The 72,089-nt window shown below is 31.8% G+C and overlaps 1 long non-coding RNA gene across 1 annotated transcript; it reads right to left on the bottom strand.

Annotated features, from left to right (window-relative positions):
* Nucleotides 1–21,479: 21,479 nt before the first annotated feature.
* On the bottom strand, nt 21,480–54,715 carry LOC127731902 (uncharacterized). Its single transcript, XR_007995905.1, has 2 exons — nt 54,660–54,715; nt 21,480–21,676 (listed from the first exon to the last, which is right to left on the bottom strand). It is a non-coding gene; the product is annotated as an uncharacterized LOC127731902 (long non-coding RNA).
* Nucleotides 54,716–72,089: the final 17,374 nt, after the last annotated feature.

Raw genomic sequence — 72,089 nt, 5'->3', positions numbered from 1 at the left:
ATACCGTTTCGATTCCTAACATCACTGAAGAGACATTAATTGTCGAAATCCGGATATGGTGTACAAATTTGTGCACCTCATGTTTGCGGTATACCATCTTTCCTTAAGTTTATTGTTTTCTGTTTGGTAATATATTAATAATAAGATCTATTTTGTTACATCTTGTGAATCGTTTATTTGGCAATCGCCAATGGCAGTCATCAGGGTTTAAGAACATCAGTAATTGTTGTTCGACCTGCTAGTCAAATGCGTTTTGTTAAAATATACTTTTTCACTCATTTGGTCTTTTGGAAAATGTTGTTTGTGCTGTATTTAGACCCATCTACCAAGAAATTTGTTTAGCATGCACACGTATAAAAATAGGAGTTTTTATCCAACGCAATCATAGGTTTAAACGTTGTTTTCAATTTAGACTTGTTTATATTTTTTCGTTTGGGCTTGTATCATATTTGCCTTCGGGTTTATATGATCCGTTCATCCTAATTGGACTCTTTCAAAATTCAAGAGTCTATCCTTAATTGAGGTAAATTATATGGCCTTCCAAATACTGTTTCGATTCCTAACATCACTGAAGAGACATTAATTGTCGGAATCCGGATATGGTGTACAAATTTTTGCACCTCATGTTTGCGGTATACCATCTTTTCCGCAAGTTTATTGTTTTCTGTTTGGTATTACATTAATAATAAGATCTTTTTTGTTACATCTTGTGATTCGTTTATTTGGCAATCGCCAATGGCAGTCATCAGGGTTTAAGAACATCAGTAATTGTTGTTCGACCTGCTAGTCAAATGTGTTTTGTTAAAATATACTTTTTCACTCATTTGGTCTTTTGGAAAATGTTGTTTGTGCTGTATTTAGACCCATCTACCAAGAAATTTGTTTAGCATGCACACGTATAAAAATAGCGGTTTTTATCCAACGCAATCATAGGTTTAAACGTTGTTTTCAATTTAGACTTGTTTATATTTTTTCGTTTGGGCTTGTATTATATTTGCCTTCGGGTTTATATGATCCGTTCATCCTAATTGGACTCTTTCAAAATTCAAGAGTCTATCCTTAATTGAGGTAAATTATATGGCCTTCCAAATACCGTTTCGATTCCTAACATCACTGAAGAGACATTAATTGTCGAAATCCGGATATGGTGTACAAATTTGTGCACCTCATGTTTGCGGTATACTATCTTTTCCGCAAGTTTATTGTTTTCTGTTTGGTAATACATTTATAATAAGATCTATTTTGTTACATCTTGTGATCCGTTTTTTTGGCAATCGCCAATGGCAGTCATCAGGGTTTAAGAATATCAGTTTTTCGACTTGCTAGTCAAATGCGTTTTGTTAAAATATACTTTATCACTCATTTGGTCTTTTGGAAAATGTTGTTTGTGCTGTATTTGGACTCCTCTACCAGGAAATTTGTTTTGCATGTACACGTATAAAAATAGCGATTTTTATCCAACGCAATCATAGGTTTGAACGTTGTTTTCAATATAAACTTGTTTATATTTTTTCGTTTGGGCTTGTATTATATTTGCCTTCGGGTTTACATGATCCGTTCATCCTATTTTGACTCTTTCAAAATTCAAGAGTCTATCTTAAATTGAAGTAAATTATATGGCCTTCCAAATACCGTTTCGATTCCTAACATCAGTGAAGAGACATTAATTGTCGAAATCCGGATATGGTGTACAAATTTTTGCACCTCATGTTTGCGGTATACCATCTTTCCTTAAGTTTATTGTTTTCTGTTTGGTAATATATTAATAATAAGATCTATTTTGTTACATCTTGTGATCGGTTTATTTGGCAATCGCCAATGGCAGTCATCAGGGTTTAGGAACATCAGTTGTTCGACCTGCTAGTCAAATGCGTTTTGTTAAAATATACTTTTTCACTCATTTGGTCTTTTGGAAAATGTTGTTTCTGCTGTATTTGGACTCCTCTACCAAGAAATTTGTTTCGCATGTACACGTATAAAAATAGCGGTTTTTATCCAACGCAATCATAGGTTTGGACGTTGTTTTCAATTTAGACTTGTTTATATTTTTTCGTTTGGTCTTGTATTATATTTGCCTTCGGGTTTATATGATCCGTTTATCTTATTTTGACTCTTTCAAAATTCAAGAGTCTATCTTAAATTGAAGTAAATTATATGACCTTCCAAATACCGTTTCGATTACTAACATCACTGAAGAGACATTAATTGTCGAAATCCGGATATGGTGTACACATTTTTGCACCTCATGTTTGCGGTATACCATCTTTTCCGCTATTTTATTGTTTTCTGTTTGGTATTACATTAATAATAAGATCTATTTTGTTACATCCTGTGATCCGTTTATTTGGCAATCGCCAATGGCAGTCATCAGGGTTTAAGAACATCAGTTGTTCGACCTGCTAGTCAAATGCGTTTTGTTAAAATATACTTTTTCACTCATTTGGTCTTTTGGAAAATGTTGTTTGTGCTGTATTTAGACTCCTCTACCAGGAAATTTGTTTTGCATGAACACGTATAAAAATAGCGGTTTTCATCAAACGCAATCATAGGTTTGAACGTTGTTTTCAATTTAGACTTGTTTATAATTTTTCGTTTGGGCTTGTATTATATTTGCCTTCGGGTTTATATGATCCGTTCATTCTATTTTGACTCTTTCAAACTTCAAGAGTCTATCCTAAATTGAGGTAAATTATATGGCCTTCCAAATACCGTTTCGATTCCTAAAATCACTGAAGAGACATTAATTGTCGAAATCCGGATATGGTGTACAAATTTGTGCACCTCATGTTTGCGGTATACCATCTTTTCCCCAAGTTTATTGTTTTCTGTTTGGTAATACATTAATAATAAGATCTATTTTGTTACATCCTGTGATCAGTTTATTTGGCAATCGCCAATGGCAGTCATCAGGGTTTAAGAACATCAGTTGTTCGACCTGCTAGTGTTGATATGATCCGTTCATCCTATTTTGAATCTTTCAAAATTCAAGAGTCTATCCTAATTGAGGTAAATTATATGGCCTTCCAAATACCGTTTCGATTCCTAACATCACTGAAGAGACATTAATTGTCGAAATCCGGATATGGTGTACAAATTTTTGCACCTCATGTTGGCGCTATACCATCTTTTCCGCAAGTTTATTGTTTTCTGTTTAGTAATACATTAATAATAAGATCTATTTTGTTACATCTTGTGATTCGTTTATTTGGCAATCGCCAATGGCAGTCATCAGGGTTTAAGAACATCAGTAATTGTTGTTCGACCTGCTAGTCAAATGCGTTTTGTTAAAATATACTTTTTCACTCATTTGGTCTTTTGGAAAATGTTGTTTGTGCTGTATTTAGACCCATCTACCAAGAAATTTGTTTAGCATGCACACGTATAAAAATAGGAGTTTTTATCCAACGCAATCATAGGTTTAAACGTTGTTTTCAATTTAGACTTGTTTATATTTTTTCGTTTGGGCTTGTATTATATTTGCCTTCGGGTTTATATGATCCGTTCATCCTAATTGGACTCTTTCAAAATTCAAGAGTCTATCCTTAATTGAGGTAAATTATATGGCCTTCCAAATACTGTTTCGATTCCTAACATCACTGAAGAGACATTAATTGTCGGAATCCGGATATGGTGTACAAATTTTTGCACCTCATGTTTGCGGTATACCATCTTTTCCGCAAGTTTATTGTTTTCTGTTTGGTATTACATTAATAATAAGATCTTTTTTGTTACATCTTGTGATTCGTTTATTTGGCAATCGCCAATGGCAGTCATCAGGGTTTAAGAACATCAGTAATTGTTGTTCGACCTGCTAGTCAAATGTGTTTTGTTAAAATATACTTTTTCACTCATTTGGTCTTTTGGAAAATGTTGTTTGTGCTGTATTAAGACCCATCTACCAAGAAATTTGTTTAGCATGCACACGTATAAAAATAGCGGTTTTTATCCAACGCAATCATAGGTTTAAACGTTGTTTTCAATTTAGACTTGTTTATATTTTTTCATTTGGGCTTGTATTATATTTGCCTTCGGGTTTATATGATCCGTTCATCCTAATTGGACTCTTTCAAAATTCAAGAGTCTATCCTTAATTGAGGTAAATTATATGGCCTTCCAAATACCGTTTCGATTCCTAACATCACTGAAGAGACATTAATTGTCGAAATCCGGATATGGTGTACAAATTTGTGCACCTCATGTTTGCGGTATACTATCTTTTCCGCAAGTTTATTGTTTTCTGTTTGGTAATACATTAATAATAAGATCTATTTTGTTACATCTTGTGATCCGTTTTTTTGGCAATCGCCAATGGCAGTCATCAGGGTTTAAGAATATCAGTTTTTCGACTTGCTAGTCAAATGCGTTTTGTTAAAATATACTTTATCACTCATTTGGTCTTTTGGAAAATGTTGTTTGTGCTGTATTTGGACTCCTCTACCAGGAAATTTGTTTTGCATGTACACGTATAAAAATAGCGGTTTTTATCCAACGCAATCATAGGTTTGAACGTTGTTTTCAATTTAAACTTGTTTATATTTTTTCGTTTGGGCTTGTATTATATTTGCCTTCGGGTTTACATGATCCGTTCATCCTATTTTGACTCTTTCAAAATTCAAGAGTCTATCTTAAATTGAAGTAAATTATATGGCCTTCCAAATACCGTTTCGATTCCTAACATCAGTGAAGAGACATTAATTGTCGAAATCCGGATATGGTGTACAAATTTTTGCACCTCATGTTTGCGGTATACCATCTTTCCTTAAGTTTATTGTTTTCTGTTTGGTAATATATTAATAATAAGATCTATTTTGTTACATCTTGTGATCGGTTTATTTGGCAATCGCCAATGGCAGTCATCAGGGTTTAGGAACATCAGTTGTTCGACCTGCTAGTCAAATGCGTTTTGTTAAAATATACTTTTTCACTCATTTGGTCTTTTGGAAAATGTTGTTTCTGCTGTATTTGGACTCCTCTACCAAGAAATTTGTTTCGCATGCACACGTATAAAAATAGCGGTTTTTATCCAACGCAATCATAGGTTTGGACGTTGTTTTCAATTTAGACTTGTTTATATTTTTTCGTTTGGTCTTGTATTATATTTGCCTTCGGGTTTATATGATCCGTTTATTGTATTTTGACTCTTTCAAAATTCAAGAGTCTATCTTAAATTGAAGTAAATTATATGACCTTCCAAATACCGTTTCGATTACTAACATCACTGAAGAGACATTAATTGTCGAAATCCGGATATGGTGTACACATTTTTGCTCCTCATGTTTGCGGTATACCATCTTTTCCGCTATTTTATTGTTTTCTGTTTGGTATTACATTAATAATAAGATCTATTTTGTTACATCCTGTGATCCGTTTATTTGGCAATCGCCAATGGCAGTCATCAGGGTTTAAGAACATCAGTTGTTCGACCTGCTAGTCAAATGCGTTTTGTTAAAATATACTTTTTCACTCATTTGGTCTTTTGGAAAATGTTGTTTGTGCTGTATTTAGACTCCTCTACCAGGAAATTTGTTTTGCATGAACACGTATAAAAATAGCGGTTTTTATCAAACGCAATCATAGGTTTGAACGTTGTTTTCAATTTAGACTTGTTTATAATTTTTCGTTTGGGCTTGTATTATATTTGCCTTCGGGTTTATATGATCCGTTCATTCTATTTTGACTCTTTCAAACTTCAAGAGTCTATCCTAAATTGAGGTAAATTATATGGCCTTCCAAATACCGTTTCGATTCCTAACATCACTGAAGAGACATTAATTGTCGAAATCCGGATATGGTGTACAAATTTGTGCACCTCATGTTTGCGGTATACCATCTTTTCCGCAAGTTTATTGTTTTCTGTTTGGTAATACATTAATAATAAGATCTATTTTGTTACATCCTGTGATCGGTTTATTTGGCAATCGCCAATTGCAGTCATCAGGGTTTAAGAACATCAGTTGTTCGACCTGCTAGTGTTGATATGATCCGTTCATCCTATTTTGAATCTTTCAAAATTCAAGAGTCTATCCTAATTGAGGTAAATTATATGGCCTTCCAAATACTGCTTCGATTCCTAACATCACTGAAGAGACATTAATTGTCGAAATCCGGATATGGTGTACAAATTTTTGCACCTCATGTTTGCAGTATACCATCTTTTCCGCAAGTTTATTGTTTTCTGTTTGGTATTACATTAATAATAAGATCTATTTTGTTACATCTTGTGATTCGTTTATTTGGCAATCGCCAATGGCAGTCATCAGGGTTTAAGAACATCAGTAATTGTTGTTCGACCTGCTAGTCAACCGCGTTTTGTTAAAATATACTTTTTCACTCATTTGGTCTTTTGGAAAATGTTGTTTGTGCTGTATTTAGACCCATCTACCAAGAAATTTGTTTAGCATGCACACGTATAAAAATAGGAGTTTTTATCCAACGCAATCATAGGTTTAAACGTTGTTTTCAATTTAGACTTGTTTATATTTTTTCGTTTGGGCTTGTATTATATTTGCCTTCGGGTTTATATGATCCGTTCATCCTAATTGGACTCTTTCAAAATTCAAGAGTCTATCCTTAATTGAGGTAAATTATATGGCCTTCCAAATACTGCTTCGATTCCTAACATCACTGAAGAGACATTAATTGTCGGAATCCGGATATGGTGTACAAATTTTTGCACCTCATGTTTGCAGTATACCATCTTTTCCGCAAGTTTATTGTTTTCTGTTTGGTATTACATTAATAATAAGATCTTTTTTGTTACATCTTGTGATTCGTTTATTTGGCAATCGCCAATGGCAGTCATCAGGGTTTAAGAACATCAGTAATTGTTGTTCGACCTGCTAGTCAAATGTGTTTTGTTAAAATATACTTTTTCACTCATTTGGTCTTTTGGAAAATGTTGTTTGTGCTGTATTTAGACCCATCTACCAAGAAATTTGTTTAGCATGCACACGTATAAAAATAGGAGTTTTTATCCAACGCAATCATAGGTTTAAACGTTGTTTTCAATTTAGACTTGTTTATATTTTTTCGTTTGGGCTTGTATTATATTTGCCTTCGGGTTTACATGATCCGTTCATCCTATTTTGACTCTTTCAAAATTCAAGAGTCTATCTTAAATTGAGGTAAATTATATGGCCTTCCAAATACCGTTTCGATTCCTAACATCAGTGAAGAGACATTAATTGTCGAAATCCGGATATGGTGTACAAATTTTTGCACCTCATGTTTGCGGTATACCATCTTTCCTTAAGTTTATTGTTTTCTGTTTGGTAATATATTAATAATAAGATCTATTTTGTTACATCTTGTGATCGGTTTATTTGGCAATCGCCAATGGCAGTCATCAGGGTTTACGAATATCAGTTTTTCGACTTGCTAGTCAAATGCGTTTTGTTAAAATATACTTTATCACTCATTTGGTCTTTTGGAAAATGTTGTTTGTGCTGTATTTGGACTCCTCTACCAGGAAATTTGTTTTGCATGTACACGTATAAAAATAGCGGTTTTTATCCAACGCAATCATAGGTTTGAACGTTGTTTTCAATTTAAACTTGTTTATATTTTTTCGTTTGGGCTTGTATTATATTTGCCTTCGGGTTTACATGATCCGTTCATCCTATTTTGACTCTTTCAAAATTCAAGAGTCTATCTTAAATTGAGGTAAATTATATGGCCTTCCAAATACCGTTTCGATTCCTAACATCAGTGAAGAGACATTAATTGTCGAAATCCGGATATGGTGTACAAATTTTTGCACCTCATGTTTGCGGTATACCATCTTTCCTTAAGTTTATTGTTTTCTGTTTGGTAATATATTAATAATAAGATCTATTTTGTTACATCTTGTGATCGGTTTATTTGGCAATCGCCAATGGCAGTCATCAGGGTTTAGGAACATCAGTTCTTCGACCTGCTAGTCAAATGCGTTTTGTTAAAATATACTTTTTCACTCATTTGGTCTTTTGGAAACTGTTGTTTGTGCTGTATTTGGACTCCTCTACCAAGAAATTTGTTTCGCATGCACACGTATAAAAACAGCGGTTTTTATCCAACGCAATCATAGGTTTGGACGTTGTTTTCAATTTAGACTTGTTTATATTTTTTCGTTTGGTCTTGTATTATATTTGCCTTCGGGTTTATATGATCCGTTTATCGTATTTTGACTCTTTCAAAATTCAAGAGTCTATCTTAAATTGAAGTAAATTATATGACCTTCCAAATACCGTTTCGATTACTAACATCACTGAAGAGACATTAATTGTCGAAATCCGGATATGGTGTACATATTTTTGCACCTCATGTTTGCGGTATATCATCTTTTCCGCTATTTTATTGTTTTCTGTTTGGTATTACATTAATAATAAGATCTATTTTGTTACATCCTGTGATCCGTTTATTTGGCAATCGCCAATGGCAGTCATCAGGGTTTAAGAACATCAGTTGTTCGACCTGCTAGTCAAATGCGTTTTGTTAAAATATACTTTTTCACTCATTTGGTCTTTTGGAAAATGTTGTTTGTGCTGTATTTAGACTCCTCTACCAGGAAATTTGTTTTGCATGAACACGTATAAAAATAGCGGTTTTTATCAAACGCAATCATAGGTTTGAACGTTGTTTTCAATTTAGACTTGTTTATAATTTTTCGTTTGGGCTTGTATTATATTTGCCTTCGGGTTTATATGATCCGTTCATTCTATTTTGACTCTTTCAAACTTCAAGAGTCTATCCTAAATTGAGGTAAATTATATGGCCTTCCAAATACCGTTTCGATTCCTAACATCACTGAAGAGACATTAATTGTCGAAATCCGGATATGGTGTACAAATTTTTGCACCTCATGTTTGCGGTATACCATCTTTTCCGCAAGTTTATTGTTTTTCTGTTTGGTAATACATTTATAATAAGATCTATTTTGTTACATCCTGTGATCGGTTTATTTGGCAATCGCCAATGGCAGTCATCAGGGTTTAAGAACATCAGTTGTTCGACCTGCTAGTGTTGATATAATCCGTTCATCCTATTTTGAATCTTTCAAAATTCAAGAGTCTATACTAATTGAGGTAAATTATATGGCCTTCCAAATACCGTTTCGATTCCTAACATCACTGAAGAGACATTAATTGTCGAAATCCGGATATGGTGTACAAATTTTTGCACCTCATGTTTGCGCTATACCATCTTTTCCGCAAGTTTATTGTTTTCTGTTTAGTAATACATTAATAATAAGATCTGTTTTGTTACATCTTGTGATTCGTTTATTTGGCAATCGCCAATGGCAGTCATCAGGGTTTAAGAACATCAGTAATTGTTGTTCGACCTGCTAGTCAAATGCGTTTTGTTAAAATATACTTTTTCACTCATTTGGTCTTTTGGAAAATGTTGTTTGTGCTGTATTTAGACCCATCTACCAAGAAATTTGTTTAGCATGCACACGTATAAAAATAGGAGTTTTTATCCAACGCAATCATAGGTTTAAACGTTGTTTTCAATTTAGACTTGTTTATATTTTTTCGTTTGGGCTTGTATTATATTTGCCTTCGGGTTTATATGATCCGTTCATCCTAATTGGACTCTTTCAAAATTCAAGAGTCTATCCTTAATTGAGGTAAATTATATGGCCTTCCAAATACTGCTTCGATTCCTAACATCACTGAAGAGACATTAATTGTCGGAATCCGGATATGGTGTACAAATTTTTGCACCTCATGTTTGCAGTATACCATCTTTTCCGCAAGTTTATTGTTTTCTGTTTGGTATTACATTAATAATAAGATCTTTTTTGTTACATCTTGTGATTCGTTTATTTGGCAATCGCCAATGGCAGTCATCAGGGTTTAAGAACATCAGTAATTGTTGTTCGACCTGCTAGTCAAATGTGTTTTGTTAAAATATACTTTTTCACTCATTTGGTCTTTTGGAAAATGTTGTTTGTGCTGTATTTAGACCCATCTACCAAGAAATTTGTTTAGCATGCACACGTATAAAAATAGCGGTTTTTATCCAACGCAATCATAGGTTTAAACGTTGTTTTCAATTTAGACTTGTTTATATTTTTTCGTTTGGGCTTGTATTATATTTGCCTTCGGGTTTATATGATCCGTTCATCCTAATTGGACTCTTTCAAAATTCAAGAGTCTATCGGTAAATTATATGGCCTTCCAAATACCGTTTCGATTCCTAACATCACTGAAGAGACATTAATTGTCGAAATCCGGATATGGTGTACAAATTGTGCACCTCATGTTTGCGGTATACTATCTTTTCCGCAAGTTTATTGTTTTCTGTTTGGTAATACATTAATAATAAGATCTATTTTGTTACATCTTGTGACCCGTTTTTTTGGCAATCGCCAATGGCAGTCATCAGGGTTTAAGAATATCAGTTTTTCGACTTGCTAGTCAAATGCGTTTTGTTAAAATATACTTTATCACTCATTTGGTCTTTTGGAAAATGTTGTTTGTGCTGTATTTGGACTCCTCTACCAGGAAATTTGTTTTGCATGTACACGTATAAAAATAGCGGTTTTTATCCAACGCAATCATAGGTTTGAACGTTGTTTTCAATTTAAACTTGTTTATATTTTTTCGTTTGGGCTTGTATTATATTTGCCTTCGGGTTTACATGATCCGTTCATCCTATTTTGACTCTTTCAAAATTCAAGAGTCTATCTTAAATTGAGGTAAATTATATGGCCTTCCAAATACCGTTTCGATTCCTAACATCAGTGAAGAGACATTAATTGTCGAAATCCGGATATGGTGTACAAATTTTTGCACCTCATGTTTGCGCTATACCATCTTTTCCGCAAGTTTATTGTTTTCTGTTTGGTAATATATTAATAATAAGATCTATTTTGTTACATCTTGTGATTCGTTTATTTGGCAATCGCCAATGGCAGTCATCAGGATTTAAGAACATCAGTAATTGTTGTTCGACCTGCTAGTCAAATGCGTTTTGTTAAAATATACTTTTTCACTCATTTGGTCTTTTGGAAAATGTTGTTTGTGCTGTATTTAGACCCATCTACCAAGAAATTTGTTTAGCATGCACACGTATAAAAATAGGAGTTTTTATCCAACGCAATCATAGGTTTAAACGTTGTTTTCAATTTAGACTTGTTTATATTTTTTCGTTTGGGCTTGTATTATATTTGCCTTCGGGTTTATATGATCCGTTCATCCTAATTGGACTCTTTCAAAATTCAAGAGTCTATCCTTAATTGAGGTAAATTATATGGCCTTCCAAATACCGTTTCGATTCCTAACATCACTGAAGAGACATTAATTGTCGGAATCCGGATATTGTGTACAAATTTTTGCACCTCATGTTTGCGCTATACCATCTTTTCCGCAAGTTTATTGTTTTCTGTTTGGTATTACATTAATAATAAGATCTTTTTTGTTACATCTTGTGATTCGTTTATTTGGCAATCGCCAATGGCAGTCATCAGGGTTTAAGAACATCAGTAATTGTTGTTCGACCTGCTAGTCAAATGTGTTTTGTTAAAATATACTTTTTCACTCATTTGGTCTTTTGGAAAATGTTGTTTGTGCTGTATTTAGACCCATCTACCAAGAAATTTGTTTAGCATGCACACGTATAAAAATAGGAGTTTTTATCCAACGCAATCATAGGTTTAAACGTAGTTTTCAATTTAGACTTGTTTATATTTTTTCGTTTGGGCTTGTATTATATTTGCCTTCGGGTTTATAAGATCCGTTCATCCTAATTGGACTCTTTCAAAATTCAAGAGTCTATCCTTAATTGAGGTAAATTATATGGCCTTCCAAATACCGTTTCGATTCCTAACATCACTGAAGAGACATTAATTGTCGAAATCCGGATATGGTGTACAAATTTGTGCACCTCATGTTTGCGGTATACTATCTTTTCCGCAAGTTTATTGTTTTCTATTTGGTAATACATTTATAATAAGATCTATTTTGTTACATCTTGTGATCCGTTTTTTTGGCAATCGCCAATGGCATTCATCAGGGTTTAAGAATATCAGTTTTTCGACTTGCTAGTCAAATGCGTTTTGTTAAAATATACTTTATCACTCATTTGGTCTTTTGGAAAATGTTGTTTGTGCTGTATTTAGACCCCTCTACCAAAAAATTTGTTTTGCATGCACACGTATAAAAATTGCGGTTTTTATCCAACGCAATCATAGGTTTGAACGTTGTTTACAATTTTGACTTGTTTATATTTTTTCGTTTGGGTTTGTATTATATTTGCCATCGGGTTTATATGATCCGTTCATCCTATTTTGACTCCTCAAAATTCAAGAGTCTATCCTTAATTGAGGTAAATTGTATGGCTTTCCAAATACCTATTTGTCAAATGCATATTGTTAAGATATACTTTTTCACTTTTTCGGTCTTTTGGAAAATGTTGTTTGTGCTGTATATATATATATATATATATATATATATTCATACATACATGTGTATACGAAATAATGGATTGAGTCTATAGGATAAGCTAGTTCCCATTTTTCATCTAAGGAACTTTCATACCTTACCATACAGTATCAGTTGTACTCATTGTTGAAGGCTGGATGTTGACATGTGGTTGTATACGTGTTTGTCCTTTGGTGGATATATGTTTCATTGGCCATCAGATCACATCTTCTTATTTTGACAACATTTTAATTGAAACTATCCTATCAAGATTTAACTGAATATCAAAACATTAATATATTGTATTGATTATTATTGATCAGTATTACGGAAATAAAGCTATCTGTAAATTCATTCAAAAAACATTACTTTAGTAAAAATACTTGATATTGGGGCTCCTTAATTATTCAATATTGAGTTGAATTGTCATCTTCGATGATATGAGACTAATTGTTTAATTGTGGTGGTGAACCGTTTAGTGCCTGAATAATTATGATAAGAAAAGTGAAAAAGCTGAAATGTCTAACCTGATTAACGGATCATGTTTGCATTTAAGCTGAAAGCTTTTTAAATAAAGATTTTACTGTCAAGAACTTATGTAAATGTACATATAAAGGTCAGATGAACCTTACCAGATAGACATATACACCTTACAATAATTTTATACACAAATATAGTCGAACTGTTGCTTATAGCAATTGAGACACAGAACTCACCATGAAAATAAGTACTGATAAACCCTTTTTCATAGACATGTAGTCACTGCATCGATCGGATATACCAAATATGAATATTGTTTTACTCATAAGAAAAATGTAATGCTCCTCAGGCCGCAGCTTGATGCGACCGCAGAGGTTGAACCCTGAACAGTTGGGCCAAGTATGGACACAACATTCAAGCTCTAAATTTGTTTTGTCATTTAACAATTGACACAGCAAAGCTTTCTGATACATAATGAATATGATTTAACTTAGAAATTTCAAATTGGACATTTACCTGTAATATATATGGTCCAATATTCAAAATCTAAATTGATTTTTTGTTAAAATCATATTTGTTGAAATCAAACAAAGTCTGATTTTGGACCTTTTTGACCTCAATCAGTTCCAAGTTGATAACTGGGCCCAAAATCAAATATCTAAATACTCGGTTAGATTCCGCATTTCGAAGATTCTAAAGAATTTAATTTTTGTTGCAATCAAACAAAGTTTAATTTGGGACTATTCGGATCGTAATGTGGACCAATTTGAAATCCAGGCCAAAAATTGAAAAACTGAGTACACAGTTAGATTTGACATATCAAAGAACGTAAATAATTCAATTGGTTTATGAAATCAAACAACATTTAAGTATGACTCCGTTGGACCTCAATGTGGACGAATCTAATAAAGGGGCTTAAAGTCTAAAATATAAATACAAAATAAGATTCGGCATTTTAAAGAACCCCAAATATTGCTCAAGAAATAAACTAAAAGCATTGTTTCTTGGCACTTTTTTGGGGTCATAACTCCCAGAATCAATCAAAGCCTTCCTTTTTATTGCTACAGAACCTTTTGGTACAAGTTCTTAGAGATTCATAGACTTCAACTCAAGTTTTTGTTATGAAACCAGAAAATCCTTGTTTTTGGTCCCATTTTCCTACCTGGTTAAGGCAATTACCCCAAAACCAATCCCAAACTTCCTTTTCAAGTATGAAACCTTATGGTAAAACTTCATAGAGAAAGATAGACTTATACGCATTTATTGTCATGAAACCATGTCTTCGGACAAAGATGGAGACATTGCCATACTATTATACGGTAACATATGTTTATGTTGTATAAAACCAGGTGTGTGTGAATTGTGCTTGTGGTCAGTTTGAATTTAAGAAGTTTCTTGTTGTATTAAAGATTATAGTATATGTTTCAGTAACTGAACCACCTGTTGATATCAAAAACAACGAACAGTATATAAATACACATGCATACAAGATAAGAACTTTCCAGCTCGTGAACTAAGGTTTTATTTGAAAAGATTATGTCGGTTGGTTATGCCATCTCATTTATAAAAAAAAATGGCAATGATAGATGTAGACAAAAGTGATGATTATTAAAATACCCTAACCTCCCCATGCTTATTTTCAGCAGATAATGTTTTTTATTTGTTTCCCTAAAACCATATCGGTCTGTTCTTGTCCCTCGGGTCAATTCTTTTATTTTAATTGTGTTTGGCAGATGAAAAAAAAGTATTGTTCTGGTTTCTGCCTTTTTAAAATTGTCTGGGAACATCCTAAAAATGCGTCAACATTGCTAAATTATCTTTCTTTTATTTTAACACACACATTTGTAGCTTATACCATTGTACTATTTTAGAATTTAAAACTTTAACTACAACATTATATGCAGACTTAAACTGATATTTCAAAAAATAATTAATGAAATACAAAGTTTTTCTTGCCTGCCAGGTCTTAATATTTTTCACATGTTTGGGGAAACCAGCATTCATTTTCCATGGCCTCGAGTCATAAATCAATTTTGACAATTATTCAACAGATCAACATAAGATTCAAACCTGAACAAATGTATGAGAAATTGAAGAATTATGAAATATTTACTCTCAATTGATATTCTACTTTTATCTGTATCAATAAGTATAGAATACCTCTGATGTTCCATGGTACTGGGTCTTTTAAACTTTCTATCACTTTTAAGTGTTCTTTCTGTAAATTACTGTGAGAAGTCTGTAAAGTACTAGTGGAAGTTTGTATATCTATAAGTTTTTCTGTCACTGTTGAGTGAACTGTTTGTAAAGTACTGTGAGAAGTTTGTAAATTACTGTGGGAAGTTTGTAAATCTATAAGATTTTCTGCCACTGTGAAGTGTTCTGTCTGTAAAGTACTGTGAGAAGTTTGTAAATTACTGTTGGAAGTTTGTAAATCTATAAGATTTTCTGCCACTGTGAAGTGTTCTGTCTGTAAAGTACTGTGAGAAGTTTGTAAATGTATAATACTTTTTGCCACTTTAGAGTGTTCCATCCCCAAATTGTTTATTGTTTGTCTCAGTTCTTTCATCTCATCCAGTGATCGTTGGATTTCCAATATAATTTCCTGGTTAGACTGGTCTAAGATTTTCACCTTTAATTCTTGACACTCTTGATACATTGTTTGACCTCCTAATCGACATACAGCCTAGAAATAAAGAATTCTATATTCAATGAACATTATTCGTCATCATGTCTATGTACAATAATTATTTTAAATTCATTTAAATAATCCTTGCTTGTCAATTAAAATTGCCAGGCATCTGCTGTGTAATTGATTGATTGATTATTGTTTAATGCCACTGTCAACAATCTGTGTAAATGAGAATTACATTTGTTGGACAGTATAAAGTTGTACAATAGGAACATATATTTCATCTTAAAATGGATTTTGAGCTTTGTTTATGATGATGTAATTCAACAGGCCAAACATGGTACAATGATAAAATAATGTGTGATAACTTTAATAAGAAAAAGGTGCAAAACATTACAGTATAATATGGTCAACTACATATGGTGGCAAACAATCTTTCTTTCAAACGGTGTCAGCGGAGTAGTTTTCACAAGGAATCATTGTCAATGGGCCAAACAAGTTGTCATTGGTTTTATTATTATATACACAGATGTAAATGATGGTGTATGGTAAATTTCCAACTAAATTGTTTATGAATGGATAATTCATCAAAATGTAAAAAAAAGCATAAAGGTCCATGTGCTTGTTCATTATGTGCCCCAAATTTGCTCTGAAACATTGAATCTCGTTTTATTAATTTTCTGAACTACAGTCACAGTTAGTCAATAAGAATTGGTTGCGAGTTCAACGGAGCCTGTGTGTAGCCTGCGATTGCTGGTGTTGCCGTTAAAATGTAACGGTTTTATTTTTTTTGCTATTTCCTTATCTTGAAGATAAGCTTCATAAATGTTTACAAATGTATTATGTCAAAATATCTAATCCCAACCTGTTTGTAAATGTTAGTTTAAAAAAACTCAGGCTACCTGTCGGTAAAATACTGAAAAAGAAAATAAATATGTTTTCAAAATTTTGTTTCAGACCATGGCTTCCAAAACGGTTCTATTGCAAGACCGGAAATTTATTCTCTCGTCTGGTACACATTTCTAGTCATTAAATTGAAATGATAAATAAGTACCTTAAAAACAAGCCCTACATTGACACCCCCTCATTACACCAAGGTTGATAAGTTGTCGGACGGCTGAAATTTACCTGTGTTCAGGCCACAGATAAACTCTTATGTACCGCACATCAATCGCTCAATTTACAATTAGTTTCAAAATATCACTAGCTTACATCTAACAAATGTAGTTAAAAGGATATAGGTTATCAAAAATAGGTGTTAAAATATGATTTGATGATGAATTAAAAAAGATAGTAAAAAATGTTATATGCGATTAACCGTCAGAATCAGCGACCATGTTTGAACTAGCACACATGAGCAAGTGTGAGATTAAATTATGGATCCAAATTCTTCAATCAAAGTGCTTTAGAACACAGAAGGGTAAAGTTTGCAAAAAATATGCAATTTTGTGAATTTAAAATAAAACATTGAACTGTCTTTAGTTAGGCAAATAATTTGAAATTATAAATTTGAGTTGAAGTAATCTTCCTTTGTTCATGATTGTAAAGTAGTAGTTTAACCTATTTTTATTCATACACAATGCATTTCTTCTGTAAATTCTAATAAAGATTTTTTTCATAAGTATGATGATTTAAATACACAGTCTATTTGCAATTGAATATATTACCCTTCTGTGTTTTAAAGCACTTTTATTGAAGAATTTGGATGCATAATAATCGTTTATAAAGTGCTTGACATTGACTCATTGAATTAAACGAATAAACAATTTACTGTCAATAGTTTGTTTGAACTATGAAAAAGTATGATTAACCTTTCAAGAGTTATTTATCAAGTCAATTCAATATGCGGTCAATGGTTTTATTTTCATTTACCAGAAGATATGAGTAATGTTAACTTGTATATGTAAATTTGTAAAATTTTTATTTTATTTTCAAGAAGTATCTTTCCTTGATTTTCTACAAAGAATTACTTATAAAAGTGTAACCTTGTATCTCAAGAACTAATCAAAGACAAATGTTGTGTGCATAGATGTAAAGTAATTGCGCCAGGCCTTCAAAAAATTGCTCCTTGATGACTTGTAAATGAGCAGTATTTTGAAGATAACAGGCAAATGAAATTTTCATTGTCCATGACATCATACTTTTAAAAATAGTTAAGACAACTATTAACGACACACTATTAGAACAATGTAGTCAAGTGATTTAAAGATTAGAGGAAAACAAGACTTTTTTACTTATATAAGTAAAACATTGAATGGCTTAGGGTTAAAACTCTACCTCATAATAATTTACATGTCCCAGTAAATAAAAGCACTTGAAGACGGATCACCCCCAGCTTTAGTGGGGTTCGTTTTGTTCAGTCTTAATTCTGTAGGTTGTATTTTGTGTACTATTGTTTGTATGTTGGTTCTTCGTTTTTGGCCATGGCGTTGTCAGTTAAAGTTCGACTAATGGGTTTGGATGTCCCTCTAGTATCTGTCGCCCCTCTTGTATAAGTATACACCCCTGACTGAAAGGGTTTTGATTGCGTTTAAGGCACTATAATCCTGAAAATGCTAAAAATTAATATGTTTATTTACGTTCATGTATTTTCCGCAATAAAATAACGTGGAAATAACTACTTAAACTCAAATGTGCTTTGTAAACGTGCACGTATCAGGTTCTTGCTTTAACATTGTCAAATCAACATCCCATAATAGGAAATGTTTCTGACATTTCGATTTTGCATTAATAAAGAGTCTAAAGCAGATGTTAGTACACTGATGTTGCACACTTCGAATGATGTCAATGTAACAGTTTATAGTAGAACATGGAGTTCAAATCAAAACTCAAAAAATTTAAATCGTTTTCATGTCAATCGTTGTTATGATGCTCAAATGATTAATCTGATTGCATTTGATTACAAAGTCTATATGAATAAAAACTGCGATAAAAATATTTGGCTGGCTCATTTTTGTTTTGAGAAGTTAAAATGATATTGCGAATAGAAATAGTGAAAGTGTCAAAGATCAAACCAAACCCTAACCCTAACCCTTACCCAAACCAAACCAAACCCTAACCCTAACCCAAACCAAACCAAAGAGCAGAAAAAAGCTCAAGGCCACAACTGGGTCTTCAACACAGCGAGAAAATCCAGCACCAAGAGGCGGGTTTCAGTTGGCCCCTAAACACAACGGGTACTAGTTCAATGAAAATGGACGTCACATTAAACTGGAAACATTTAAATGAACTAAGATAACAATAATAGTATACAAGACTAACAAAGGATAAAGGTTCCTGACTTGGACATGCGCACAAATGCGGCGAGGTTAAGCATGCTTAGTGAGATCCCAATCCTTCCCTTATACATCTAGCCAATGTAGAATAAACAAACACACCCTTCCCTTATACATCTAGCCAATGTAGAATAAACAAACACACAGCAATACGCACAGTAAAACTCAATTCAAACGAAGTCCGAGTCTAATGACAGAACAGGTAACAGATGAAAATATGCAAAATGACAATGATACATACATTAACAATGGACTTCTAGCAGTTTCTGACATGCAATATCCAGACATCATTTAAATTGATTAGGACATGATCTCTACATTAACAAACTTCTACCAAAGTTTCATAGAATTCTATGAAGTTTTGACAATGTGATTGATGTACAACAAACCCTAACCCAAGACTATCAAACTGTCAACTAGGAAAAAAAGTTATGAAGCCCCTTTATCAGTAATATACGGAACATGAATGAACCGATTTTATTGTTTTGCTTTGTAAACTGTATTTTGGTCATACATAATCTTTTCTCCAACTTACGTTAAATTCAATGAAGATTTGACAAAGTTATTGATGATTGAAAAACTTTAACCATGGCTGTATCTAAATGTTTACTGTCTAAACAAGTAAGTTTATCTAATACATGTAATATAAAAATATAGAAAAATGGAAACAAATATTTACAAAATGTTGCCTTGTTAGAAATCTCTAAAATATAAATAAGCTTCTGTTCCACTTTCATAAAATTCCAAAAAGGTTTGATGTCTAATTTATTTTAACTAATTACATAAAAAATGATTCACTCGGTCTACATGTATCGCAATTTCGGGGAAAATGCCGCTATCAGCGCAATCTCGGATTCGTTCACTTGGTAAGAAAAGAAAACTGAGAACTTTACTCAAATATCAATTTACTTGAGCTTTGCATTGACCAATGGGATCAATTTCTAACATGCTAAATAAACTTACACGTATTAATATAGAGACAAACTTACATCGGATATATATCTCCATGCTGTATTTGAATAAGCAGTGTCTATTCTATTACTATCATGATGAGCTAGTTTATTCCTGTAACATTTTATCCTGGCAAGATCTGATCCTGGAGTTGTTTCTCCTGGTAGTGGTAGACTGTCAAATCCATTGATTGGTGGACTGATAGAAGTCAAGTTTCTGATAAGACAGATCATCAACGTTACATCAAATGTTTTTGAATCTGGAACCCCTGTAATATCATTAGCAAGAGAAATGTATTACTAACAGTCATAAAACCAATGTTAAAAGTTGTAATGCTGGAGTATTTAATTCGCCAGTTTCAATATTAGATCTAGCTATGTTTAGATAAAATGTTACTATAAGAATACTGACAAAAATATTTGATACTTCTTGAACATGTCGAAGATATATTTACTATTATATCTATGAAAAAATGAAAATCTCTTTTATATGAGGCCTTGGTTTTTGTTTACAGAATTTGTATATATTTATTCACAATCAGGACATTCATGATAATTTCAGGGTGAGCAAAAAATTGAAATCAAATTTTATGCGTTGTTTTTTTTTTCTGTTTTCACGAAAGACAGCAAATGGAGTGAATGTAAAGACGTCATAAACAATCATAGTAAAACATGTATCAGAATTATTTTTTGTGGATCGAATAAGTCTCTACTAAATGGTAAACCCTTGTTGCACTTTCAATTTTGACATTTTGTTCCTTTTGAAAGCTAAACATGATTAGTATATGCAAACCTATTTTCAGTTAATGTGTTAAACTTAAGTAGATGAATACGGATTCACAATAGGTCGAACTATTCTCTTGAAACTGTACAAAACATCAGTCATGTTTTTTAGCTTATTTGGACAAATTTTGGGCAAACCTAATGCTTACATCAACATATTTGTTTTCAAAATTTCGGTTTTACTAGTACTTGAAAAAGAAAAGATTTTTAAAATTTCTTGTCTAAATCTTAGCGTATGCCCCTGTAAAGTTTTTTCCGTTAGAGCGGGTCCATTTGGTTTATAAGAATGAGTCTATGAAACACAATTTATATCCAAAATTTGTTCCAAATAAAATCAAATCTAATGATGACAAAAAAAACCAAGCTTATTGAAAAGGGCTATTAACATAGATTTTTCGTTCCTTTGAATTATTTGCTTTAACAACATTTCCAGATCTGTTCCTATGTATATTTATATTTATATCTTTAAGAACACGAACACAGCAGATTATTTTGAGATTTTTATTCATCACGATGTGTTATCATTTCTGTTTAAATATGATACAGTGATGAATATAAGAAATGTGATTACCTAGAAATGCCGATTGATATTCTAGGAATAATGAATTTGCGTAAAGGTACATGCATGAAATTTTGAAACGTTACTTGTTTGAGTAATGCCGTTGGCTGTCTTGATTGATGCTTTATACATCTAGCACATCAATACAGAAATGAACTTAATTAAGCAACAGTTTGTAAACAGAAAAAATGTAATGACAAAATATTGAAGATGTCATTTATAAATAAGGTTTTTTTTCGGTGTTAGCCATGATCATTAAAAAATATTTTGTGAACCGCATTCTTCCATTGATGAAGTCATCTATAAACATACCATTTCTTGGAATTAAAAGATTCCACTGAGTCTGATTTATGATTCTCTTTACTTTTAAGTCCAAAAGAGTGTTGTGGCTTGTACTCAGTGTTGAGGGTAGAGAGGTAGGTGAAAATTCTCTGTCAAAATAAGTACGGACAGCTCTAGGTGTCACTCCTTTTAACAACAACGCTAACCGGACATAATTCTCCTCTTCTATAGAAAGAGGTGCCATGATTTCAGGAATGTCACTGTTTAACGATAGAAGCCTATATCTTGGTAACTAAATGGTTCGTGTATTCCTGAAAAAAATAAAGATGTTACTATAAATGAATAAGATATGATGATAGTAACTTGAGGATGTTGATATAATTTATCATAAGATTAAGATAAACAAAAAGTTTCCAAGGAGCATCGACTATATTTTCCACAAACAATAATCTTAAATAAAAAAAAACTTCATGGCGTTGTTTATTTAATTTATTTTGTTAGTTTGAACGACCCTTTGGTATCTTTCACCTCTCTCGTAAAAAATAAAATTAAGATTGGAAACATATAATTTGTCAAAGAGACATCAGCCCAATCAGAGAGCAGAAAACAGCCCAAGGCCACCAATGCGTCCTTAACACAGCGAAAAATCCAAGCACCCAGAGGCGGGCTTCAACTAGCTCATAAACAATAATATATACTAGCAAAAATTGAAGTCACACTAAGCTCTGAAACATATCAATGAACCAAAATGAAATTAAAAAAAAAACAACATATAAGACTAACAAATTCAAGAAGTTCTAGACTTGAAACAGGTTGAGTATCTCAAACTTCCACCTATACCTCAATACACACAGTAAAATTCAGTTTAATAGTAAAAAAGAGTCTGATGTTAGAATAGGTTACAGAAGATACTAAGCAAAAAATTGTCTTCATTGGCTGTCGATACATGTTCATCGATTTGATTCCAATTCTCATTTTTGATTTATAACATACTGAAACGTATATCGAAAAAATAAAAAGTCTAAAACAAACAATTTACATGGCATGGGTTCGATAATATATATCATCGTTTAATGTGTTATTTAGTCTAAACGCCATCTTATCAACTGGTATAAGCAATATAAAAATAAATATAGATGAAATAGATAGCAAACTCGTGCAATGAATTTTTCTAGGTCAGTTTAATTTTTTACATGTATTACAGGTTACAAATATGTGTCAATCATCGTTTTTACCTGTATAAGAATGAGTTTTTGTGGATTGAATCAATCAATCAAATGATTTGCTTATGTTTTTTTTTCAATGTTGACATTCTTTTCCTTTTAATAACCGAACACGCATTTTATGCGTAATCCATCTCTAGCTAAGTAAAACTGAAGGTCACATGACTACGGATTCAATGAGGTCGAATTATTCACTTGTAAGTGAACAATTCATCATCGATGTTTCTTCCATTATTTTGACAAAATTGAACCATACTAGCTGGTAAAAGCGAATTATTATTTCACTATTTCAGTTAAATAATCATTGAACAAAAAAAATCATATTGTAATTTTGTTATATATCTCGTGGTTAGTGCCCATTTAGGAGGAAAAACTCCAATAAGGAATTGTCTGATAGTTTTGGTAGAAAAACTAGCTGCAGGTACACATGGTAGATATAAGGTTAATTTTGACATTTAGATATTTCTACATAATCAGATTTTTTATAATAGTTTAAATTTAACGGACAATACTAGTATTTTACCACTATGTACTAGCATAACCCTTGGTGACAAAGTTGTTTAGAAGGAGGGGAAATCAAACATAACTCGTTTAACTTACTTCCCACGGGATGATTGAGGACAAGTGTGGTTCCAATAGGTCGAGTAATTTCAGAGGAGAAGACAGCTATAAAAATCCTCGAAATGGCAATTGTAAAACAATTCAATTGAATTCAAACTCACGGCCTAAATTATGTACAAAAACAAATAAGTAACACAGCAACAGACGAATTACAGGCTCCTGACTTGGGACACGCACATACAAATTGTGGCGGGATTAAATATGTTAGTCGACAGCCAACCCTCTACCTGACCTGGGACAGTAGTGTAACAGTATAACATATTAAGAAAAAAGTATGAAAATCAGTTGCAAAAGGCTCAACTCATCAGATGGATACAAATAGAAATACATCTAACAAAAACACGGAGTGGACCTCCATAGGAGGTTGTACATTCCAACAACAAAAAACACTAAGTACAGATCTGACAGTAATCGCAGTTATTGACAGCTAGTTCAAAGCCAATAACAGCTAATCAAAAAATCATGCATCTGAGACTAAATCATCATTTAAAGTCTGACAAAGTGCCAAATTACTGTGATGATTCATAAAAAAATATATTTTTATTTTTTCTTGACAAACTGCTTCATTTAAACTGGTATGTGGCGCCGTTTAAGTCCACAATTCCTCTTAAGTCCACAACAAATTTCCGCTAGAGTCCACAACGCCGTTAAAGTCCACAAACTTTCCGCTAAAGTCCACAAAATGACCTCCGCTAAAGTCCACAAAAAACACCGTTAAAGTCCACAATAACAAGTTCTGCTAAAGTCCATAAAAACACCGTTAAAGTCCACACAACTTTTTTTTTATTATTAAAAGATCAATTCGCTTTTTTTATAATAGATCTAATAAAAAGCATGAACTTCTGTTCTTGGAAAGTATTTCTTATCCGCTTGCATTATATTTTTGATAAATGAAAAGATTCTGATTTTGATCCCCATAACAGATCTTTGTATTGTGATTTTCTATGAATCAAACAGGCAACATTTCTGAAAATTTATCTAGCTATGGTGCTCTTTTTGTATTTTCTTTGGTAACCATTTATACACACTGACATATCTTGGAGCCTATATTTGACATTGAAATTTCGTTTGTAAATATCTTTGCAAATATCAAATAACATAAGAACGAAATCCATTCAGTTTCTGTTAGGCTCCACAGCAGCCAAAACGGTCCCTTATTCCAAAAATAGACTTTAAACCATAATGTTCATGTTTGAATTCAAAATAATGATAAATAACAGAATTCCACACATGCATTTTATGGTGCTAAGCAGATTTCGAATACTCATTAGTTTGCATGTTTGTTTGGTTTTCAAAAAGGAAAACGTATTTGTTTCAGAATGCGTTGAAGATGAATTGAATAGATTATACGCAGATGCGATTCTGTATAATGTCTTACCCATGATGAGTACAAGTATAAAAGATTTGCGCACCTTTTAAGAATGAAGCGCTTGCACGCTTCATACAAAATGTACTTCGGTCAACGCTTTTACACCCTAATGAATTTACAAAAAGAAGCATTCAATTCTTAAATACAGGCATTTGTTAAAATCTTACACTAATATTATTACAATTACAATAAAGAGAATAAGCGAACATTCAATCAATTGAAATGAATTATTTATTTTCTTTTTTGGCACTCTCGCCCACAAGGAACATTAGATTTTTTACATTTACATGTTTTGTGCATGCATATTCCTTTCCATTTACGTTTTTAGTAAAGTTTCTAAATATTCTAAAAACTTTTCTTTCCACATTATGTTTACTTCCAATAACTTCAATTTCACCGAGCATAATTCAATTTCGTTTATTACAGACATGCTAAATACAGAAGATTACCATATCAAATGAACGTGACTTTTTTGAATAATTAAAATATAAAGTTTATATTTCAATTGCAATTGAACTTTTTGTATTATTTTAAGATTTCATTTATGTTGATCTGTAATGTACATTTGTATCTAATACACAAAATTAGGCAGACCGTACGCGTACAGTCCGACCGTATGCGTATTTTGGAAAAAGTAAGCATTTGCTCCAGACCGTACGCGTACGGTCCAAATATTAATATGGTCTGGAACATATATGTTGTAGGTCGCTGTAAACAATTTGAAGGTGCAAATTTGATCAAAACACTCTATAATAAATTGGCTGAACTTGCATAAACTAGGTTTCAGATTTAGATAAAAAATCATCAGACTCTAATACCATGAATTTGCAGATTACTTTAAACAAGACCGTTGACCACCCACTTTACTTCCGGTTAATCAGTTAATAGGTATAATGACCTGGTAGGCAAACATTTCCAATTGACAACATTAAAATTAAAATATTACTCTGATTTCAAGTTTGCCAGGAATTACTAAACAAATCAAAGTGGCGGCTCGTGTCTTAGTTTCTTCCCTTGATTTGTTTGGTACAAAAAAATAGGAAAGGCGATCAACATTACTTTTGTTTTTTGGTTTATGAGAATTGATAATAATGAAGTATAGAAAAAAGTAAAATCACAAAAATACTGAACTCCGAGGAAAATTCAAAAAGGAAAGTCCCTATTCAAATGACAAAATCAAAAGCTCAAACACATCAAACGAATGGAAAACAACTGTCATATTCCTGACTTGATACAGGCATTTTCGTATTTAGAAAATGGTGGATTGAAACTGGTTTTAAAGCTAGCTAAACCTCTCACTTGTATGATAGTCGCATCAAATTCCATTATATTGACAACGATGCGTGAACAAAACAGACACCATAGGTAAAAATGTCAAAAATAGGGGTACAGCAGTCAACATTGTGTTATCATCTTAATCACTATAAAACAAACAAATGTAACGAAGTAGCACAAAAAGGCATACATCAAATTTAACATCCTCATTTTGCTATTTTATTATATGATTTTATTTATCTATATAAAATCCACCCATAAAGGATGGAAGGTTTTAAGTACTGGCGTAAAATCGCGCGTTTGAAATTCGTACAGGTAGACATAAAATAATTTTGTCGTTCAAAGTATGACGAGATACATAAGTACAGAGTCACGTAAAATGAATATCACAAAAAACAGACTTAACAATAAAAGTAATATTAATCAATAAAATAATTTTGTGGTTCAAAGTATGACGGGATACATAAGTACAGAGTCACGTCAAATTTATATCACAAAAAACAGACTTAACAGTAAAAGTAATATTAATAAATAAAATAATTTTGTCGTTCAAAGTATGACGGGATATATAAATACAGAGTCACTTTAAAATTAATAAACAACAGGAAATTCTGTACAGCATATACATATCTAAATATTATTAAAACTAGAGTATCATGTGATCTTAAGCTTGTATCGTTCACTTGACCTAAATATCATCATTGTTGGTTTTAAGGAACACATAGTTTAAGCTTTTTCTATTGAAGCGTATTCTAAACTTTGGACCTCTAGTGCTCGGTCCCCATGGCCATGCATTTCTTTAAACTTAAATCTTCACATCCATTCTACTGAAGCTTCGTAGAAAAATCTAACATCTTACATATCTTATATGACCAACAGGGTCATGTACTTGACTTGAATTTCAACCGTACAATAATGGCTTCGATATAACCCTTTACTCATAATCTTATACCGAAATTTACATCTTTAGGACCCTGTAACTTACACATTCTCAGTCAAACAATCATGTACTTCGTAATTGGTGAACAAGGTAAATTCAAAACTAAATTAAATGTACGAATACTCAGAATTCTTATCTAACTATTTCATTTGTGTTAAAAATCTAACACTGTCTTTTATAATAACTAGCAAGTACCTGATAGACAAGCATTCTGCATTAAATAAATGAAAATATAACTTCTTCCTCTTTTTGTAAAAATCAACATAACTTTATAAAGTAATTGTTTTTTACATTTTTTTAGTAGTTCACCTACTAATTATATCAAATTTTAATCACTTTAATCACATCAAATCCAATGTACGGATGTTCCAGACCATATGCGCATTTAGACCATACGCGTATATGGTCTGGACCGTAGACGAACTTATTCAAAATACGTATACGGTCGGACCGTACGCGTGCCATGCCGTCTGCCTAATTTTAAGAAATTTGTCAAATCTAAAATTAAAAAATGAAATAAAAACTTTAACTAAATACAAAAGTCACGCTACATTGTAACTTTATCAGCTAATCTCCTGTATTAAGTATGAAATTGAGTTAAAATGCTCACTGAAATTGAAGTTATTTGAAATACAAATAATGTTGGAAGATAAGTTTTTAGAAAATTTAGGAACTTTACTACAAAAACCGTCAAGCCAGCTGTTTACTTGTGAGAAGACTGATAGTATTAAACTGAAATGCTTAATATTAATTTCGACAGTTTCTCATGTATTATAAGTGATATAAAAGTCATGTATACATCTTGTGTATTGAATGATTGTAAGGTGTACATGACTGTCTGTCTGGTCTGTGTCATATTTCCTTGACCTAATTTAATGGTTCATTAGTCAAAGTTCTTAATTCTTCTTGATGATTGATTCCGAGATACTTTAAGCGATAGTTAACTTAACTTGGTATATCATGGGATGAATTTATACGGCCTCCATGTCTGTCTGAAAAGATTTATCTCACCTTGACATCATGTTCATTGATCATTGAATTAATAATTTAATATATTGCTTGTTGTAAAAAAAAAATGTTCACTTTCAAATAACCTCAATTATAAACACTACAACAGGGAAGACATTTAAGTGTGTCCAGTCTTGTTATAATAATTATGTATACAATGTAGGTTCTTAAATACGTAAATCCGATAGCAATTACCAATACAAATATATTGGATGGAGAGTGTTCTCATTGGCACTCATACCACATCTTATTTACACAAGTACATGGGGTCATGATGATGTACCCTGTCCTCCCCCTGTTTTACGATGCAATATTTTGTCAAAGTTCTGATTTCAAGCCATTTATATAGATAACGTTTACCTATCTATTCCTTGTCATCTATACTGATATTTTTACTTATTTGTGCTGTTTTACTATCTAGCTATTTTTTCGACTTTTATATCGGCAAACTATATAAAAGTTGAAAAAATAGATAGAGGGGAGTGCAGTATACATTATTATGACCCCATGTTCATGTGCTTATGTTTAGTAACAATTTAATTAAAACTAGCAAATTCGAATTATATGTCGAATTTCTTGTCGGTGCTCATGTTTTTAAACATCAACATAAAAAAAGCATTATTTATAACATGTCCCGAGACTTTTGCTCTGTACATTTATAGTCACGTAAAAAAGTGATTATATACAAAGAATAAGAAAAAAAAAAACTGTACTTGAAGAATGCAGTAATTATGTAATAACTAACGAATTTACTATGACTAGATAACTTTTTAGAAATGGTGTCCAAATTGGCCTGTTTGATTCATTGATCGGATCATCATAGTAAAGATTTACAATAACTGTCTGAATCCAACCCAAGTCCGACTACGAGTCGTAGTACGACAGTTTTAATGACAGGGGCTATCTCAAAACAATAAAAAATATTGTAAACATTGTTCTTTTAATTATTGTATACTAGTTGAAAAGTTGTTTTCGGCGATTAACAAAACTCCCAAAAACTTCAAAAATGGCTTTTAGCTTGTAAAAAGGATGCCTCAAAAGAATTCCCATGACCTTATAGCATTTCAACTCGCCAATAACATGTTCAACCGTGACGGAAACTCGGTATTTTGATATAAGTCTGTTTAATTTTCTTCACTTTCTTTTTAAATTCTCCGGCTTTCTGGTTATTGATTGTCTGGTGTAAGGCGTCACATCAGGATAGCAGTTTAAATATATTTTATCACCAAGTATATACTTATTCAATGGGAAAGGAAGGTTTTCGTCTGTCCCGATTTGACGCATTAATCTAAACTGTTGGGCATCGTTCTGATGTCACAGAAAACCTGACTCAAATAAAACTATGAAACATTGATTGTTGATAACAACCTGTGTGTGAATGCAGTGGAAGTGTCTGTGGCTAGAAAAATAGTGTTCTTGTGGTTCTATCTGAGGATGATATATTTCTGTTGATGTTCCGTCGATTGCACCTAGCGCATATGGAAATTTATGCCAGGCACCCTCCAGACTTCCCTATTCTTCTAATGTTAGCCAGCAAATTAAAGGGGTGTTCTTTTCTTTAAAAATTGTGTTTCGCTGTTCTTGTCTTTAGGGAAAACAAAATGCGCAAAGACAAAAAATTATAAAACAAAAAATAATTTAAAAATAAGAAGATGAGGTATGATTTCCAATGAAACAACTTTCCTCCAGATACCAAACGATTTGGGAGTTAACAACTACAAAATGTATAGGACTGCGTACGGACTTCAACAATGAGCAAAATCCATACCACTATAAAGGGCCCCGAAATGACATATGTTTTACAGCCCAAAAGAGAAAACTAAAACTTATTCCCTTTTAATAAACAGTTCCAGAAAAAAAAATAAAAAAAAATAATGGCTATATAAAATAAAGTATTTTCCCCCTGAAGCCACATCCACCTCCATTTCCCGTCAAAATTCATCCCACACACTGCTCCGTCCCGTCGTTTGGATTCTTTCTTCCTGTTCTATTTCATTTTGATCTACTTAAAGAGTCAAGTTGGTCATCATTTTGTGTCAGTCACCATTTGTATCGTTTCTTCTCAATTCTCTGTTTTCTTTTTAAAATTTGTTGAAGAACAGATATCAAAGAACACTCTTTCAAATGCTTGTAAAAAAACTGCCCAATTGAAAAGCTGAAAGGTAAAAGATCTTGAAGATAAACATCGGTTGGTTCTTTGTGAGACTTATTTTTGTACACTTCTAAAACCAGACAAACAATTGCAAGCTAACTTGACAGGGTGGATGATTGGAATGACTTAGAAGGTTAATGTTGATTTGATATTCATATTCATTCACGTGATTTTTTTTCTCAGCAAAATAATTGCGAACAAGAGTATGCATTACAAATCAATCGCAGCAAAAAAAAAAACAAGTTTCCTGATCAAAAACGATTTAAAACAATTTGCAATAATTCTATTAAAAATATTAATCCTATCCTCTAAGCTTAAGACTTTATACAATGGGAAAAAAGTTGCTTCAAAATAAAAAAAAAAGAAATACCCCCTCCCCCCAAAAGAAATGAACAATAGTATTATTCAATTCTCTTTAAATAATTCATCAGTTAGGAAAGGACCATTCAACTTAAAAAGGTTTTTTTTTTCTCAACAGAATAGAGAACATACAGAAGTGCTCAGATAACACGAGCAAAATATTGTTGTGAAAGAATAAGATTCTGAAGAAAAAAATTTGTTACAAAGAGCATGAACGATAAAGCACTTTCTTCAACCCTTCAGTAAAAAAAATACATTTGATGAATGGTTTAGTCTTATCACATGGCAACACAAATTAAAGATTTAACACAGTAAAATTGATTAGTGTACACATTATTTTGAGATCATCCCTAAAGCTTACCTGTATGATTTGTAGCCGTACTCGTACTCGGACTCGGAGTCGGGTAGTTATTGTAAATCTTTAGTACAAAGATCAAATTAATGGAACAAAATCTTCTACAGATACTGTACTTTTTTCATTTATCAAACTGATAAAAAAAATAACTACCAACAACAAAAGCGAATTGATATTCTAATAATAATAAAAATGTGTGGACTTTAACGGTGTTTTTTTGTGAACTTTAGTGGAACTTGTTATTGTGGACTTTAACGGCGTTTTCTTGTGGACTTTAGCGGAAAGTTTGTGGAATTTAGCGGCGTTGTGGACTTTAGCGGAAATTTGTTTTGGACTTTAGCGGTGTTGTGGACTTTAGAGGAATTGTGGACTTTAACGGTGCCTCACCGGTACACCAGTTGACATCGTCCAATAATTTGAACTACGAGTTGAGCTATAGTATTGTTATCATTGCTTTTACTAAAAAAATAGTCTTATGCATATCGATTTTTCTTTCTTGAATTTATCATTTAATGAAATCTTAGGTCAGGGTTTTTATTTTTTTTAAATCCGCCAACTCTTTTTTTTTTCCAATTTTCCGAAGAAGAACAACATTTCACGCTTTTTTCATTCCTTCAAACCCTAAGAGATACAGTTTCCCTGAAATGATAATAAAAATATCTGTATAGCGACTTTTTTTCTGATATTAAATGCATAATTGTAGCATGTTAAAAATCAAAAACACAATTGTTTTCATTTGTGTGCCAAAAAAGAAGTCAATTAAGACTGACCTTGTTGTTAACTGATGTTGTTAACGCAAATATTTTGCGAAACGAAGCCTAGGTTTAAAAATCCATAACCAGAATATAGATTTTATCTTTTCCATAATTCTGCCAGATTTTGCATCTTATAGATGAAATGAACAATGGAACCGTCTAAACCAGAAAAACTTCAATTTAAAAGTAACAAATATCCACAAACATGTTTGGAGTGTTCTAGATTATAGATTGGACAAAATGTTCCTTTGTTTGGATAGCAAAAGCCAGCGTGTCTGCCTTATGATTAAACTGATATCATGGTTGTTCATTGGACGGATCTGTTTTGTTTACAACATGGATGGCTTTACTTTCAAACATATGTTTCCAAATTTTATTTCATGTGTTTTCATGCTTGAAGTTTATTATTATTATGTTTCATGAAAGTTGTTAAAAAGCAAGCAGAAGCTGTGTTTTTTCTCGTTTTTAAAATGGCCGTATATTTCCTGATTGTCCGTAAACATACCCTCTATTTACAAACAAATGTGGCGACGGTAAGTATTTAGTCAAATAAGTATTAACTCTTGTAAGGCGTTCCTACAACGCAATAAGGCGTTTAAGTAAAATACGTCATATTTTATTGGAATATTATGCATTGCATGTTTGAAACAGCTGCGCAATAATGTATGAAACTTTAATTTCGGAAAAAGCATACAAAAACTTGTATTGGTAAGCTGAAATATTCATATTTTTTTTACATATTTTTCTGTCTTGTTAGAAATCGTGTTTCTTTTATTTTCCGACCGCCCGATCCGATATTTTCACATAAAAATCTGTAAACCAACAAATCAAAAAACCCTGGCCTCAATTAATAATTAAATGAAAGAAATCTGTCATCTCCGGATTTTCTCTTACATCAAAGTTGAACTTCTTTTCAACAATAAATGCAGGAACACATGCATCTAGATTTTCACGTATCCTCAAACTGCGCTATTTTTTTCATCATTTTCCAGACAATTTTTATCAAAACCTCAAAAATATTTGTCCAAATCATCGTTTAGAAAAATTGTTGTTACAAAATCATATTTTTTCCAGTGTCTATTCATCATAAAAACGTGTCTCTGTCCGCTACTCTTTCAACCATTTCCATTACTTTAAACTCAAAATAGCAATCATCACATCTTTGTATCAATATAGAAACAGACATCATTAGATCTATGTATCAATATGGAAACAGACATCATCAGATCTATGTATCAAAATAGAAACAGACATCATCAGATCTATGTATCAATATAGAAACAGACATCATCACATCTTTGTATCAATATAGAAACATACATCATCAGATTTATGTATCAAAATAGAAACAGACATCATCAGATCTATGTATCAAAATAGAAACAGACATGATCAGATCTATGTATCAAATTAGAAACAGACATGATCAGATCTATGAATCAAAATAGAAACAGACATCATCAGATCTATGTATCAAAATAGAAACAGACATCATCAGATCTATGTATCAAAATAGAAACAGTACTCATCAGATCTATGTATCAAAATAGAAACAGACATCATCAGATCTATGTATCAAAATAGAAACAGTACTCACCAGATCTATGTATCAAAATAGAAATAGACATCATCAGATCTATGTATCAAAATAGAAACAGACATCATCAGATCTATGTATCAAAATAGAAACAGACATCATCAGATCTATGTATCAAAATAGAAACAGTACTCATCAGATCTATGTATCAAAATAGAAACAGACATCATCAGATCTATGTATCAAAATAGAAACAGTACACATCAGATCTATGCATCAAAATAGAAACAGACATCATCAGATCTATGTATCAAAATAGAAACAGACATCATCAGATCTATGTATCAAAATAGAAACAGACATCATCAGATCTATGTATCAAAATAGAAATAGTAATCATCAGATCTATGTATCAAAATAGTAACAGCTATTATCAGATCTATGTTAGGGAGCTCAGCAAAAATATAAAGTTAAGAGAAAGTACTTTGAAAGAGCAAAACAAAAGAAATTCTTTGGTGCCAAAAATGTTTGAATCGGTCAAGCGGTTCAAAAGTTATGACCTTTTAGATTTCAAAAATTTGGCCATTTTCCTTGCGAAGGTAAAAATGTTATATTTTGGGCTATTTGTCAGGCCAAATATATCAAAAGGGTTAGGAACTGCAGGTAAGCTATCTGCATTATTGCAATGAGGCTCTTTTTTGCTTTAATTTTAGCCGCTTAAGTCCTTTGGAACATCAATATTAAGAAAACTACAATATCTCAAACTTTGTAAAAAAAAACTTTGGACTTTAGCCGACAGGCCCCCCTTTTTTTAGGTAGTTTTTTTTTGCAAAAAAGTACATTTTTGGTAAGACAATGTGGGAAAAAATCCCTAATTTTTTCTACTACTTGTTTTGTATTGGTATTTAGTTGTTTCACAAATAAAATAAGCTCTGTTAGCTGAAAAAATATTAGTGAATTAGAAAATCAGCATTTTGACGTTAATTTATCAGCTATTTTCGCGAAAAATACACTAAAACTGACACAAAATTTCAATTTTTTAATTTGACAGTAATTTTTCAGAGAACTAGGGACTGTTCCTGTGACTTCACATGCAAAAGCACCTTTTGTCATATATTCATAGAATTTAATGCAATAGAAATTGTAAAAAATGGTCAAAAATAAGAAGTGTTTTGACAATTTTGAAAATCGCAGATTTTATCAAATATTTGCGCAGTTATGCAAAAATTTAATGGAAAATTGAAGATTCCTTAGACATGTTTGGTATCATATTAAAGCTAAAAATCTTTAAAATGAACATAATTTTATTGTATTTGGCTGATTGATATTTATTCTAGAATGAATTTGGTTAGGCCTATACCTGCATGAACAAAATCTATAATTTTGAAAAACCCAAATTTTGACCGAGAAAATAAAAATAATCCATTTGAACTCTAAGAGTTAAGTCATTGCTTAGTCAGACATTGCTATAATGATGTTTTCTCTTGAAAAATGTATTATTTACACTAAACTATTCTCATTATTCAAAAAAATTGGTAAATATTTTACAAAAAAACCTGTTATTTCAATAAAAAATGGATATGTCGAGAACTTATTATATATAAAGATCAAGAACAATGCAGTCTTTAAGTCGAATAATCCATTGGGATTTGCAATAGTGATTATCTGAACTGTTTTGGTATTTATTATAATAATGATACAAAAACTAATCATTATTTGACTAAATTTATTGAATGTTCTGAAGTTTATATTTTCAGGTCGGAGCTGTTTCTTCACCAGAATTTACCATATCTACAAAAGACAATATGTACATTATACAAATTAAATATTTTGCATTTGTTCAATTAATTTGGGAGTTTCTTAAAAATTATATAAAATCTGGTGTACATGCAATCTGAAAAAAGAGACTTTTTATTTTTGAGATTGGCTGCTGACAAAGTGGGATTTTTTTTGGGTTAACCGTCATCAGGGATGCTCGATGTCAATAAAAAATAAATAAAACTCAATATAGGTCAAATCATTTTGCTGCAACAATTCTACAAATAAAGCATTACAATGATAATTAGTCCCTGAAAAAAGAAGAAAAAAATTTCCTGGATAAGTTTCTACAAAAGAAGAAAAATAGGTTAAGAACCTAAAAGAAAACTAAAAGAATTAGTGCTGAAAGAAAAGAAAACAATCATTCATCTTGCTGCAAAAATAGTTTGTCTACAATAAAATCCATACATCACTATTCTGGTATTCCTCTATATATATAGTAGGCTCCTTGAAAACATTGCTGTTGCTGTCATAGACATCATCACCCTTCTCAACTTCGTATGCAATAGATGACAACCCTGTATCTGCATCATACCCTGTGTACTAAAACTCCTTCCCATCAGCCTCTCGACAAAATCTGTAGTCCACTCGTTTAGCTACAATAAAAGCTGGATCCAGAGGGTGCAATCTCAACACGTTCCTCTCCATGTCGTTGTTCCCTAGAGTGTTCCCTTGTCTTAGTGGTAAAACTTAACTTAATCAAAACAAATCTAGACTGTTAAAAGTATGTTTTAAATCTTAAACAAAATTAAGAAATTTGTTTAAGTAAACTCCTATACATATGTGTCCCAGTAATAACTTTTTTTGTGGAGAAATCGTTGCTCATTTTTACACTGTATTCAATTCTTTTTTTTATCTGTATCATATTATATTTCTATATCTGTTTTCTATGCTTCGTCAAAAAAATTACTCATGTTTTGCTGTTTGGAAAATAATGAAAACAACACGTTATAAATTATGTGAGTCCAAATCATTTTTCTGGATTTACCTTCATCAGAACATATTAAGATGCTTTTTAACTGTGATTACATATAAGGACCCCTTTATTTTACTTCTATTAAATGCTTTGACTGGTGGTATAATAGCACTATCTTTAAGCCTTGTATACATTATTTTGTTTTCTAAAATTTAAAACATTGTGCAGAGGAAATTTATTTAGTTGAGCTGTAGAATTATGTAATACTAAATTCAAATCATTTACACATACACATACATGTTCAGGATGTGCTTCATTCAAATTTTCTAACCAATTCACTGTATGGGTTTTGAGTCCAATTGGTATTCCCCTTCATGGCGTTTGTAGCGACTCTCTGCATGACTCTGATGAGGCTGTCTAACTGGGAGAAGATCCTTTCAGGCAGATGAATGGACAGACAATATTATTCCTATAAACACAACAAAACTTTATTGTATAATAGACTAACAAATTCAATCAAATTTCAAATAATCTGAATTTTTAAAACAAAAATTGTTCAAAGGAAAAAAAATGTTTTAATCCTGATCATATATTTAGGTAGTCATAAGGTACATGTATTCAAAGTAAACACAGCATCTGCAATTCTGTTTAAACATAACTGTCAGTTAATAGGCATCAATATTAAATTACATAATAAAGTATAAGTGACATATTGAATTCAAAAGTCAAGGAATAAAATCAAAAGTTTGAATATAAATATAAATGAAAGATGCAAATATCAACTAAAATTCTTTTTAAACAATGTGCATATTTAAGAAAATAACTACGGTATTGTTTATTATGACCAATTAATTTAAATAACATACTGTTGAATGTAAATGTACATGTATTAAATGTGTGCAAATATTCTTCCAAACTGTAATATACATTTTTGACAGAAAGCATTTTTGAAAAAGAAAATTTTAGTTCATTATGCCTAATCCATAAGTTTAGAATAAATGTTTAGTTGGTCAAATACTTATCTATGGTTTAAATAACATATGTTTGTCTCAAAATGAAAAATAGAAATGTTATGTGTTCAAATCATACCAACTATCATCAAATGCAATGTAAAGCACCGAAAAATCCAAGTATTATCAATGAATAAAACCCGAGAAATTTCGAACGGATCACATTCTAACGGTAGGAGAATTTACCTCAATACATATTCATGGCTTAATAAAAAGGCTATTGGGAGCGTTTAAAAACAATTGCTGGTAGAAAGTCCCTTTCATTTTATAAGTTTCATCTTTTAAACAAAAAAATAGACTTTGGAAATGATTTAAAGTTATTTTTGTTGACTTTTATGAAAAAAAAGGAATTCCCCTCCTGAAAGGAGGCAAATTTGCTAATAGAAGATATAATAAAGGTACTTACCATACGTGATTGGACTCCGTGGCCTATTTCCAACGTTGTCTGCTCTCTCTAAGCAGTCCGTCCAAAAAAAGTTTCAAATTTCAAGTCAGGCACAATGGTGGATACGTCACTTCCGGAAGTCAAGAACAGATAACTCTTTTCGCAGATTTTTTGCGTGTAAACCACGCCTTGCTTATACAAATATCCAATCAATTCCGCAAGCCGCTATTGTTTTTCATGTGAAACCATGGATACGTGTGGAATTTATGAATCCGAGTGTCAGTGTAGTTTACAAAATCGTAAACGATTTTTTTTCACATCTATGTCAAAGATTTTGCATATCTATACTGAAAATCGACCCCTAAATATGACTGACAACCGGATAATGAAACTTGAATGTATTTCCAAAATTTAAAGCCATCAATGTAGAAAATCTGACGTGCAACAGCTTGAGGAATGAATTTCACAATCAGTAGTACCTTTGACACATAGTTTTCCGGCGGCCATTTTTTTTAAACATCTCCACTTCAAATATTTTTTTTATCGTACCAAATAACTGCAATACCCATAAAACTTATATATTTAGAATGATAAATGTCTGGACTTTAATTACATATCAATTTTTTTTTTTTTGCTCATACAACATATTTTTCACCTTTTTCGAAGCAATTGAAGTTTGGTAAAATCCGATATTTTTGCGTCGCAAGGAAATCATTACGGTACGATAATCGCATTGGCGACCTCCCTATCTATGTACTTAAATAGAAACAGCAATCATCAGATATATGTATTAAAATAGAAACAGCAATCATCAGATCTATGTATCAAAATAGTAACAGTAATCATCAGACCTATGTACCAAAATAGAAATAGTAATCATCAGATCCAAGCATCAAAATAGAAACAGTCGTCATCAGATTTTTGTTTGAAAATAGAAACAGCACTTTGAATATCTCTATACCAGATTTATGTTTCAAAAAGAAATAGCAATCATCAGATACATGTAACGAAATAGAAACAGTAATCATCAAGATAGAAACAGTCATTATCAGAGTAGAAACAGTTATCATCAGAATAGAAACAGTAATCATCAGAATAGAAACAGTAATCATCAGAATAGAAATAGTCATTATCAGAACAGAAACAGTCATCCTCAGAATAGAAACAGTAATCATCAGAATAGAAACAGAAATCATCAGAATAGAAATAGTCATTATCAGAATAGAAACAGTAATCATCAGAATAGAAACAGTTATCAACAAATTCATGTACAAAACTAGAAACAGTATTTATCAAATCCAGGTATCAAATTAGAAACAGTATTTATCAGATCTATGTATCAAAATTAAAACAATTATCTTGAGATCCAGGTTTCAAAAAAGTAACTGTAACCAATAGATCCATTCATCAAAATAGAAACAGTACTTATTTAATCAAGGTCAAAATATAGACACAGTCATCATCATATCCATGTTTAAAATATAAACAGTTATCATCAGATTCATGTATCAAAATAAAGACAGCAATCATCAGATCCAGGTATCAAAATAGAAACAGTCATGATCTAATCCAGGTATCAAAATAGTAACAGTCATCATCTGATGTATGTATTCAAATCAAACAATAATCAACATATCCATGTATCAAAATATAAACAATTATCATCAGATCCATACATCAAAATAGCACCAGTGCTAATTAAATCAAGGTCAAAATATAGAAACAGTCATCATCATATCAAAGTATTAAAATAAAGACAGCAATCATCAGATCGAGGTATTTCAATAAAAACAGTAATAATCAGGTTATATGCCCTTCTGTTTGCCTTTTAGCTCGTCTTAAAGCTTTGAATTTATATGATCAACTTCAACTAATCAATATGAGCACTGCATAAATGGAAAGTCCTACCCAAATAAAAAGACTTTCACGCACAGTAGTACCCATTGACCCACAAAACACGAATAATTTGGCACTGTAAAGGCTACGTTAAGTTTATCAAAGTTATTGGACTCGATTTATGAACTAACAAAACTCTATAACCTCTAAATTGCGAAAATGGACAGTTGTTCAACGGTTTTTCAAAGTAAACAGTTCACTACATTCAAAGTCATATCAGAACATTTTTTTAAGGAGCTGATTTGAATAGATATAATAAATATGTCCCCAAAATTTTATGGAAACTGCTCGAAGCGTTTTTGAGTTTTTGCCAGAAAACTGGAAAATTCACCCTTTTTATGAATGAAATGTTTAACCCTCCAAAACATCAAATCAGATGTTTTATTGAATAGAAAGGAAACGTATGTCAATAAGTATAAACTATTCACGAAAGTTTCATGAAAAAAGCTCAAAGCACCTAAAGACAGAAAACTGAAAAATCCCACATTTTTCTATTTAATAAAATTCCAACTCAGAAGCGTAAAATCTAAAATACATAAAAAATCAAGTGAGAGCTAACTTCGACATATATAAATAAAATTAAGAAACGTTCTATTAAGATTGGTGAAAGAGTTTTCAGCAATTGTCCGAAGTGTTGACGAACAGCAAGCGGACGCACGGACAGATGGACAAAATATACCATTTATTGCCGTAAACGTGTGTATAAAAACAAATATAACAGACAGCTGAATAATAAGCACATATATACAGTCCGCCAAAAGTTAAGTACCACCTTTATATAATTTTGTAACTATTGCGAAACAAATAATAATGTTTGGTGTTATGAATTGCCTGTAACATATACTAAGAAAATTCATTACGACAAAAAAAATTGAACACCGATAAATCCGTCGAGAAAGTTTTTATTAGAGGTCATTTGTACATTTACAAATAGACTGTTTCGATACCTTTAAATCATCTTCCTACTGTCATGCGTACAGGTGAAATTTGACCTTCATCAAGTCATTGTGTAATATTGATAGGCAGGCGTAAGCTATCTGTGGCTGAATGTCGGCAATCAATTGGCATGTAAGATTCAGGTAGGAGTACTAGGAGCATAAGTAACCATTTCAATGTTAATCAAACCGTCATTGTCAGACTTTTACAACGTAATGTTGACACAGAAACTGTAAATGATAGACGAAGGTCCAGACGACCCCGTTTAACCAACCGTCGTGATGACAGACTGCTTATTCGTCGTGCTAATGACAGCCTATTTACTCCTGCCTAACAGCTTTGACACCACTGGCCTCCAGGTGGTCGTAATAGTGTTCGCACATTGATCCTATGACTTCAGAGAGGTAACATTAGAGCACGTCGCGTTGTCAAGAGACCTATCAATACAGCTAAACACCGTAAAATCAGGTTTCAATGGGTTGATAACTATCGACGCTAGGACATGAGAAGCTGAAAAACAATTCATTGGTCAGATTAGAGTCGGTTTCTGTTACGACCAGAAGATACAGAATACGAGTTTGGCGGGAAAATAAAACTGACTATGACCAAAACAATATTTGCCCAATGACTGCATTTGGTGCTGGTGGTGTTACAGTATGGGGTTGCTTCTCATAACATTGAAAACTAGGTATGCATATTCTGCAGGGTAACATAAACGGACAGACACACAGGGATTTGGTGCTCAGAAACATTGTTCTCCCCCATTTTGACAATCACCCACTTGCGTTAAGACCCTTGTACATAGACGACAACGCTAGACCATACAGGGCAAGGAATGTAACCGAGTACAAAGAGCAAGAAGCCATTGACACTATCTTTTGGCCTTCCATGTCTCCAGACATGAACCCTGTCGAACATGTCTGGGATGCCATTGGCAGATATCTCAATCGCAGAGATCCACAACTGCAAAATCTTGGCGATTTAAGAGTGGCAATTGTTGATGAATTGAAAAGATTTCCTCAGCTAAAGTTCAGAAGGCTTGTACAGAGTATGAGACGCCGTGTTATGAAACTGTACCGGAAGAGAGGTGGATACACATCCTATTGACTCGAATATTGACATGAAATTAGTCGAACATACCAAAGATTATTTGTAGAAAATTTGAATGATATTGGGTGATTAATTGTTGTAAAAAAAATAAATCACAGTGAAACTTAAATTCCGTTTCTGATTTGAGTAATTTGCACTATTTCTATGATTGCCAAATTTAAATGCATAGAATCTGCCCAAGTGACCAAAGTTAAGTTTATGGTTTGTTTATGGTATATGTTAGCAAAATTGCTACATGAATATTTTCTCTTTTTCGAGGAATAACTGATTTTTTTAAGTGAAAAAAATGTCAATGCAATAAAAATAGGTGGTGCTTAACTTCTGGCGGACTGTATATAATGTGGCAGAGTTACACATGTTTTAGAGCGAAATCCTCTCCTAGCCCAGGACATTAGCCTAGCAACACAACATAAGGACAAATGGTGAAAAGTCTTTGTCTGTGGAAGACTGAAGATGACTGTCAAATCTGCTTTATTTCGTTGTAACAGTTGATTTATGTCTGTCCCAACATTTTTATGGGTTGTGAAAAGCAAATAATGCCATTAACAGTCATTTAAGGACTGTTGCAGTAGTTTACGGCGTTGTCACAGTCAAATACTAACAGTCTTTCCAAAAGTTGTGGCAGTTGTATAATGTTTTTTAAAAAGTTGGGACAGTTGAAATTTGTTAAAATTTGTTTGTGTCAACTTTTTAGACGTTGATGCAGTCAAAAAATGTTTGTTACAACGTTTTTAGAGTTGTGACAGTCGTACAATGTTTCTTAAATCTTTTTAAAGGATGTTACAGTCATTAAATGTTTATTTCAACTTTTAAAAGGTTGCAACAGTCATTAAATGTTTAAAACAAACATTTCATGGGTTGTTACCGTCGGTAAATGTTTAATACAAATAGTTTAACGTCACGGTTGTAGCTGTTTAAAAAATATTTACACGTCTCGCCCTCTCAGGATTTAATACAGGATAAATGGATAAATTTATTTTATTAAAGTGTCACGTATTGATACAGTTGTGAAATTACCCATAATTTATATTATTACCGTCTTTTGTTGTTATTTTGCGATTGTTGTTTGACTTTTGTCGTTTCCGTTTATTGCCATGGCATTGTCCGTTCCATGATTTTCGACTTCTACGTTTGACTTTCCCTTTATTAAGTTATCTTTATTTGTATAATGTCTATTGTCCTTTAAACCTTGTTTTACATACCAGAAGCCGTCGTTTAAGAATAGAGTTTAAATATTATTGCAGAAGATGGCTTATGAATAATCATTCAAATTAATTATATTTGAAATCGTTTTTATAAATTATCATGATTATGCGGAAGTGAAAATGATACGTCAGTGTATCTGAAGTTATTCTAAAGAATATGACTAAGTTACCTATATTTAACAGCATTATAGAACTGGTTTAATTTGAATTACTATCCATTAAGGACATTTTCCGAAATCTGTCGAATTTTATTAAAAACGGAAAATTATTCTTCACCCGTAAACGATTTAACGTTATTGTACCCACTTTTTACACAAATTACAGAAGGGAAACTACAGTACAATATAAGCTGAGCTGGAAATTGCAATCGGTGAGTAAAAATAAACAATATTTTAAAGCATATCTATCAGAATAATCATAGATCCAATATTTTTAAGTAAAAATGTGCGTATTTGTGACATTTGTTCTTCCTACAGGTATGAATCGACGTTGTATATCAATGCGCACTCGTGCATAGTAGCATGTTCCAGGCAAATTTTATGCAACGTTCAAATTCATGTTTATGTCATTTAATCCCTTATAACTTATGTACATCACATGAATCCTAAGGGTGACAAGGGAATAGAAAAACAAGATTTCTCTTGATCTTCATCCAGTCACTGGTAGATCTAGAAGAGGGGGGGGGGTGTTCCTGGGATTAGAAACCCCTTTTTTGGAAGATTATTGCATTAAAAAGGAACATAAAGGATGATAGGGGTGTTTCTGGGATTGGAACCCCCCTTTTTTGAAAGATCAATGCATTATAAAGGGGACATATAGTTTGAACTCCTCTTTATGCTGAGTTGGGACCCCCCCCCCCCCCTTTTAAAAATGGCTGGATCAACCCCTGTTCATTGTCTTAGTGTTAAACCCTAACATGTGGGGCAATGGTTTGGTTGTGCCGGATGGCCTATTACAGGACCTATACATATTGTATGTTAATGTATTGATAACTGTCTCTCAGTCTCCTAAAATTTGCATGACATATTTGTCACTGGATTTTTTATAACCAACAACCAACCAATCTTTACATGTACATATTTATATAATTGCGCTGCTTACGCTGGTTTATAAGTATTTCCCTTGTATTACTGAATTACCCTTGTGGGTGATGTATAATACATTGAATAATTACTAAATATTATTTATATAAAATATTAAATAGAATTTGAGAAAATTCAAGTTGAATTTTACTACAAAGCAAATGTTCATATAAAAAAATGTGAAAATTACAAATGTTATTGACTTATTTAAAGCAAGAATGCATTCTCAATATATTTTTCAAATAATTGCTGAGTCATGGACAACAAAACATGAATATATTTTATAATATAAAGCATTGAAAGTGAATTTTATTATATGGTTTATAATAATATTAATCATTAATATAAAACAATAATGTTAGACAAATGTTCCTGAAACAATGCACAGAGTCATAACAGTTGCCATTTAAAAACAGTTAAATAAACAAAATTAGTTTCATGACCCTAAGGATTCATATTGAACGAGTGTTGTAGAGGTTGCATCTTTTCTCAAAATGAATTATTACAATGAATAAAATATATATACATATGGAGAGATGACACTCGGTACAGGGCACGCAGATTTGTCTTATATTATCAATTCAAAAAACTATTAATCAAATTGGTGTAGCCTAAACTATGTATTTTATGTGAACTCAGTTTTTATATAAATTGTGCCCTGTTACTAATAGCATGGTTAGTCAAAATTCATTTATACCTTTTTACTTGTTTTGGTTTTGAGGCTGCTGTCTCTTTGGCATATACCCAACAACTCCTTTCAATCATGTTTTGGAATTGGCATGAATGGTCATTCACATCAACAATTATGTAACATGTGCATAAATGTTATCTAGTTTTAACATTCAAGTGTCTTTTAATTTATTCCACCATTAAAGGATTTTCTATTCATCAGTCATATTTTTCTATATCATTTTATGTGTTAAATTGTGTTTTGGTTACTTCATTATTGCCAAATGTGTTGGGTTGATGTATCATTAATATATATCTCCTTTCATCCTACTCATTCACATCTGACTGCAGTTTTTTTGCCTTTTCCAAATGATAAATATTTTATTTGTATTTATTTTATGTTTAACATTCAGTATGTGGGAAAAACAAATACAAAAATCTATCTGTAAGCATATTCATTTATGTAAACATGGTCTTAACTTAAGTATTTTATTGATATTGTACTAACAAGTAAGTTGTCACAAAATTGACTTAGTTAACTACATGGTATGCCTCAGAATTTAGTTTAGAAAACCTATAATTCAACTTCAAAATAAATAATTATAAAAATATATTTATTGAACATGAATTCATGAACATGTAAATGTGATATTAATTTAGAATAGGTAATAATTAGGATGTTAACACTGAAAAGGTAATAATCAGGACTTTTTATATACATGTTATATGTAATAAACAGATTAAGACACAACAGTTTATTGCCTTGAGTGATGAATATTAAACTGTCATGAGTATTGCAGATGCATTTATAATGATGATCACAAATTTTTAATGTCCTCTTCAAATTATAGATAAATTCATAAGTAATTGAAAATTTAAGAAAAATATGAAACAACAGGATATCATTTTCTATTGATTTAAATTATCAACATAAAAATGGAAAAATAACTAAATTAGAAATAAAATATGTTGTCTGGGGTAAATAAACTGCAAAGCATTATTTAATACAAGCTGTTATAAGTGAATAATATACTGGGTAACATTAAAGATGTCAAATTAAACTCAGGGTTTACTACTAAATATAAGGAGGAAATATACTTTTTTAGGTTGCTTAAAATGTTAAAAGAGAGGGTCAACCATCAAACAAAGATTCTACACATTTACATGATTTACCTAAAACAAGGTTTATTCATTCATGACACAAAATTATGCACATGAGTCACTAGACAAAAGGAAAGTCTATAGGGTAGCAACAGTGCATTTGTTTCTTTTCTTTTTTTTTCATTCTTTAAACTCATCTTTTAAGTAATTTATTTCCTATCAAAATGATCAAAATAAATGTGTTTTAGAGAGAAATAACTATGGCTGAATTCAAATATTAATCAAAACAAGTATGATGCTAGCCTCAATTAGACAGTAACCCTTCAATGAAGTACACACCTAAGAAAACATTATTGTAGAAAGAGAGACAATATCTTTTTAGAAATAGAACCCCCCAAAAAGGGTTAATTCTTCTTGTTATATGAGACTTATTTATTTAACTGTATAACAAGTCATAGAACTTTGTTATCATGCAAATTAGGATCACTAGTTTTCTTTTAGTTTTAGATAAATACAAATAAATATAAACAATATTCATGATATTAGATTATTTTCAGTACTTTATCCATAATGTATATTTTCTTTGTAGAATTCACATTGGTTTAAGCATGATTCCCAGCCAGATTATGAAGCCGACCAACAGGAAATACATTTATATATATAGATGTAACTAAGTAACTCTCATAGCTGCAAATAATGATTCATAATTTGGTGTTACTTGCTTATTGCTTTTGGAAAAAACAAATAGGGATTACGGCATCATGCCATGATGATGATGGGATGTTCGGATTAGATTGGAAAGAAGAAAATTGTGCATTGAATAAAAACCAAACTTACAATTTATTAGCAAGACTACATTGATTATTTGATGACAATGAATACCAATGATAATTATTCATTTGAAATAACAATTTAGAATTAAGAAAATTCATAGTTTTCTGGGAATTAAAAAGTGCATCATATCTAAATTCCATGAAATACCTTGGATAGTTATTCATTTAGAATAGCTAAATTGGATTAATGAAAATTCATAGTTTCAGTGAAATTATTAATAGTGCATCACATCTGAATTCATGAATACCTTGGATAATTATTCGATCATAAATTGTCGATTTTTTAGCACTAGAGCTGGTGTTACTTTGTTTACAATGTATCGACAATATATAAAACTTTAATTTGATTTGATTTGATTTGATTTGATTTGATTTGAAATAAAATTTTGGATAATGAGAATTTCTGATTTCTGTGAAATTTATAGTACATCACATCTATAGGTAATGCTGGCATTGCTATTGTTAGCTACATGTACCACCAGGGGTGTTATTTAAACAACTTTGACTACCCATGAGGGTCTGTCATGGTCCGTCAATTCTGGTTAGTGTCACGATGATGGAAATTTCTCATGACATTGACTGGCTTTTCAGCCCCCACATAGTCATTGGTTAGTGTCAAATGACTGCTTGCTGTACTTATTAGAGTATACATGTACATGTATACTATATTGATAATAGTCTAAATTACTCTTCATTCTGAAACTGGCATTTTATACTGGTCAAGCATATTAAAAAATACATTTACTGCAAAGTATCATTTTATTGTCTCGCCTGCCACAAAAATTGGTTGTATGCGAGAAATAGGTTTTACAATCTGGGTGATGACATTGGTAAACGGACAGAAAGTCACAGGACATAAAGTCACAAATTTAATCGGACAAAAAGTCACAGGACAAAAAGTCACAAATATATTTTTGACAATTGTTTAAATATACATGTACTTTGAAATATTTTTTTTTATTACATATATTCATTTTTGTCGAGCCTTTGACTTTTGTCGAAAAAAGCGAGACATAGCGATCCTACATTCCGTCGGCGTCGGCGTCGTCGGCGGCGTCCACAAATATTCACTCTGTGGTTAAAGTTTTTGAAATTTTAATAACTTTCTTAAACTAACCTGGATTTCTACCAAACTTGGACAGAAGCTTGTTTATGATCATAAGATAGTATCCAGAAGTAAACTTTGTAAACAAAAATCCATTTTTTCGGTATTTTACTTATAAATGGACTTAGTTTTTCTGCCAGGAAACATAACATACACTCTGTGGTTACAGTTTTTAAAATTTCAATAACATTCTTAAACTATCCTGGATTTGTACCAAACTTAGACAGAAGCTTGTTTATGATCATAAGATATTATCCACTAGTAAATTTGTAAAAATAAATCCATATTTTCCGTATTTAACTTATAAATGGACGAAGTTTTTCTTCCAGGAAACATTACATACGCTCTGTGGTTAAAGTTTTTAAAATTTCAATAACTTTCTTAAACTATCCTGGATTTGTACCAAACTTGGACAGAAGCTTGTTTGTGATCAAAAGCTAGTATCTAGAAGGAAATTTTGTTAAAATGTTGTACCTGTTTATCCGTCATGTCCGTATTTTACTTATAAATGAACTTAGTTTTTCTTCCAGTTAATATTACATACAGTCTGCAGTTAAAGATTTAAAACATTTATTAGATTTAAAAACTATACTGAATTTTTACCAAACTTGGCCAGAAGATTATTACAATCGTATCATAGTATCGAAAGGAATATTTTTATTTTTTTTTCCTCATTTTTGTTGAGCCTGCGATTACCAGCCAATGTAGGCGGGACACTGGGTTCCGTGTAACCCTTACGAATTTTTTTAGTTAAGAAAATTGCTCATAAACCTTGATAAATGAAAATGTATTAAATTTTAATCATGCAAAGGATATATTTATTGGCAAAATGAAGCCATTTAAGTTCCAAGCCACTTTGACATTTTGTTTTCATAACAATCGTATGATCATTATTGATTTTTATTGAATAAAGTTTCATTTCAAAGTTGCTTCAGATATAAAACTTCAAGAAAAATACAAAAAAAATATTTTAAAAAATAAGTGTTTTCTTGTTCAAAGACAAATTAATCTCAAAACTGAATTGTGACATTTTGTCCTGTGACTTTTTGTCTGTGACTTTTTGTCTGTGACTTTCTGTCCTACATTTGATGACGTAAACTATTTTTATAAAGGTTTGTATTTTAAAAGCTAAAAGACCTGGATGCTTCTCATCTTGTATTCAGATAGCTAATATGTTTTGAAGTTTCAGTCTGTTATTATATGTCCATTGCACCTGACCTCATTTTCATACTTCAGTGACTGCATGTAAAAATTACTGTTTTTTAACAGTGAAATGCTCTCTTATATGAGTAATTGATTTGGAAACATTTTTTTGTATATGAGTATCTTGCAAGGTCTACTTGTCTATCAGGTTGGATTGACCTGACCTTGACCTTGATTTCATGGATAAGTGATTAAGGTTATTTCAGTTACATTGTTAAGTTTGTTTCTCAGATACTATATATATATCCATTTATATATAAGCAGTACTCCAGTAGATCAACTCATGTATATTTAATGTATAGACATGATGGAACAATTGTAGGTGTCTGTGTCTGACTGGCAGGGTTCATCTGACATTAACCTAAATGTCATGGGTTCATTGAACAATGTTGCGTTTTTTGTGGTTTGGTCTATTTTTCAATGTTCCTCTGATACTATAAGCTACATTGTACATGTATTATAGTATAGGATCACATTTTTTTTTGGCATACGGAATGAATGTAAGTTGTACATGTTTAATTAGCCGGTTTTATCTGACAATGACCTCATTTTCCCGATTTGGATGTTTAGTCTTTTTCTCTGTTACTATAAACCATAAACTTTTGGTATCGAAGATCTGTAAGGTGTACATTATCTGTCTGGCATGGATTATTTGACCTGACTTCATTTGAATGGATTATTGATAAATGAATGTAAAGCTTATGTGATACTTGTTAGACTAGTAAAACCTTATTACAGAATTTCAAAAACAATTCAATAATACATTATCTACACAGACTGCATGTGGGTAGAGCAGACGTGACATTTCAGCATGTTCAATCTTATCTACATCACCACCATGTTGATCAGAGTCAGACATCTATTAACAATTTGACACCATTCATTAGATAATATTGTACTTTTAGTCTTATACAATGTAAATTAACTGGAATAATGAGATGTGGTTTGAATTTCAATGAGACAACATTCAACCATAGACCATGTAGACCAAGTAATGTAATTGTAATTAACTATATAAAAGGCAACTGCACACCCTTCAACAATGACCAAAACTAATACTTCATAATGAGCACCCTATAAAAGGCTCAGCCATGCATGTAACACAGTCAATATAAAAAATTCAGTTGAGAAACCCAACAGTGATGACAGTTTAATTTATATTCAAAAGCTACAAACAAACAAATATGTTAAACAGTATGTCATCAACTGAAACGAAAAAATCACAAAAAGACATCTTGAGGTCAGCAGGTAGAATTTAACAAGACCGAAGTTAATAATTAATACAACACGCTCTAAACGGTGGTGTGAATAAATAAAAGAAGTTGTGTACCCTAGTCTAAAACAATGCGAGTCATCTTGTTTTGGAAAGTTTTAATTGCACTGACATGTCATTGAGTTATTGTGTCGGTCATTTACAGTTCGTCTATTCATTTGTCATGTTTATAAATGCATTTTTACTAAAAAAATATGTGTATGATGAATTGGTTGAGAAAAACCCGGTGAAATATAAATTAACTCGAGGGTTAATATTTTTGCCTCCATTATGTCATGTGAAGAGTTATTCAATATTAAGACATTTCAGAATTTAAATAAAGACATTACTCGGAACAATAAACAGTACAAAGTTCAATATTGAAACTGACTTAACTATTAAAAAAACAAAAACAAAACGGTAAAATAATATAAATTGAATTTAAATACATTTAAGAATATTTTAGTTTTTTTCCATAGCTGGAAAAGATGCTTTGAATGTTCATCATAACTTAGATTCTTTTATATATAAATCAAAACGGTTAATACGGTAATTTTTATAATTTTGTTTGAAAAAAAAATTAGTCCCAAGAGCTTAAAAACAATCAAATGAATTCTATAGGTGTCCATGCTGTATGAAATAAGCAGTTTTATACGAGGATAAGTTTGACAAGTGTGTATATTTCAGCTGGGTTTACAGTATATTGACCGTTATTATGAAGTAATGTCATTCGTAAATCTACGGGTATTGGAGATAAAAACCTTGCATGCATGAATGATTTCACAACTAGCCTATAAAACTTAAAACGTAGTCATTATGATAATTTCGAAAAGTGTCCACTGTTACCGTTACAGAAACATTTGTTTACAAATAAATTGTGACACCTTGTTCGATTTATCTGACAGGTGTATGCAGTGAAGTATTAAATGCGTAAAAAACAGTCCCGTGTGAAATTGGAGGTATCTAGCGGTGGTCAGAACTTTTTCGAAGAGATGAAAGACAAGGGAGTGTTAAATATGTTAATAAATTTACCACGTTTACCAAATAAGCGGGAAATACCAACATTTTCAGCGGCAAATATTTCAATATGTTTTTTGTCTTTACAATCAGTTTCTATTTAAATAAATGTATTAAATGGGTGTGACAGTTGTGTCTTTTTCATAACAACTTTCTTAAATTGCACACGATGAAATTGTATTTTAATAATGTAACCTATCCCGTACCGTCAGGAATTTTGTATCCGTGACTTTAAAGTCTATAAAATAACTATCCATGTTTGAAAGTTGCGACACTTATAAATTAACTACGGTTGTAGCAATCATATTTCAACTGTAACAACCTTTTCGACGTTTAAGCAGCTTATCTAAGACTGTTACAACGTTTTGTGTGTTGGGGCAGTTATCAAATAACTGTTACAACTTTCAAAAGGTTGCAACAGTCGTATTATAACTGTGACAACTTTTTCGGCGTTTAAACAGTTTATTTATGACTGTTACAACGTTTTTCGAGTTGGGACAGTTATAAACCAACTGTTACAACTTGAATATAGCTGTGTTAGTCCTTTTATGAGTGTGACAGATATTTCTAGCGTTGTTGCAGTCGATTTATGTTAGGGACAAACACTTTAAAAGTTGGAACAGTTACAAAATAACTGCAACAGTGAAATTTTACAACTGTTACAACTTTATCAAACATTATCAGTCGTAGAACGACTGTTACTGGTATGGACAGTTGTTTTTTCGTCCAGTAGTGTCATTAGATTTGAACAAACACAACATGTAGGCAAAACACAAAAGTACAAACAATGTGAAACTGATAACAGGAAATTTTAACTAATGCGGAAATAATTGTAATTTTTTATACAAATAACTTTCACAATTTTAAAACAATTGTAGGAAATATTCAAAGTTTTACATTTGTTCCATTCAAACAAACAAAAATCACATGCCATAAAAACATAGATATCACAAGATAGTATCTATATACGGAAATGCTAGATGAATGACACAAATAGAATTCAATAATAATACATACAAGTCAAGTATTGATTACAGATTACATTATTAACTTAAGCATTTATCGAAGTCAATAACAGCTAATAAATAAATCATGATCTCTTAGACTAAAGTATCAACATGTGCATATCTTACAGATTTCGTGTAAAACTGTCAAGTCTGAGAAAGGCATGACCTTGTGCCATTCCAAAATATAAGTACATTATATCGACAGAATGTAGGACCGCAAGTATATATACTCAGCAATACAATTTAGTCATGTGTTATCAAAACCAAAATCATTGTAAGCCCTAAAGTCAGGGTGATACTTATACAAGTCATTTTTGTAAGTACTATTTACTTGTATAAGAAATTTTGAAAGATTTTTATTTTATTTTCAAGGTTTCAATATCCTCCTTAATCATTCCTTAAATTTACTTATAAAAGTATTTTATTTTTACAACCCCTTAAATTCTCAGGTATTGAAGGTCAAAACATGCCTGAATATTTTTTTCTGGATTTGATAATGAATTTTAATTACTGAAGAAACAAAGCAATGAAATCTATTTCGCAAAGATGTTTGAGTAACTGCACCAGGCCTTAAAAAAATCTCCCTAGAGGTTTTCAAATGAGCAGTTCAGTGTATTTTGAAGATAATAAACAAATGCGATTTCCATTGTCAACGAAATTACGAATAGAAAAGACAACTATTAATGACAATAATAAGATATCAAAAGCACAGTAATAAATGATGAATGGATATCTGAACCCATTAGTATGCATCGTGGAATCCGACAAGGATGTCCCTGCAGTGCAATCAATTTCGTTAGTGTAGTAGAGATATTATCCTGTAGGATAAGGCAAGACCATAACATGAAAGACTTTTGAAATAAAGATAGATTGGAAAACGCATTCAATAAAAATAAACAAACTTGCAGACGATACGACACTTTTTCTTTTAAACACAAAAGACATTTCAACATATTTAAATTTGATTCAAATTTTTGACGCATTATCAGGACTTAAATTAAACAGATCAAAAACAGAAGGCATTTGATCGAGAAAACATAAACACTGCAAAGAAAAAATATGAAAACCTCAACTTGAAAGATAAACCAGTTAAATGTTAAGGTGTTTTTTGTTGATGTAATAAAAATATTTGTCAAAAACTCAATGCTGAATAGCAATTAGAACAATCTCAGAAGATAATTAAAATTTGGGAGAAAAGATATCTAACAATGTTGGGAAAAATTACAGTTATTAAATCAATGATTACATCCAATATTACTTTTTTAGCACATAGAAACAGAATACATTGATAAATGTAAAAAAATGATTTACCAATTTTTATTGAAAAACAAAATAAAAAAAAAAAAAAGTTAAATGTAATGTATTACGCTATGATGTGATAGATGGTGGTCTAAAAGAGGGACGACAGATACCAGAGGGACAGTCAAACTCATAAATCGAAAAAAAACTGACAATGCCATGGCTAAAAAATGAAAAGACAAACAGACAAATAATAGTACAAAAGACACAACATAGAAAATTAAAGACTAAGCAACACGAACCCTACCAAAAACTGGGGGTGATCAGAGGTGCTCCGGAAGCGTAAGCAGATCCTGCTCCACATGTGGCATCCGTCTTTACATGATTAACATAGATGAATACATATAATATATCAAAATTGGGTGGATTAAAAGATTAGTATATGGAGATTGTGCCAATTGGAAAGTTATACCATTATTTTATTCTAATAAATTTGGCAAGAACTTCTTTATCTTTCATGTGAACATTGCTGGTAGTAAATCAATTCCAGGTTTAAATAAGCTGCAAGAATTGTTTCTAATATAGTAAAAGCATGGATAAAAAGCATAAAAATAGAGCAGCCAAAAATCTTTAGATCTATTCGACAACTCGTTATTTTGGGGAAATCAGTTCATGAAGATAAAGAAAGCCTTTCATTTAAAAACTGGATTGATAGCAATAGCATCTATGTAAACGACATTATAGATGAAAATGGTAACATATTCGAGAAACATATTTTACAAAACTCAAGATTAAATAAAAGTTGATGTCAGAATTTTTCTAATTAAAGAATTAAAGAAATTTTTACAAATTTTTAATATTTTTATTCAGAATGAGATTAAAATTCCTGTTGGTTTTAACCGATGAAACACAATGTTAAACATTGAGTTTTAACTTTCTTGATGATTTCTTGAGTAAAATAAAAAAATCGTCTAAAAAACCGGAATATTGATAACAATATTCTAACATTGAAGAAAACTAATGAGGAACAATATTGTGATATCAATTATTTGATTACAATAATGATGTTTGTATATATAAAGCTTATCACATGTCTGAACAGAAAACAGAATCTATACGTTGCATTTCTGTAAATATAGACAATGCAGTTTCCAATAGGAACTCCCAATGGGGCTAAAACTGTGACACTTTTACTATGAAGTTTCGTGAAAAATTATATTCTAAAATCGAAAGTTTATATGCACTACTATATTATTCAAAGGTCAAAACATAGGGCTGTGAGGCATATTTTCAACATTTATATGCCCTGAACTTGTTTAAACTTATACTAAAATTGTGTACTACCCATACCTTTACTTTTTGCCTACCTCAGAATTCATTTTGCACCGCAATAGTATGTTTTTATACTGGTAACAGTCCCAAGTTATGTCTCTATGAGATGAAACATAGAGGTCATATCTGGGAACCAGTATGTCAACAAATCAAATTATCTATGAATATAATATATCTCCCCAAAAGAGACGTGGTTTGAGAAACAGCTGTATTTACAATTTGCAACCTGTAAATGTGTATGCTGTATTTAAAGTAGAATTCATGTATATTTAAAAACTGCAGGTAAAATGTAAGAATACAAAATATAAATGTATTCTAGATAAAACTGCCAAATTGTTAAACTAATTTCTTTGTTTGAGAAGTATATGATATAGCAAAAATAAATGATTGGGTAAATTTATAAAACAGATAAATTTTACAAATTACACATTTGGAACTGAATAAGTGATATCAATTTAACCTTTCCCCGCTAAAAGTGACGATTGATAATGGGACTCTTTACCGTTAAAAAAAGAAGATAAAAAATGAAATATATATCAAATCTTAATGTTCTTTAAACTAGAGATAATTTTTAGAGATATACCTGTAAATAGGCTATAACACATCTACTTTAAAGTCCTGGCCGGTGTGACAATTTCTGTTTTAAAACCAGGAAGATTTTGATCAATTAACACGTTTACGGAAGAAATATTAAAATGTTCCGGAAACAATACTCATTTGCTAGATGATATATATAATTCGTCTAGACATCAGCCAAACAATGTTAGATCTGTAAATTTGCGCTAGCAAATTTTTTGTTCTTACCTCGCCGGGATTTGAACTCATGCTCCTGAGATATCGTGGCACCAAATCGCATTGCACTATGCCCGACGCGCTAGACCACTCGACCACCTAGGCTCTTTAAAAATGAGCTTTCGGTGGTCGGGTGTTACCTTTCCTCGTCAGTTTTAATCTAGCGTCGTAACACAGTACATGATATATACAGATGGGTGCTGTCCTAACTTGTACAAAAGTTAACTTTGAGCAGACTTGTTGACTGCTTTTCAAGTTAATTTGGGAAATTTTAAGCAGACAAGCAAGTTAACTTTGTCGTTGGTAGACCAGACCTACGGTCTGCTTTTTTAGGACTGCTGCATACCTATTGACAGGTCTGCCCAAGACCAGACCTGTGAACAGGTCTGCTCCAGACCAGACCTGAGGACAGGTCTGCTGCTGACCAGACCTGTGGACAAGTCTGCTATTGACCAGACCTGGGAACAGGTCTGCTTATGACAGATTACCGTGTTTAAGACTTTTGATTTTAATATGTAAACACTAATCGCATTGTTCTTTTTTCCCAGTATAGCAAATTTCTTTACTCGTTATATAGACTCTATCGATATTATACACATTAAAAAATTTGGTTTTTTTTCATATTCTTATATACATTAAACAATGGCTTTAAAATTACACACTTCTGATCACATACAGCTATCATTAAAGAAAGGAAAGTTTTTATTTAATTAGAAGGCGGATAGAAAGGTTATCCAACGCATCGGAACAATATTTTTATGTCATGGGATATCAACATCATTGTCGATGTTGCTTCGTTCCCCATTTTTTAGAGTCTCTTCCTAAATTTAACTTTATGCATTACATGGATATTTCATCGAAATTCACCTTGTTTGCCTTGGATTTACGATTCTGTTTTCGACAAAATATTCTAACGAAAATTGTACAGTGTCCGGATACATAAGGTGTTGAATAGTTATGAACAATCTCGTCAATTTCGTCAGATTTGTCTTTACTGATTAAAAATAATGATATGGGACTTCCAAAAAATATACTCGTTCTGCACATGAATGAAATAGTTGCCACTTGAGGTTCAGCTACAAACAAAATCAATCAACCGACATAATGTACTAACATTATACTATTCCAAGAAGAGAACTTCTTATACTTTTCATTATAAAGTAAAAATGAAATCATTCATGTCAGTGTTGGATGATGCTGTCAAATAGTTTTGTTATACACACCATCCTGAACTACTGACTTTAGTGATGGTCTAATATTATGAATACAGAGATGAAATGCTGACAATCTCAATTGATGCGGAAAAGATATAGCATTCATTGTTTTCCAATATTGCTTTCTGTTTCATTTGTATTATACTACAATTCATCCTGACATAAAAAAGCTTCTGATTAAATATAATGCAGCCATATAGATTTACATACTAGCTAAAGTGCAAATAATATCAGTTTTAGTTGATACGGTCAACACATTTTGCTATAGCAGTCAGCCTGAGGTATCAAAAGTACTGAAACTTTGTTACATATCACTATATTGAACAACAGGAGGACATGCTGGCACTCTAAATTCATGCGGACAAAATTTTGTATTCATTGTGTTCCAATATTACTGTCATTTGTATTATACATTAAATCCTGACATAAAAATATTACTGAATTATTATGCGGCTATAAAAATTTACATAATAAAGTGCAAATATGGTCAGTTTTGGTTGATATGGTCTAATAATTTTGCTATACAAGTCAACCTGAGGTATCAAAACTACTGAAATTTAGTTACGTATCAATATATCATGTATATTGAACAAATGGAGGACATGCTGGCACTCTAAATTTATGCGGACAAAAATTTGTAGTTGTTGTGCTCCAATATTGCTGTCATTTGTATTATACATTAAATCCTGACATAAAGATAGTTGCTGATTTACTATGCGGCTATATAGATTTACAAAATAAAGTGCAAATATGGTCAGTTTTGGTTGATGCGGTCAAATAATTTTATTACAGGAGTCAGCCTGAGGTATCAAAACTACTGAAATTTTGTTGCGAGACAATATTTTGATTAAAAATAGGACATGCTGGCAATTAAGATTTATACGAACAAAATTTTGTATTCACATTATCAGTGATTATGTTCCAATATTGCTGTAATTTGTATTATACAATACATCCTGACATAAAATATTACTGAATTATTATGCGGCTATATATTTTACATGATAAAGTGCAAATATGGTAAGTTTTGGTTGATACGGTCAAACAATTTTGTTATACGAGTCAGCCTGGGGTATCAAAACTACTGAAATATTGTTACGTATCAATATATTGAACAAAAGGAGGACATGCTGGCAATCAAAATTTATGCGGACAAAAATTTGTAGTTGTTGTGTTCCAATATTGCTGTCATTTGTATTATACATTAAATCCTGACATAAAAGTAGTTGCTGATTTACTATGCGGCTATATAGATTTATAAAATAAAGTGCAAATATGGTCAGTTTTGGTTGATGCGGTCAAATAATTTTGTTATAGGAGTCAGCCTGAAGTATCAAAACTACTGAAATTTTGTTGCGAGACAATATTTTGATTTAAAAGAGGACATGCTGGCAATTTAGATTTATACGGACAAAATTTTGTATTCACATTATGTTCCAATATTGCTGTCATTTGTATTATACAATACATCCTGACATAAAATATTACTGAATTATTATGCGGCTATATAGATTTACATGTTAAAGTGCAAATATGGTAAGTTTTGGTTGATACGGTCAAACAATTTTGCTATACGAGTCAGCCTGGGGTATCAAAACTACTGAAATTTTGTTACATATCAATATATTGAACAAAAGGAGGACATGCTGGCATTCTAAATTTATGCAGACAAAAATGTGTATTCATTGTGTTCCAATATTACTGTCATTTGTATTATACATTAAATCCTGACATAAAAATAGTTGCTGATTAACTATGCGGCTATATAGATTTATAAAATAAAGTGCAAATATGGTCAGTTTTGGTTGATGCGGTCAGATAATTTTGTTATAGGAGTCAGCCGGAAGTATCAAAACTACTGAAATTTTGTTACGTATCAATATATTGAACAAAAAGAAGACATGCTGGCATTCTAAATTTATGCGGACAAAAATTTGTATTCATTGTGTTCCAATATTACTGTCATTTGTATTATACATTAAGTGCCAATCTGCCTAAGAATCAGGCAGTGGTGAAAACATGACAAACAAAAACCCACTCAGGTTGACATGAATTTTTGTTCAAAATGTATAATGGTGCATGAATATAACATTCGTTTCCTTGTCCTGTTCTGGTAATTCAAGATATAATTTGGTTGAAATGCACTAGAAATGAAAAATTAAGGGGAGCTAACTCCGTAATTTGCTATCATTCTAACCAAAATTTATCTAGAGATTTCTCGAATTACCAGACACGCAGAAACGAAAGACCTACCATTCCTAACTCATGATGAGGGTAACTTCAAAATAGGATGGTTAGGTCGGTGGGTTTTTTCGGACATGTTTTGATTTTTTTCAAAATTGCCTGATTCTTACAAAGACTGGCACTTAAATCCTGACATAAAAATAGTTGCTGATTTACTATGCGGCTATATAGGTTTATAAAATAAACTGCAAATATGGTCAGTTTTGGTTGATGCGGTCAAATAATTTTGTTATAGGAGTAAGCCGGAAGTATAAAAACTACTGAAATTTTGTTACGTTTCAATATATTGAACAAAAGGAGGACATGCTGGCACTCCAAATTTATGCGGGAAAAATTTTGTAGTGATTGTGTTCCAATATTGCTGTCACTTATATTATCCATTCTATCCTGACATAAAAATATTTCTGATTTACTATGCGGCTATATGGATTTACATTATAAAGTGCAAATATGGTTAATACGATATAAAGAATTTGATATGTATTGGAATATATATTCAGCTCGTTAGCATTGTAACCATTATCGTTTTTTTAATATATAGAAAGGCAGATCACGGATAAGTTTGTATATAAACAAGCAAAGTTTTATGCGTACTTTATTTACAAATAGATATAAGAAGATGTGGTATGAGTGCCAATGAGACAACTCTCCATCCAAGTCAAAATTTAGGTCAAAGTACGGTTTTCAACACAGAGCTACATGTATCTAATCATGTTTATATCACGGAATTATTAAATTGACTTTATTTTTCTATGTTTATACCAAGAAACAAAGACATTAAAAAATATTTAAAAAAATCGATGTAGAGCGGTCCTGGTTACAAGTTAACTTAGTGTTGAGCAGACCAGGCCAAAAGTTAACTTGAGACCCGGTCTGGTTCGATCGGAATTGTCAAAATCAAAGTTAACTTGTGTTAACTTATGGCAGAACTGGGTTCGAAGTTAACTTATATCAATAGCGGACCTGTTTCCAAGTTAACTTTTTCGGCAGACATAAAAACAGTCCTAAGACCAAGTCCGCTTTTCAAGTTAACTAGATTGTGGTCCTAGGACTGGTCAGAGCAGTCCTAAATCCTGTCACAGGTTAACTTTGACCAGTCCAAATGACTGGTTATCAAGTTAACTTGCTGTACAGGTTAGGACTGCACCCATCTGTAAGTCATGAAGATGGAATTATTACAGATCAGCTGAATTATCTATTGTAAAGGATCCTACAAAGTAATGTAAGATGCAGTCACAGAAATAATTATATTATAAGTACGTCTAAACCTGTGACTACTCTACAACAGATTTAATCCATCGGATCACCAGCAGCCGAGTTAGCCAAAAAGATCAACGCACAAAAAGTGACGTCACATTTGAATTTCTGAAATTTCCCCAAAATAGGATAGAATTAAAATAGAATTCAAGATTAGGTTTGTAATACTCATATAACATTTATAAATAACAATAGAAAATTACAATACTACTTAATATAAAATTGTGGTAGTAATTAGATAATTAATTGTATTATCTAGCTATGTCGGTGTTTCTTCCAAATCAAACTGTAAACCAAATATATCGTATAAATTTAGTTGACCCGAACTAAAATCTAATTAATGAACTGGGTGATTAATTATCTTTACCATAACACACGAATACAACAGAAAAAAAAGATTTACAACTACAAACGATAAGATATTTGACAAAATCCGATGAGAATAACAAATATAACATCAAAACTAAATACATGAATTTTGGAAAGAAAAGTACCGTGACACGTCTTATAGCAATGCGAATTCACACTCAGCAAAACAGTCACAATCGGGAATAAGTCACGTTCGGTAATTAAAAGATCAGACGACGTGATGACAAACCACAATCTTACTCGTGGTAAAAATTTCCTAAGTTAGTTTGGACAAAGACACATCGTATGGATAAACCAATTCGTGATGGTGTCAGTAAAATTTAGGGAGTGTCATTTTTAATCTGTCTTCCTCATAACTTTGTTAAAGCAGTTTCTGCGTTAGGAGCACACTCCTGTATATGAAGTCCGTATAGTGTGAACATGCACGAGCATAATGTATCAACTGAGAGATGTAAACACCATACGAAGGGCAGAGGGTATGTTACTGCTGAGAAATGGGAAATTGATAATTGGGAAGTTGAAATCGTCCCGTTTATCATAGATTTTCGTGTGAAGTCGTCCTTCTGTGTCAATATTGAGGAAAAGATCAAGGTATGAAGCAGTCCTTCTAGTATCAGTAGTATCTTTAATTTCAAGTTCACTGGGATATATGAGATGTAAGTATTGGCTAATATATGGGTTATTCAATGATAGGACATCATCAATATATCGGAAGGTAAAATTAAAGATTTCGCAAGGTGCTTTTTCTTTTTGTCTTTTAGAAGGTTCTGAATGAATTCTGCTTCATACGAGTACAAAAACAAATAGGCCAGTAGGGTGCACAATTAGTACCCATTGGAATAACGGCTGTTTGTTGAAATATAAATCCTCCAAACTCAACAAATATATTGTCGATCAAAAAGTCCAGCATTTTGATAATATCATCTTCAGTATATTTTCTGGTAGATTCAGTGTGGTTCTTCACAAAATATGAATTATTGTAACCCAAAACAAGAAGTTTGTATCTACGATTCCCATTTTTATATTAAAAGCTCTGTTCAATGAGATGGTGAAGTCGATCTTTCAACTGAGCATGGGGAACAGTAGTGTAAAGCGTAGAAAAATCAAAAGTCTTTATATTGCTGCAAAATTGCAAAGATTGTGATCGAAGATTCAACAGTAGATCTTTCGAATTTTTGAGAATCCACATCTGGTTAACACCACTGGTAGAATATATCTCATCACAATATTTTAGAAGCCCATCTTTAACTGTAGAAAGAATAGTAGTCAGTACTTTCGAAAGATGTTTAGTCGAACATTTTGATGACCCAGCTATGTATCGTTCTTTATATGAAGTTTTGTGAAGTTTTGGTATCCAGTATAATGATGGTAAATTTTCTTCGTTTTCCTTGATGTTGATACCAAAAGAAAGAAGGACAGATTTGTGATTTTGTAAGATTTCGTCCTTGGTAAATGATGTTAAAGAATATGTAGGATTACCAGTAGTTCTATTTATTCCAAGCTCTGTTGTGAGACATTGCAAATAATGGTTTTTACATATGAAGACAATATTATTGGAGGCTTTATTTATTATACATAATTTGAAAGAACTGCTTGTTTTTGCAGCTTTACAACATAAGAAACTTTTGCAGCTCAATGTACATGTTGTACTTGAATTTAGCTGCCTTGTAAATAATTCATAATTTGGACGAAGTTCAAGATTATTTGCAAAATTGGTTGTTGAAGTTTGCAACGTCCATTGGCCAATATTACAGGATAAAAAGGACGATGCTGTATATTAAATTATTCTTTATCTTTCCTGTATCTTTTCTCGTCTATTTCGTTAAGACCATCAGGTTCTAAAGTGTGGAGCTGTCGGATCAAAAAGGTTTCTCTTCTCCTTCTCGCCGTAGGGTACCACTCGTTGTTGAATTCTATGATTTGGAAAGTAACATTATCAAAAGGATGTTTCTTTGAGCGAAAATGTTTTTGTGAGAGGACAGTTTTTGTTGATTTTGTACCATGAACGATGGTTATTCAGCCGAATATTGAATTTATCCATTGTTTTTCCCACATACTGAATGCCACAAGTGTCACATGTTAATATATAAATTGAGTTCTCCGTTTTACAGTTGGAATTTGAGTAGATGGTATTATTTTGTTCAATAATGAAGCTGATGAAAGAACTGCTTGTATTGGCAGCTTTACAACATAAGCAATTCATTCGACTACATTTTTTTTAGCAACCGGGAGGTGGAGTAGACTGCTTTGCTAATACAGATGTCACTAATTTGTCACGGATGTTGTTAGATCTTCTGAAGGCCATGACTGGTGGTGATGAAAATACTTTCTTTAAATTTGAGTCATTTTCTATGATTATCCAATGCTTCTGAACAATGGATGACACATTTTTAAAATCCGGATGGTAAGTGAGTACAAAAGGTGTTCTGTTGACTGCTTTATTCTTGTCCTTGTACTCTAGAAGTTCTTGGCGACTAGTTCTGATTGCTCTTTCGAAATCTGTATGAATTATGTTGTTATTGTATCCTCGAACAACTAGATGTTTATGTAGTTATCCAAGTCTAGCATTTTGCTTATTTTCGGTAGAGCATATTCTCTTGATTCGCAATGCCTGGCTGAATGGGACACCACGGGAGCAGTGATAAGGATGGCAACCTTTAGGAGAAAGGAATTGACGTTTGTCCGTTTTTTGTTTTGGTATGAAGGTCCGTTATAATGGTTCCGTTCTGGACGTAACTCGTAGTATCAAGGAAGTTTATTTTCTCAATAGATGTTTCGTATGTAAATTTAATTGAATGGTGGAAAGATTTACAGTGTTCTAGAAATTCATTAAGATGGTCTTGTGAATCTGTCCATATAAAATAAATATCGTCAATGAATCAAAATCATGATAATGCCTGGTATGGAGCACTAGCAAAGAGGCGTTGTTCAAGTTGGCCCATAAATATATTGGCATATGACGGGGCCATTTTTGTGCCCATACAAGTGCCGTCTATCTGGAGATAATGTTTGTCATTGATAGAGAAATTGTTGTTCTCCAGCACTAGTTTCAAAGTGTAACAAGGCACTCAGTTGGAGGATTTTTTCACTACGAGTGTTCCATGCCTCTTCACACGCTGCTTTTCCTTCGTCTTGTGGAATGTTGGTGTATAAAGAAGACACGTCCATGTATGCGAGTATAGTATTGTATGGTAGAGGATTGAGGCTTTCCATTTTCTTTAGATAATCAGTTACATCTGGTGATCTGTTCTTTTGGCAATCGCCAATTGCAGTCAGCAGGTTTTAAGAACATAAGTTGTTCGACCTTTTAGTCAAATGCGTTTTATTAAAAGATATATATACAATTTACAGGTCATACAGTGTTGGGCTGATGTTTAGACGAATTATATATACAGTATATATATAATGGGTTAGGGTTAGGGTTATATATATATATATATATATAAATAGTCAAATCTTATATATATATATATAAATAGTCAAATCTTATATATATATATATAAATAGTCAAATCTTATATATATATATATAAATAGTCAAATCTTATATATATATATAAATAGTCAAATGCGCTTTGTAAAAATATAATTTTTCACTTTTTGGGTCTTTTTGAAAATGTTGTTTGTGCTGTGTTTAGACCCCTCTACCAAGAAAGTTGTTTTGCATGCACACGTATAAAAATTGCGGTTTTTATTCAACGCAAATCTAGGTTTGCACGTTGTTTTCTTTATAGACGTGTTTATATATCTATAAATGCCTAAGAATATTACTTGCATCCGATTGCACCTTGAGAGATGCACATGTCTGATGAAGCTAGTTTGTCTAGCAAAATATTGCAGGATCATGAATCATATCAACCTAAAAAAAATTTGATTGTAAAAATGCATTCCAAATACCAAATCAATTTCTTCAAGTATTATGAAAAACAATATGGAAAACTGTCTGAATTCTCTAAATCTACGGATCATTACGCTGCAAAAAATCATCAAATTAGAACACAATTTAAGGTTGATTTGTTAATTGTCAATGTAAGCTAAATACTAAGACAAAAAAGAGTGTAAAACTGATTCTTGCATGATTTTTTTTCAAAATCCAAGGAATATAACTCTGCACAAACTCATCAGACCAGAGAAAAAAATCAAATTTGATCTGTAACTGGTCATGATAAAAGTGTATAACAAATATGAAATCCATATCTTCTAGAAAGCCGTGTTGTAGTGATTAGCGCATCGGACTACTTACACAAATGTTCCTGGTTCGATCCCAGTTCCGGCGGGGAAATTTCAGGAACTGAATTTTCGGCTCTCTTTTGACACCATTTGCGAGTATGATGATGAGAAACAATGAACAGTCCGTCGGAAGGGGGTGATAAATGGCTGACCCATGTTAAGAGAGAGCAGTATCGCTTGTACATAAAGACATGCTTGAAGATTTAGAAATAGAGCAGGTTACTGCCGCTACAAGGCAGCACTCGCGCCCGCAAAGTGGAAAGGGATTAATCAAAGTTGAAATAAATTGTTTTCCAATCCACTAAAAATAAATATATTTAGACTAATATCTTCTAACAGGAAGGAAAAGGGTATTGAAAGCTGATATGCCACAAGGAAGGATGGAAAGATAGGCAGATGGACGGAGTGCAAACTTCAATTTTGTCGATATGGGACTTAAAATATTCAAGCAGTTCTTAACCATTATAAAAGAACATAGTTCTGATGTCCCCGTGTGACACATATTTTTTCTATCCAAGGTACAAGGGCAATGACTATAAAAAAAATGCTTTTGTTCTTAAAACTTTTTATCAATATTTTTAGAGAAATGAAGGCTTCATAGCAAATGCAATGCGATATCCGTTATAAATAATATTTCCAAGGGGCATAAGTTTTTAAACATGTCTGATCATCACTTAATTTCAAAAGTGTCAAAGACATTGCTGATTTAAGCCTATGATTCTAATCAATTCTAGCAAGAATTGCGCACATGTGAGTGCTAACAATTCAATTAATTTTCCATATAGTTAATATTTCCAAGGCTTTTTAATAAGAACTGATCGTCACCGATTTTCTAATTTTTGTCCGAGACATAAATGGTATAAACCTATGATATAAGTTTTATAAAAATGTTGTACAATTTGTACACAAAATCATGAAAATAGCACAAACAATGCAATTTTCCATATAATCGATTTTTCCAAGGGTCATAACTCTTTTAAACATAATTGATTGGTATTGATTTTCAAACTCATGTAAAACATTAAGAATATAAACCTATAGTATAACTTTCATAAAAATCTTACAAAAATTGTACATATTAGAGTGCTCACAATGCAATTTTTCATATAACCAATATTTCCAAGGAGCATAGCTCTTTTAAAAATAATTGACGCTGATTTGTTTTAATTCATTAAGACATTGGTGACATTAACTTATGATATAAGTTTTCTAAAAAAATCATGCGAGAATCATACTTAAAAAAATGTATGAGAGCGGTAATAATGCAATTTTCCATATAATTAATGTTTTCAAAGACCATAGCTCTTTTAAAAATAATTGATCGGCATTAATTTCCGAACTCATCAAAGACATTATTGATATTGTGAAGAGTCGTCTCATTGGCAATTATACCACATCTTCGTTTTTAAAATAACTATTATATCAATTTCATAAAAATTGTACACTTGAGCATGCGAACAGTTACAATTTCATTTTATTGGAACAAAATGCTAACTTGATCTGTAACTTTTCATGGTAAAACTGTAAACCGTATACTTAATCAATATCTTCGAGGATAACAAAAAAAGCGGAAAACTTATTATTTACATGAATTCTGGAATAAATTGCAAACTTAATCTGTAACTGGTCTTGATAAAACTGATATCAAATATCAGAACGATATCTTTAAGCAAAAAAAGTGGAATACTAATTTGCAGGACTGACGGATGGACAGAAAGACATATATTTCAATTTCATCGGTATGGGACTAAGAAAAGTAGGTGAAAGTGGGCAACATTTATCTGTTTGGCCTTTCATGGATAAAACTAAAGGATCCCGAGAATCTAACAAAATGAAAAACATATGAATAATTTTTTTTTAAATGTACGCACTTGTCGATCATAGGTTTATACAGCTAGATTGAAAGTTACGGAACTATAGATAGTCGCAATTTAAAATATATACATGTATATTGAATATAAGTGAGAAACATCCAGAACCAATCTGATATAAATTCAGACCAATATCTAAGTTGCTTTGGTTCGTCGAAGTTATGAAAATAGTAAAATCACAGATTTATACTTTATTAAAATTGTTCTTGAACATATCATATCTTATTTTCAGACCGAATGAGGATGTGAATACTTTCCTAGAAATATATTGAGTATAAAATTAATTTCGGTTATTTTTTACTTTCTTTGTTTTAAATCACAGAAATTTAAAGAATATACACTGTACTGCTTGTCCGTTTTAGGATTTTTCTTGTAAGTTTAGACAGGGAAATATGTCTCTGGTTTAGAGTGGGTTTATGAATGAATGATAAGTCTTGCAAGCTATAAAGCACATTGAAAATCAAATTCTTCCGGTCTGTTTCGATTCTTATAAGGCACAGTTGACCATATATTGATTCTGTTATTTTTTTTAAACATCTTTGGTCAATTAGCAAAAGTATTTATACGTTGTGAGATTTAAAACATTTTTATGAGGGCATTTCCGATTGGGTTAATGAAAATCGCTTTAGACGGACTAGATTTAATGCAATTGACAATTTTCTCTGCACATTTAAATTTCAACATGTTCACAGGAGGTGCTTGATATTCATATAATGAAGACATAATCTTTCAATCACTTTAATTGAGGTCTGGAGCAGGCATGTCAGTAACTGCTAGTAGTCATTTGTTAATGTATGTATCATTGTAATTTCGCTCAAACACATCAAACGAATGGATAACAACTGTCATATTCCTGACTTGGTACAAAAGATTTTGGAAACTTTAGAATTAAACACAAATTCAGAGAATCAAAATATGAGAAAACCTGAAAAACAGTTTTGGTGATCAGACAGAGAAAATTATGAGCTCAATCAATCAAATCAAGATGTTTCTTGCAAACTTGAAAACCTTGATTACAGGGTCAGCGAAAAATAGTTTAATATTTTGTGCAAAAACAAGAGTGTTGCCATTTCCAGAATAAAAAATAAACTCCAAGTACTCACAAAGCGGTTTGTGTTCGTACCGGCAGACAAAGCAGCAAATAATGTAGTGGTGTTGTGACGCATATACTACACGGAAGTTCTCCAAAACGAAATTACAAATTCATCTACATTCAGGTCCGTACGCTCCACAGAGAGTCAAATTGTAAACAAGCATATCACTGCCACTACCCAGCTTAAAGCCTCTTCCGAACATTTGAAAGTCCCTACTATGTACTGGTTACCTAAATTGCACAAAAAACCATTTAAATTCCGTTTCATCTCGGCATCTAGTAAGTGTTCTACTACCAATCTATCAGTGCATCTAACTACCTCCTTTACTACTATCAAAGAACTTGTTATTAACTTTTGTAATAAAGCTTATGAAAATAATGGTATTAATTATTTTTGGAGTGTTAAAAATTCTTAAGAGGTTTTAGACTACACTTCCACACAATCTTATCAAGAAAACGTTTTCATATTTAATTAAATGGTCTATCGAAAAATCTCATTACAAATTTATTTGCTGTAACTCGTTTAAAGCCTTTTTCTGTAATGCAAAAGGAAAGTATGCTAGATACACTTAATAGAAATGTGAAGATATGATTGAAGTTTTATATTTTCTCCTGGACAACATATATGTACGTTTCGGCGATAAAGTGTATCGACAGGTAGTAGGTATTCCAATGGGCACTAACTGCGCCCCTTTAATAGCAGATTTATTCCTGTATTGCTATGAATCTCAGTTTATGACCAAACTCAGTAAAGACACGTCATTGTTACATTTGGTTGATACTTTCAACAATACCTTCCGTTATCTAGATGATATTTTTTCGTTGAACAATCCAGAGTTCTCTAAATATACAACCGAAATTTACCTAAAAGAACTTACTTTAACTAAATCTAACATAAACAGCAGTAAACACTGTGCGGGACAAATTTGCCATTCCAGAATTGGCAAATCTGACTCCGTCGGTTTACAAGATAACACAAATATTTTTTGGCCAAGTGATAGATAATCAAAAAAATCAAATTTCCCCGTATGTCCAACATGTCACTGGTGTCACTGTTGTCACCACAACTGATTAAAAGTACATTCCCCATGGGAAATATAAAAATCCCATGGGAAAATTTAAAGTTCCCATTGGAAAATTTAAAGTTCCCATCGGAAAAAGTACATTTCCTATGGGAATTTTATAGAAAAGAAGAAAACAAAAAGTTCCCATGGGAATTCACCTTTTCCGATGGGAACAGTTTATCTTCCCATGGGAACAACAGTTTATCTTCCCATGGGAACATTTATTTTTCAGATGGAAAATTTACTCTCTATGGGAACAGATATTTAATTTATGGAAAATGTTTTCCTTTTGATTGTTTTTCTCCTTAAAAAATTGAAATTTGTTGAAAATGCAGGGTTTATGTAAATTTATTGCAGTATGCAGGTTTTCTACAAAATGTCAATTTGGTTTTGTATCTTAAGTTGCACTCAACATGCAACTTCACTAAAACTCAGATTATCCAGCAAAATATGAAGCAATGACAAAGTAAGCTTTTAAATTAAGTTGTGCGTGTCTGATGTGATAACAAAATATTCTTTTTTTTTATTATTGAACGTATTGGAAAAAAAAATTTTTTTTTAAATTTCCGGTGCGTAGAAATAGCACAAATTTTAATTTTTTTTACAAAATACAAGACCCATAAAACAAAAACACTATAAAATACTGAAATAATATGTTCATGTACAATCTGTATACACGTGCGTAATTAACGGGTTCTGGTTGAATGATCATGAATTTCAATCGATTACACACAGATGACAATCTGAATCAATAGAGCGTGGCAAGTATCGATAAAACATTTAATAACACTGTAATCATGGTAATTACTAAAGATATGATTATAGAATTTTTTGAAATTATTTATTTATTTGTATTAACATAGTCTACTTTTATATTGTATGTCCTTTGTGCCAACTATATCATCCCATTAAGTCCCTAGTGCGTAATATTGAAGTGGTCATTTGCGGTATTTCTACGGACGTCTTTATTTCAACATTTTGATACCTTCGGTGTTATATTCTGTATAGACAGTTTATAGAGACGATTTAAAAGAACAGAAAATGGTAAATTGAAGTCCTTTTACTAGTCTCTATTATATTGTTTTAAAAACTTAACATTGACATGGATTAGTGATTTCTGTGACTGTTTTTCTTACATAACACGTAAATGTACCAAATGTACAAGTTTGTTACTTTTCACTGGATTTTTTTTTGTGTATGACTTATTTCCGTTAACCTTATATATATATTTTTTTTGTTTAAACACATTTTATTTCCAAAAGTAGCAAATGGGATTGAATACAACTTATAACACCTCTCCTTATACAAATACAAACACAAAATACATAAGATAATGACAAAAACAAAATAGGAATGCATGTAATTCAAACTATAAACAAAAACCAAAATGCAATATAATATTGTTGTAATATGAACTGGCGTGGAGTGTGAGTAAGTAGGAATTACTTTGATGAAATGTATAAAAGTCACGGTGATCAGCCAATTGAAGCTCAATTGGTATAGCATATCTTTATTTTTAAATCAAAAACAATATTTCTCTTGCTTCGTTGTGAAATGGGCACTCGACAAAAATATGAATACAATCCTCAACCGCATGGCTACAGCTGCATACGGGATTTAGTTTAATATTAACACGGTGCAGATCTGCATTCAAAGAGCTTCGCATATTTCTGAACCATGAATAATATCAAGTTTTCTAACACCACAACTTAAGTAGAAGAGTAACTATTCTAATAGTTTGGGAAGTCCATCTGTCGTAGTTTTGACTTCCATTCAATTGTATTAAATGGGGAAAAAGATGTTCTTGTTATATCTAGTCTATGATACTATACATAGTTGTTATTACTTCGTAAATCATAATTTGAAGTTAGTCAATTTTACTACCACTTGTTTATGAAATACATTTCTGGTGTATTAAATGAATGATATTTAATTCCTACCAAAGATTTGAGGAAGTAACAATTTATTGAGATTATTCCATCTGTAAAATTTGAAAAATGTACGTTTGTACTACTTGTCAATAATTATTGGCCTTTTAAAACAAATAAATATTCATTTCACAAAAATTTACGCACTTGTCGATCGTTAGTTTATACAGATAGAAAGATAAGAAACTAAAGATAGTCACAATTTAAAATATGTATTTTGAAAATAAGACAAAAATCTGCAGAACCGATCTGCTTTATATTCAGGGCCCGTATATGCATAACGGTACTTAAGTTAAAATTTGTTCCGAACGGACGTATTTTTCTACAAGTTTTACGATAAATTAATACAACGATTGGATATCGTTTTATGCATATCAGTCCAGTTCTATTTCTAACTTGCTTTGCTTCGTCGAAGCTATGAATATAGAAAAATCACAGATTTATATTTCAACTAGAACGTTCCAGAACAGTTAAAGAAATTCGTCCTCACAATTGTTAGTTATATTGTATATGTACAACTATAATGCAAACCTTGTGAAATAGTACGTGAAATTCTAACTAAGCATCAATACTTTGGAAAAGCGACAGTTCTATTTATACCTAATGTCAGTTTCAAGTTCTGGTTCGACATGCATTGTTATATGTTAAAATTCCATTGATCATCAATTTCGTCTTCGTCAAATATTGCTGTTGGTTTCTGTTCTTTTTTACATATACATGTATACACTCCAAGTTCTTCCTATGTAATTTCATTTAGATATTTAATGCTAAGTGAATTTTAAAGATGAAAAGTGTGGGCTATGATTGCCAATGAAATAAACTATGCAGCAGAGACCAAATTAGCCCAATTAATTTGTGTGTGTACTATAACAACTAATACCGTAATTCCGCTGTAGTGCACGTCGTTCGTATCTGTTATAAAAGGAAGGTGCATGGTAGCCATACTACCCTACTAAGTTAAAAAGTACACAACAACCCTTTCTTTGTGCATTATACGATCAAGATCATACATCTTACTATTTAGCATGGATTTTTAGCAAATGCGACTGTTCAACTGTAGTCCTAAACCTAAGCGGTTTTGTTTTTCATCTGACACGCTAAATTTTGGATTAGGTGATCATACAAGTTCGGAGGCTAGGATTAAGTCTGACTGACTTCGTGCAATACCCACGCTCCGTATTCATTAGTTTTTACATAAATCATTTAAATTTTAGATTCTTCAGTTTGAATATAAATATAATATTTAAATTTTGTTTACAAACTTTTCATACCAGAGACGAATAGTAACGTATGGCTAAGTAAAACATGCATAACATTTTATTTGTTGTCAACAATTGAAAAATGTTAAATGAAATAATAACTTACTATTCCAACATAGACTTTGGTTGTATGTTTATACTAACCGAAACCACTACTTCATGTGGGGGTGACACAAATTAAAAAAAAATGTGTTTCAGAGAACCAATGCACCAAATTAATTTTATAGGATTTAGTTTAACATTTAAACAAGGAATGTATTACTGGACAAAAACGATTTAAATGTGGGACAAAATCGCTTACAAAACGAAATTTGTTCAAAGAATAGTACCAAGCATGTGACAAAATTATGGGTATGTAACAGAGGTATCGCATTTGGTGGATAGTTGCCGTTTGTTTAACGTTCAGTGGAAAGTATTTCATGCATATTAAGGACCAAACTAAGTTGGGCAGACGACAAAGCGAAATGGTGACACATTCATTGTTCAAAATTTATTTCCAAATGTTATTTAGGATGTCAAGTATATTTTATGGAAAGTAAATTTTACTATTATTTATTGAACAAAATAAAACGATCACAACCGCTAAAAGAAAATAATCACTCCTTGTTAGTGAATTTGGGTTACAACATAAATAAATATATAATTATTTTACTTGGGTGGGAGGGATTCATTGGCCCTAATAAAAATCAATA

Source organism: Mytilus californianus, unplaced genomic scaffold, assembly GCF_021869535.1.
Source record: "Mytilus californianus isolate M0D057914Y unplaced genomic scaffold, xbMytCali1.0.p SCAF_21, whole genome shotgun sequence".
In the NCBI taxonomy this organism is placed as follows: Eukaryota; Metazoa; Mollusca; class Bivalvia; order Mytilida; family Mytilidae; genus Mytilus; species Mytilus californianus.
The sequence above is the reverse complement of the archived record's forward strand: the minus strand, read 5'-3'. Positions and strand labels throughout refer to the sequence as shown.